This window comes from Malaclemys terrapin, chromosome 7 (genome assembly GCF_027887155.1).
Source record: "Malaclemys terrapin pileata isolate rMalTer1 chromosome 7, rMalTer1.hap1, whole genome shotgun sequence".
Lineage (NCBI taxonomy): Eukaryota > Metazoa > Chordata > Testudines > Emydidae > Malaclemys > Malaclemys terrapin.
Genome location: NC_071511.1, coordinates 124643678 through 124715766, shown reverse-complemented (window position 1 = coordinate 124715766; position 72089 = coordinate 124643678). Strand labels below are relative to the sequence as shown.

The window sequence follows — 72089 nt, the reverse complement described above, 5'->3', positions numbered from 1 at the left end:
GCATGAGGTCCTCATTCCTTGCACCCCCAAAACTCCCATTGACTCAAGTAGATTTTTGGGTGTGCAAAGCAATACAGGATCGGACCAGAGAGAAACGAATAACACTCGCTCCTCAACCAAGCCGTGGTCCGGTGACTACAGGGGCGAAGGTCTGGGAACGAAAAGTGGGGAAAGGTTTCTGCAAAGCTCACATGCAAATGGCACGTGCCCACGCCCACCCCATCGCAGTCCGGCCCTTCGGGAGCGTCCCCACAGCTCAGACATCAGCGGGCATTTGGAAGTGCATTGTGGACAATGACATGTGCAAATGAACGACGTCAAACAAGCCTTTCCACCTCTGCGCTTGCCCCGGTAACGACAAACCAGGCACTTTTAGCCCCGGAGAAGTGGGACGACAGCCCGGTACACGAGCACAAAAGGCAGGTTCTCTGGTATCAAGGCAGCGTGAGTAACTCCATTGTTTGGCTGCACGGTGTAGGAGGAAGAGCCAGGCTCATGCTGCGTCATTAGTCCGCCTGCGTTTACAAGGGCCCAGATGAGAGGAGCCTTCGCTCTCAGTTACCCACGCTGCCTCCGCCCTGCCCCGACGCCTCGTGTGCCAGCCCCGGGCTCCCCTGCTCCAGGGCCGAGCTCTCCCTCAGCGAACGTCTCTCCACAGGGCGTTGCCATGTCAGCAGAGCGGGACTGTGCAGACGGCCTGGCTTTGTCTAGGCAGACAGCAGCATCTCTCTGCACTTCCCGAGGAGGGAAACATTGCAAGTCAGAGCCTCAGTTGGTATAAACAAGCCTACGTCCCTACACCCGCTCTGGGCTTGGCCCCAAATCCACAAACAGCCCCTGGCATAGGCTCCTGGGAGCACCCACAGGAAAAGAAAATACGGGGGGCCTCAGCACCCACCAGCCACTGGTGTTTGGTGGTGCCCCCGATTAGATGATTGGGCGGCTGGGGGAGGGCAGAGAGCAGCGAGCAGGTGGGGGCCTGGGGTGGGGGAGGGAAAAGGCAGAGCGAGGGCGGGGCCTTGGCGGAAGAGGGCCATGCTGGATTCTCCATGGCTGACTGTTTTTCAATTGAGATGGGCTGTTTTTCGAAGAGATCTGCTCTAGGAATTGCTTTGGGACCCTTCTCTGGCCTGTGCCACACGAGATGATCACAATGGTCCCTTCTGGTCTTGGTCTCTATGACTCGAATTTTCCTTCCGGCTCCCCATCATCATCCTCCAGCCAAGAGCAGACCCAGGGCAGTTTCCCCTCCTTCCGGCAACGCGAGCCGCTTGGAGTACATGCCCTCACTTGCGTTTAATTCCTGCCCACTGCACCGAGGCAAGAGACCTCCACCACATTGATCTACTCCTGCCCAGGAAGCACCTCCGGCCAGCAGAACTCAGGTCCCCTCCCTGGCAGACCCCTAGCCCCACGAACCTCTGCTGATGCCCCTCAATCCCACCCACAGCCGCCCCTGGGACCCCATGCACACCTCTATGCCAATGCATCTCCTCTTCATCTGCAGCCCCGCCTCTTATTCCAGCCCTAGAAACATCTCATTGTCTGCCCTGCCAAGGCCCCTCAACCTTGGGCGGACACACGGCTGCTAGACTAACTGGCTGGGCACCCCCACCGCCCAGACTGTCAAGCTGAAGAATGCCAGATTTCAATGGTAGCTTTGGGACGTGCATCAGCCCCCGAAGGAAACCAGCTGCCACCCCCAGACTCGTTGTAACCTGTGGCAGCCCTGCCAGATGAGAGCCCACATCTCCTGAAAGGCATTAAACCAGGTCCTTAAACGTCTCACCATACTACAAAGGTCATGCTGGGTAACGGCACTGTGAACGGGCGAGATGCACCCCACGTGTTGTTATCCTAGATGGCACGAGGTTTCTCACCCCAAGGACATAAGAACGGCCATATTAGGTCAGACCAAAGGTCCATCTAACCCAGTATCCTGTCCTCCGACAGTGCCCAGTGCCTCCTGTGCCAACCACGAGGCACGACCGCCCACATCCTGGTCTCCGACGCTGACTTTTAAATAGCTGAATGATCCTGTTGAGAAACATACTGGGGCAGCCCATGGGTGGAAATCGATTCCAATCCCTTCCCCTCCCCCGCTGGAATCGCTCGTCAGGGTGAACGAGCAGCGAGTACGTTCATGTCTCCAAAACCAAACGGTGGGAATACTCAGCATGGCCCACCCGCACTTCCCAGAATGCCGGGCACTCGGCAGGGTTTGCACGTGGGCTTCTTTGTCAGCTGCTCCATGAAACAACCCAGAGCAGAGTCCACATGTCAGCGCCGTGCTCACAGCCAGTCACCATCCTGCCGAGCGTGGAGGCGTTCGCTCGCTGCCGGCACTCCGGTGTGGCCAGGGGTAGCAGGCCTCCTCTCCTCTGCCCTGCCCTGCCAATGGCCTCTGCAGTCCTGCCATGGTCTGGGTCTTCTCATGCCTCCACCCTCCCCACACCTCATGGTTTGTGTCCGCCCCTTTTGGGAGGATAACGCCTATTCAGACTTTTCCCTGAGCCTCTAGACAGACTCTCTCTAGCGCTTGGCTCCTTTCAGAGCTAGAACATCTTTAAAATCATCCATCGACTCCGTTCCACCGCAGGCCGCCAGGCCGCCCTTTGGGGACTGGCACGCGCTGTTCCCAGCCCGTTTCCCTCCGCAGACTCTTTTTCTCGAGCCTGGCCCTTCTCTCAGGGCTCAGCTCCCTTTTCAAAGCCCTGGCCCAGTCCTGCCTGCTGCCCAGGGATGGTCCCAGTCCCGGTCGCTTCCCCTTCAGCCCAGCTTTCCTGACCTTTTCCCAGAGATTCCTCTCAGCAAACACTCCCAGGGCTGCCTCCCCTCTTCTGCCTTGAAACCTCCTCCTCTTCTACCCTTGGAGTAGCCACGCAGTCCTCGCCAGGTGGGTCTCATCACAAATTGCGCCTGACCCCTCATCCAGGTGCAACTAGATGCACTTATTGGGCTTTCTAGCGCCTCTTAACCTCTTCAGTGCTGGCGTGGGGGTTTCCCCCCATCACACCAAGATTTTCAAAAGTGGCTAGTGATGTTGGAGACCCAGTTTCAAAGGGACCTGGTTTTCAGCACTTCCTGACCATCAGACCTCCTTTCGGAGTCAGATTGGCTACCACAAAAATCAAGGCACCTAAAACCCCTAGATGTTTTTGCAAATCTTTTTCCAGGGCTTTATGGCAACATACTTTACAGGGATTTCAGCATTATCTGCTGTAACGAACCACAGCTCACTCCAAGTGAGTTAGACTTTTTATTCCTGCGCAGTGGCCAGTTGATCCAGGCTTGTCAGCAATGGAACATTTCATAAAATGCTAACAAGCAGATCGATAACAAAGCACACGTGCAAAAGGCCCCCATAGAAATGCTCATTACTTTCAAGCTGCTGAACCAGTTTTCATCAACCATGGCTTATTTCTTTAGATCTCAGTGAGATCTACAAAGCAAACCAAGCACCGTTTCTGGCTGAAAGAGTTTGGTTTTGGTTGATTGGAAAGGCTGAAGCTAACTTTCAAAATAACTAGCTCTTGGCCGAGAGCCGGCAGGGAAAATTTGGGTTCCAGCGGAACGTGTGTAGGAGAAAGTTATAACCAGCTGACAAGGGGAGGTCAGATTAGAACCTGGGGCTCACCCCTAAAGCACACCCTATTTGTAGCTGCTGTAATGGACTCGGTTTTCATTTCCTCTTGCGAAGTGCTGAATCGCTACCGCCTAATGCTCAATAACAGCAGTAGTCACTTCCCTGAATTACATAACGCAGCCGTACTTTCACCCAGCTTCTTGATCACACGCTGTGTTTCTCCGCTGGCCCCATTTGGTGGTGAAACTTGGGATTTTCTGCCTCAGGCTGATCATTCGCCCAGGCTCCTGCCGTGTGACTCTCAGCCGTGCAGTGCGATGCCAGGCCAGCCTGGATTTTCTCAGGAGGGTGATTCATGGCAGCGTATGATTTGTTCCCACGTGTAAATTAAGCTCACGGAGGACAGGAGTTTGGACAGGGAGCCTGGTTGGTTCGTTACCTTTTTCAGAACCTAGATCTGCCTTACAATGTGACTAACTTCCCTGGCTCAGGATGTGTCAGTGCTGCAGGAAATGGGAGTTGCGATTGCTTTGATAAACAGATATACAGGGCTGGGTCCTCTCCTGCACTTACCCTGTGCAGCTGCCAGGCTGAAATCCTAAGTGGCCCTAAATCTCAATTCTCCCCTCTCCTTCAGATGCACCGGGACGAAAAGCAGCAATCTCTGCCACGTGATAGGCATAGGACACCATCATTCACCTTGCAAAGAACACCTTATCGTCCTTCAAGTCAGAGACTGCCAGTGGCCACGTCTGTCCAGCACCTAACACAAAGGAGCCCGGACCTGGCTGGCCTGTGGGTGATACTGCAATCACAAAGCTGTGGTAAATCAGGACAGTAGCCTTTCCCCCCGGACTTTAAAACTGCCGGCTGGATGAGAAACAGCCTTGTGAGCAGTGTGCAGGCTGCCTTTCCGTCCCAAGTGTGTGTGTGCGGTGGGGGGGTTGTGGTATGGTGGTCAGAACACAACACTGGAATCTATTCCCAGCTTCACCACTGATTTGTGGTGTGACCCTGAGCCTGTCCTTAAACCTCTCTCCGTGGCCTTAGAAACAGGGATCGTGAGACTTATTTACTTCCCATGGGGATTAATGGTGTGTGTACAAAGCACATTGAGAACCACAGGTGAATGGGATTAGCAGGTGTTAGGAATTGCTCGAGTTTACCTTCAGCCTTACTCAAGGAAGCAGTGGGTTGTCTCTGTCAGGTGGCCAAAGCAGCAACAAACTCTGGCACTGAATTATCATACGGGAAGCCCTCTGCGTTCTCCCCTCCATAACACTCCCCTCCTGCTGCTTGCTCCAGGTGAAGCGAGGGAAATGTCGACTGGCTTCAAACTGGCCACGTCAGAGGGACAGAAATTGTTTTTAAAAGCAGCAGAACTTCTGTTCTCGCTTTCTACCTGTATTCCTTCTATGGGCCACGTGAGCAGCATATCCGAGCACCTCCCACTCTCTGATGTGTTCCTCTTCACAACACAGGCCAGGGCTTTTATCCCCGTTTCCCAGGCAAGAAGCTGAGGCATGGAGAGACTAAGTGATATGCTCAAGGTCACACAGGCCATTTGTGGCGGAGCAGGCAACTGACCTCAGGTCTCCCAGGACCAAGCTAGTGTCTTCGAACCGTCCTTCCTCTGCTTTAGATTCCCATCCCCTGCCTTCCCCAGCAAAACTTTACATACAGACATAAGAGTGGCCACACTGGGTCAGAGCAATGGTCCATCTAGCCCAGTGTCCTGTCTCTGACCGTGGCCAATACCACGTGTCCCAGAGGGACTGAACAGAACAGTGCAATTCCAAGTGAGCCATCCCCTGTTGTCCAGTCCCAGCTTCTGACACTCAGAGGTTTAGGGACCCCCAGAGCATGGGGCTACGTCTCTGCCCACCTTGGCTAATAGCCATCGATGGGCCTAGCCTCCAGGAACTTAGCGAATTCTTTTTGAACTCTGTTATACTTTCAGCCTTGATGGCAAGGAGTGCCACAGATTGATTGTGTGCTGCGTGAAGAAATACTTCCTTGTGTTTGTTTTAAACCTGCTGCTTATCAATTTCATTGGGTGACTCCTGGTTCTTGTGTTATGTGGTGAGGTAAATAACACTTCCTGATTTACTTTCTCCACACCCAGAGAGCAAATGTAAAAAATCAGGACGGGGGTGGGGGGTAATAGGAGCCTCTATAAGAAAAAGCCCCCAAAATCAAGACTGTCCCTATAAAATCAGGACATCTGGTCACCCTACCTCCTATGGAAGCTGTTCCATCCCTCTGATCGGTTTTGTTGCCCTTCTCTGTCATTTTTCCAATTCTCAGATGTCTTTCTGAGATGGAGTGACCAGAACTGCAGGCGGTGTTCAAGGTGTGGGTGCACCCTGGATTGATATAGTGACAATATGATATTTACTGTCTTACTATCTATTCCTTTCCTAATCAGTCACACACACAGAATCAAGGAACCATTGGGTTAGAAGGGACCGCAAGGGTCACCTAGCAGAGGTGCCGACTTTCTAATATGCCGGGGGTGGGAGGAAGTGGGGCTCCCTCCAGGCTCTGCCCCAGGCCCTGCCCCCACCCCACCCCTTCCCCCCAAATCCTCACCCCTCCCCTGCTCCGCCCCACCTCTTCCCACCCCATTCTGCCCCCTCCCCTGCTGAGCCTACCCTGCCCTCACTCCTCCCTCCCCCCCGTGCCTCCTCTACGATACAGAACAGCTTATCCGGGGGGGGCGGGAGGTGCTGGAGGAGGCACTGATGGGGTTGTGGTGGGTGCCCGCCATTTTTTCTCCTGGGTGCTCCATGGCTGGAGCATCCAGCAAGTCAGCGCCTAGGTCATCTAGTCTAACCGCCTGCCAAGATGCAGGATTTGCTGTGTCCAAGCCCAGGGCCGTCCTTAGGCCTACGCAGCATACGCGGCTGTGTAGGGCACCCGGAAATGTGGGGCACCACCCTCGCTGGCTGCAGCGTGGACTCCTCTCCGGCCCCTCCCCTGCGCTGGGCCAGCAGGCTTCTCCCCGACCGGACCCTGTGGCCCCTCAGCCGGCCGGTAGGGCAGGGCACGCTCGTAGCGCAGGGCTGGAGTTGGGGCCACAGGTGGGAGGGAAGTGCAGAGGTTAGGAATGAAGGCAGCACAATTAACCTGTTTTTAATAAAGTGCATGTGGCAAGTTTTCCAATCCTGTCAGCTTATGTTTGTGTTGCTAAGAGGAATTCGGGTATAGGGCCACCAGTTTAACAATACGGTGTAGGGCCCCGTAAATCCTAAGGACGGCCCTGTCTAAACCATCCACGACAGATGGCTCCAGCCTCCTTTTGAAAACCTCCGGCGAAAGAGTTTCCACAACCTCCCTAGGCATCTGTTCCATTGTCCTACTGGTCTTACAGTTGGGAAGTTTTTCCTCTGATTTAATCTAAATCTGCTCTGCTGGAGTTTGAACCCGTTGCCTTTTGTCCTGATCGCTGAAACAAGAGAACAACTTTTCTCCATCTGTTTTTCTGGCAGCCTTTCAAGTATCTGAAGACCGCTCTCATATCCCCCTTTAATCTCCTCTTTTCCAAGCTAAACATCCCCAGTTCCTTCAGCCGTTGCTCACACGGCTGCATTCCATCCCTGTGATCATCTCTGGATCCTTCCCAGTTTCTCTACATCGGTGACCAAACCTGGACACAGTTGTCCAGCTGCTGCCTAACCGGCGCCGCGTAGAGCAGTACTATCACCTCCCGTGACTTGCATGCTCTGCCTCTGTTCATGCAACCGAACATCGCATTGCTGACTCATGTCGAGGTTGTGTTCCAGCAGTGCTGCTGCCCAGCCAGTTATCCCCCGTTCTGCATTTGTGTATTTGTTTTTTCTTCCCTAAGTGTAACACCTTCTTACATTCGTCTTTGTTGAATTTCATTTTGTCGTCTATAACCCAGTTCTCCATATCAAGATCCCTCGGAATTTTAGTTCTATCCTCCAAAGTCTTGGCAATCCCACCAAACCAGTTACCCTGTCAAAGAAGGATATCAAGCTGGTTTGGCATGATTTGTTCTTGGTAAATCCATACTGGCTGCTTGCGATCACCCCTTCATCCTCCAGGTATTGCAAATCGAATGTTTTATCCATTGCTCTAATAGCTTCCCGGGTATCGGAGTCAGGCTGACTGGTCTATAGCTCCCCAGCTCCTCCTTTCCCCCCTTTTCAAAGACAGGCACTACGTTAGCCCTTCTCCAGTCTTCCGGGACCTCTCCCGTGACCATGAGTTTGTAAATATCATCACCAGTGCCTCTGAGATTTCTTCTGCTAATTCCTTCAGCACCTCAGGTGAATAGCATCTGGCCCTGCTGATTTGAATTCATTCAAATTGGTCCGAAGATCTTGGCCGTGTGTATAGATTATTTTATCTACCACCAGTGCAGCCACTTCTAGGGAGGAAAACAATTAGGTCAGTAGGATGTGAATAAACCAAACTGCAGTCTCCCACCACTGGCCAAAAGCTCAATTTTTACATCTCATCCAAAAGACTCATTTCGTTGTTCCCTCACCAGCCCTTGGGTCACTAGTGACTTGGAGGGACACCTACAGCAGTGGTTTTCAACCTTTTTTTATTTGTGGACCTCTGAAAAATTATGAATGGAGGCACGGATCCCTTTGGAAATCTTAGACAGTCTGCAGAGCCTCGGGGGTCTGTGGACTTCAGGTTGAAAACCACTGTTGTACGGTAATGACAACCTTTCATGGACCCCTTACACATTGTGTGCGGACCCCTAGGGGTCTGCGGACCACAGGTTGGAAACCACTGACCTACTGCATTTCCAACTTCTCTTTCTGAAGCATGGGGTGATTTCGGAAAGACTTCTCATGCAAGTCCTTGCCCAGCGAGCTGATCCCAGTTTAGGATGAACTGCCATGGGATCAAACGAGTCAGCATAACCCAGGCAGATTTGAGGGCAGTCTTGATATCTCTAGTTGTATTCTAAGTGTGACATTATCTATGTTATCATCTAAGATTTCTAAAAACAAGCAGAGGAAAAACATTTTTAAATATAAAAACCAAACCCCTCTTCCTTTCCCCTTCTCTTTCCCTCCTGAAGATACAAAAATAAGGACACATGACTGGTTTCTTTGGTTTTTTTAAAATCCTTTGTAGGTCACATTTTAAGAGCTGAGTTCACTGGTTTCCAGCTAAAGTTGCTGTATAGGATTTGCTTGTTGAGGGCAACCTTCCCCAGCCGCAGCTGAGAGTATAGCTTTTGTCATTGCAAAGGACAAGGGAGTTGAATATGCACTTACCCAATGAGTCAGCTGATAATGGAACAAAACAGACAAGATCATTTTTGGCAATAGATGTTATTTGCTGAAAGGCTTAAAAGGGGACACAGCCAAGGTTGACTGGGCTGAAATGCTACCTAAAGCTTTTAAAAATTACAAGACAAGGTCTCAAAATGTCTCCTCCCAGTTCCTACATCCTTATTCCATTGCACCTGGTGCCTGTCCCCCACTCTGAAGAGAGAAAAGGCTGTTACAGCTGAACCCTAATAGATTGCGCACAGCTCAGAGAGAGATGTAGGGTTATTTCCCACGCCAATTCTGCCTCACTGCCTTGTTGAGTCACTCCACTTATCCGTTCTTCAGCTTCCCTCGCTGTAAAGGGGACAGTACCCACCTTTTAAAAGGGCATTGTAATCTATGGATGGCTAAAGCCCTGAATTAATACCGTGTGGTGTCATTAATGGAACTTTCCTCTCTAGGTAACCCTACACTGATCACTGGCCTTCCAGGTCTAGGGGGTGCTAGGAGAGGCTTGCTTTGGGGGGCAGAAAGGACACTCCGAGGTACATGTACAGTATCATGACCAACGTAATTCTCCCTCACCTTGCAAGTGTCCTATGACCCAGCAGTTTAACATTACTAGAGTCGTACGAAAGAAACCATCAACTCTTCTGGTTACAAGACAGGAGAAGAGGATGACTGTGGAAAGAGCCACACGTAAGCTGTGGCGGGCAGGTCAGTTTATCAGTATTAACATTTCACACTTCACCCTGAAGCAGCCCCGTGCAGCCCCACTGAAAGGCATCCGCCTGTCCGCGCTATGGCCTGGGAGGAATCAACAAGCGCAGACTGGGCTGCACAACAGTAGGGACAGGGTAAATCCTGGTACACGGGAACAAATCGTTTATGGAAAGTGCCACGACAGAGCAGAGAAGACCTTGAATTTTAGGTCCCATCCTAAAGCGAGACAGGAATCTGCAAAGAGCTCCATTTTTTCTAACCCAGAATGACAAAGACCTGAGTCAGCCCTCCTAGGAACGGGACCGATGGCTCCACCCAGCAGTTGGTGTGCTGGCTTGGACCCTGTCCTTTTCTAATGGTGTTTTTAGGTAGCTGCATGGGTGTGTGAGAACATGACATCAAAGTAGTTCTGCTGGCTCTTTGTAAATTTGCATGTACAAACTCCAGTGATAGTAGAAGTGCTATAAAACCAGGATCCAAGTGCAGTCCAGTATGGAAATCTAAGGACAGAGTCTGATTGCAAATTGTCTGCTTACACCTTTCAAAAACCGGCTTCATTTTTAAAGTACATGGTTGTATATATTAACTAATTTAGAATCTGACCAGGCTAACAGGTAGTAGGGTGATGTGATACCTTTGCTAAAACCACCAGAGAAACTTCACTGACTACAGTATCTATTTGCATAGAACAGCATTTAATGTAGCATTTGTACCCCAAAATATTTTATGTTGGGTACCTGAAGCTGCTATATGTAAGCTGGAAACCCGCCCCCCACCAAAAAATAGCAACATCAGGACAGATACACTAATGCCAATGTGTTAATTGAGAAAGATAAACAAAGCCCATGTCAGTGGAGAGCAAGAGTTACCAGCTACTGGGTGGTTGTGGTCAGGGGTGAAAGTAACTTAAAGGACTTACCGGTACTCCAGAGTCCTTAGGAGGGGGAGGGGCCTCAACCAGAAGAGGCGTGTCCTCTATCAGAAGAGGCGGGGCCTTTAAATCCCCAAGCACTTTAATCAGGATTTAAAGGGCCCGGGGCTGGGGTTGTGGTAGCAGCAGTGGGAGCCCCGAGCCCTTTAAATCGCCCCCTGAGCCGCACCGCTGGAGCCCCTGGGTAGCAGCGGCAGCTGGGGGGCTTGGGCGGTGATTTAAAGGGCCGGAGCCCCAGACCCTTTAAATCGTCCCCAGAGCCCTGGGGAGGCAGCGGTGGGTCTCCAGCGGCTATTTTAAGGGCCAGGGCGGTAGTGGCTGCCGCAGCCCTAGATCCTTTAAATAGCTGCTGGAACCCCACCACCGCTACCCCAAGGCTCTGGGGACGATTTAAAGGGCTGCTACCCCAGGGCTCCAGCAGCGGGGCTCGGATGGCGATTTAAAGGGCCCCGGAGGGTAGCGGCCGTGGGAGCCCCGAGCCCTTTAAATCGCCACCCAAGCCGTGCCCCTGGAGCCCCAGAGTAGCAGCAGCCGGGGGCTCGGGCAGTAGCTGTGGCAGGCACCCCGGGCCCTTTAAATCGCCGTCTGAGCCCTGCCGCCGCTTCCCTAGGGCTCTAGCAGCAGCGGTCTGGCAGCAATTTAAAGGGCCCAGGCCTCCAGACGCTGCTGGGAGCCCCAGGCCCTTTAAATTGCCACCAGGGGAAGCCGATCTGCCCTGCTACGGCGCACCGGCTCTTGCCCATACACCGTCGCGGGGCATATCGGCTTACTTTCACCTCTGGTTGCGGTACAAGTCGATACATTTTAGTCCAGTTCCTAGTGGACCGGTGTTTCCATCACAAAAACCAACAACCTAAATGGCAGCATGACTCAGAAGGGAGAGCAAAGACTGAGTCGGGCCACGGCAACGATAGTCAGACTGCGGCGCCTTCCTGTGCCTCCTGGGGTTCTTTGCAACACGTGATATTAAACCAGAGTGTGATTTAATTAGTGACCAGTCTAAGTTCTTAACCAATCAGGAGGCTTTCACCATGTTATTAACCAATTGCACTTGATAAAATAATAATACTTGGTCAGTCATTTTGCTGTGAGAATCATATCTAGTAAATGAATCCATGAATTCACACTACGGTGGCTCTTTAAGGGAATGGCTCCTGAACCACTGAGAAGTGGGCTGTAGCCCACGAAAGCTTATGCTGAAATACATTTGTTAGTCTTGAAGGTGGCACAAGAACTCCTGTTCTTTTTGAGGTCTAGGTATCACTGAGTATCTCTGCTATCCAGGCAGTGTGTGGAATCTGGTACATATCACTCATACTGTACCACTTCTGTAGAGCGCGCACTTCCATTTCTAGGGCTACCAATTTAGCATCCTTCATCAGCAATACGTTTGCGCACATACCTTCAAAAGAAAAAAATTTTAAGCCTGAAATTAAAATTGCTCACTAATTTCATCTGTTCAAATAAATACTTGCTTTGAGATTATTGGCAGTAAAGCTCAATCAATCAATATTAACATAGAATATTTTCCATCTATTTATTCCCAAGGTTCCCCTAGAGTGAGACTACATCTGTAAAGCTCCAGGTGTGTAATATTGTGTTGGGTCTCCCTGACCTTCATGTGACTTTAGTAGTTATACAATCTCTTTGCCTTAAAGATGATGTAGCAAAATTACATGTAGTCGGATTTTTACAAGGGAGCTTCTGTTCCCATGTGTGACTACGCCAATCTTGATATGCATGGATTGCTAGGAGATTAAGGGAGTATAGGCAAATAAATACAATAAGATTAACAGTGATAGGACACATTCTGCCTGCGATAAGGGTTATGTTATCACACGACTAGAGGGATTAAACCATAGTTAATTGGATCACCAACATTTTTCTTTTAAAGGAAACTTGTAATGCACAGCCTGAGTGGTTTGCAAACGGGTCATGCTGGCAGTGCAATTTACAATAAAAAAATGCAGATTGTCCAAATCTCATGTATCTGGAGGGAGAATCCCTCATTTTGGATTTATTTCAGGGCATTTTTTAAATGATCTTCTTCATGTAGTGAAGGAGTTTGCAGCATTTCAAAGAGATCAATTTTAAAATCTCAATTTTGGAAATTTCCCCCAAATAAATTGGAGCAGCTTAAAGCATACCAGGAAAAGCTGAAGTAAGATGGCCTAAAATATATATGCCTGGCTACGGAAGATGGGCCAGTCTAGAGGAAAGAAAGCAGGGTTTGGACATTGGGAAGTCCAGCATTGTACGCTCTGCCACTGAGGTGCTGTGTGACTCTGGGCAAGTCCCTTCACTGCTAGTCATGGTGGGTGAGCGCATCGCAGAGATCACTTCTATGGAGACAGACTTGTGGGAGAAGGCCTATTGGGTATTTGGTGATGGGATGAACAGCCTCTCTCTTCTGTGTTCCTAGTGGGCGTGTGTCCACACCCTCACTGCTGACTCCGTTAGGCCCCGCCCTGACACTTTCAGCAAAGAGGCCAAGGCCTGAATGAACCACAGAGAGTTAGATCTGGTCTACGCTACAGAGCATCATCAGAACAACTACGTGGCTCAGGGGTGTGAAAAATCCACACGCCCCTGAATAACGGAGTTGTACTTACCTAGCTCCGGATGTAGACAGCCCTCAGCTGGTGGGGGAGTTTCTCCCATCAACATAGCTACTGCCTCACGGAGAGATGGATTAACTATGCCAGTGGGTATTAACTCCCATTGGCTTAGAGCATCGTCATTAAAAGGCTACAGCTGCACTGGGGCAGCGTCTTAAGTGGAGCCCCAGTTCTACAGTGAGTTGCCTTAGTAGGCCTGTGTGTGAGAGTTTGCCCCATAACCACCTATGCCCCATATACATGATCTGGCACTAGACAGAGTTCAGACTTGCTATAAATCCAACATCCCTCCCATGTGTTATATTTATGAAAGGGGGGGGGAGAGACACTTTGAAATTCCATTGCCAATACGCTGCAGAGTGTTGTTTTTCTCTCTCTGAATGAAGCAGGCAGTTAGTCACTGCAGCTCTGAGAGAACAACCAGCAATCTGCTTGTGATTAAATACTCACTTACTGTGCCACTTTTTTAACATGACAATTGATGGCAGCATAGTGGATTGGTGCCGTTGAATTACAGAGCCGATTTGGAAACAGGTGCACATGCAGTTTTCAATCAAAGGGAGAAAAAAGTGAAATACATCAGAAGTAGGAAACCTGCCAACTAATCAGCTGGATGATTGAGGGGCTAAAGGAGCGTTCAAGGAAGACAAGGCTGTGCAGAAAGCTAAATTAATTCTTTGCATCAGTCTTCAATGAAGAGGATACGGGGGAGATGATTTAGGTGACAAATCTGAAAAACGGTCCCAAATTGAGGTGTTAGTAGAGGTGGTTTGGGGACAAATTGATAAATTAAATGGTAATAAGTTATCAGGACCAGATGGTATTCACCCAAGAGTTCTGAACGAACTCAATTGTGAAATTGTAGCTATCAACTGGGGCATGGCAACCTATCGCTTAAATCAGCCTCTGGACCAAGTTTCTGGAGCATAGCTAATATAATGCTGATTTTTAAAATCGGCTCCAAAGGTGATCCTGGCAATTACAGGCTGGTAAGTCTAACTTCAGCAAAAGGCAAACTGCTTAAAACTATTACAAACAGCATTATCAGACACAAATGAATATGATAGGTTGGGGAGGAGCCAACATGGCTTTTGTAAAGAGAAATCATGCCTCACCAATCTGTTAGAATTCTTTGAGGGTATCAACAAGCATGTGGACAAGGCTGATCCCATGGATATAGTACGTGGACTTTCAGAAAGCCTTTGATAAGATCCCTCACCAAAGGCTCGTAAGTGGTCATAGGATAAGAGGGAAGGGTCCTCTCATGGATCAGTAACTGGTTGAAAGACAGGAAAGAAAGGGTAGGAATAAATTGTCAGTTTTCAGAATGAATGTCCCCCACGGATCTGTATTGGGATCGGTGGTGTTCAACATATTCATATATGATCTGGAAAAGGGGGTGAATGTTGAGGTGGCAAAATTTGCAGACAACTATCTTGAGTAATTTTGTATTAAGTCCAAATCTGATTGCAAAGAATTAAAGGGATCTCACTGAACAGGTTGACTGGGCAAGAAAACAGCAAATGAAGTCTAATATGGGTTAATGCAAAGTAATGCACAGAGGAAAAAATAAGCCCAACACACACACACACGATGGATTCTAAATTGGCTGTTACCACTCAAAGATCTTGGAGTAATTGTGGATAGTTCTCTGAAAACATCTGTTCAGAGTTCATCTGTTCAAAGAATGAGTTACAGCTGGCCAGAAATGTTCCAAACAGGAAGGGGTTCTTCAAATATGTCAGACAAAAAAAGGAAAGATCAAGGACTGTGTGGGTCCACTGCTCAATGAAGGCAGCGAGCTAGTAATTGAAGATGATTGAAGACAGAGCGGCTCAGTGCCTACTTTGCTTCAGTCTTCTCACAAAAATATAACATGACCAGACAACTAGAGACGTTATCAGACAACAAAGGGGATGGGATGCAGATCGGGATAAGTCAGTCCACCCCTTTTGAAAAGGAAAGCATCAACGGCCAGTGATGGGACACTAGATGGGGAGGGCTCTGAGTTACTACAGAGAATTCTTGCCCAGGTGGGTCTAACTAATCACCATATTTGAGGTCAGGAAGGAATTTTCCCACCGGTCAGATTAGCAGAGACCCTGGAGGGTTTTTTGCCTCTCTCTGCAGCGTGGGGCATGGATAATTTGCCTGTTTAAACGAGTGTAAATGGTGGATTCTCTGTCACTTGAAGTCTTTACATCATTTTAGGACTTCAGTAACTCAGCCGGAGGTTAGGGGTCTATGACAGGAGTGGGGGGGGGGGGGGGGGAGGAGATGAGGTTCTGTGACCTGCAACGTGCAGGTCAAACTAGATGATTATGATGGTCCCCCCTTCTGACCTTAGTCTACGAGTCGATGAGGACTGCTCTTTGCCGTGTCGGTACAGCACCTAGAACAATGGGGTCTGATCCATGACTGGCACTCCTAGGCACTACAGTACAAATCAATAACTGGAATTTAAGCACGGCACCAGGGTTAACATCCACCTCCATGGGCTCTAATGAACCACCTGTTTTATGTCTCATTCATACCACAGCCCCTTCAGGAGCACAACAGCTCCATAGCACTGTGCTGATTCAACAGGAAGACTACCACCTATTGACCCACCAATGCCAATCTATGCTGCAACAAACTACATTTTAATGAATCTTTGTAGTTTTGACTCAACAAATGAAGACTCTAGAGAGTGTGCCTGCCTTCACTGCTCCTTCCAAAGAGTTTCGATAGGAATTAGATTCAAGCAGTTCTCAGCAAGCAGGGGAGGCTAACGTACTGTAGGGAAAAGCAGAGCCCAAGAGCGTGTGAGATATAAAAGTCAATTGGAATGAAACACATCACACTAAAGTTTATAAAAAACGGAACACCAAAGCCCACAATACTGAAACAAGTTTATTATACAGAACTAGACATTCAAACGAAAGATACAACGTCACAAAATAAATCCTTGACATTTTCTTCCCTACAGCTTGCATAAGACAAAGCATATGAATGACATTGTTCTTTCAGTGCATAGACCAGAATCGTGGCAGAAAGACCATTGTGAACAGTGCCCTCTGTGAAAAGCTCACAGCTGTAACACAAATGACACTGCTTTTACAAAATCTGCAGTTTGACCAACAGGAAAAATCAATGCTTGCTGACCCTTTCCCTCTACCTGCCCCCAAAAGCCTGACTACTCAAACACCTGCTACCTAGTTCTTTTTTTGCCATCCTAAACATGGTGTTTATATATTGAGGTGAGAAGCTGGAAAACCTGCCATTAATCCAAGAGCACAAAAGTCAGTTTTTCATTTCTAAGCAAGCTAAATAGAGAAACTAGTAAACCAAAAAACCCTCCCCTGGGATCCCTCAGTAAAGCTTCAGACCAGGACCTGGGATGAAACACTTGTAGATCTGGTGACTGACCTCCTCCCATTCCTAGACAAAAAGTACAGCCATAATCATCCTGATGGATCTCTCTGCAGCATGGATATGCAATTAGGTTACCCACCTCTTAGATGTGACAGGAGTGAATGTAACCACCTTGAGACGCCTCAACTCTATTCTCCCACACTGAACCCAGGGGAGTTCCATTGGTCCCTATTCAACACCTGTCATGAAAGAATCAGTGAGACAAATGGGGGCAAAGTGCCAAACAACTTGCAGACACCCAGCTCTGCATCACCCCTCAACTTTCTCACCATGAGGACGAAGAGGAGATGCCCAAAGCTGAACTCAGGCAAGATTAAAGCAATGCTGGTAGGAAGAGGGAAGCACTTTGGAGAACTTTAATAGGCCCCATTTTCAAGGGCACCTGCCTTCAAATTATTTCACCGCCACAGAGCTCCTGGGATGTTCCTGGGTGCTCCAAGAGTCATGGGGGCAGAACATGCCTACTTCCATTTGTGACCAACCAGATTTATATCCCATTATGTTGGGCATACATCTGGCCACAATAACCTCCAGGCTTGACTGAAAAACTTTTAGCTAGACATGCAGACACAGAGCCTAAAAAAGCTCCCACTGATACAAAACACAGGAGCCCATCTGTTCACGTCACTGACCACATCACCCCTACGCTCTGCTCTCTGCACTCCTTCACCATAGAAAGGGATTTCAGTTCAAGCAGTTCTTGAAATCCTCCATGGGATCGGCCTTGGCTTCCTGAGAGGTTGCTACTCCCTCTGCAACCAGAATCCCCCCCAATTATTACATTTCACTGAAAAATAAAGTGGTAAACAATAGGCTCATGAATGCTGGAGGCAGAAGATCCTCAGGAGCTAGGCCTAGACCATGGAAGCGACAACAGAAATCAGATACATTAAGTCAGAAGAAGTTTTTGCATTTAGATCCTGCAAACCCTGCCCCTCACCCAAATTCTTCTCACAATGAGAAACAATCACCAATTTATAAACTAACCAAGCTCTCTTACAGGCTGGGCAAGATGGGAGACTTCTTTTTATTTCTATTTTTAACTACTTGGCAGATGGGAGGAACCATATAAATTGTCTAGGAGACGCTCTCATCCCGCCTGACAGTGGCAGGGCCCTTGGTTAAATGCTCTATTTTCACCGCCTATCCACACTGCAGCAATGCAATACATCAGAGCACGAAACCCTTAGCTCTTAGGAAACTCCAGCTAGTACAGAGCTCTGCAGCATGTCACCTTGGCATCATGAGCTACTGCAATCACATCAAGCCTGATCTCCATCCTCTACATGGACTTCCCATAGAATACCAAGTTCAAGGTCTCAGTCCTTCTCTTCAAGGTACTCAGTGGCCTGCGCCCAGCGCTCCTAGAAGATTGTTAATGCTCTTCAATAAAGACAGTGGTAAAGAGCTCTATTCCTCTGGTACAACAGAATTTTCTACCACAAGGATAAAGCTCTATCTGTGCAGTAGGGCTGGTCTAAGACTGTGGAATAAACTCCCACAGAACTAAGGACCATCACGAACCTTAGCACCTTCCGACTTACAGTGCAAGACAACTTAGAGCTGCCTTCTGACAGAGCAGTATGTACATTTAAAAAAAACCCTAACACACACAAACACTGTCCTGCATACATATTTCTCTCCTTGCAAGGAGAGAACAAATCACATGTTGCAGATTTATAGTAACCTTGCTTAATGCAGTAATGAAAGCATTCAGATACTACAGTAACAAGCATGGTATAAGAACCTCTATAAAACATAATATCTAGATACATTAGTTCCATACTCCAAGTGTATAAGAGCTTGAATAGCTAAAATTGCACTACCCGTTAATAATTTTATCAAAAAGCATTTTCTGTTAAAAACATGTTTACTTCCACAACCCACCTATTGTACTGATCTTGATAGATATGCAACCAAGTTATACATGCGCTATATGTCCCTGATGTTCTAGTCACCTGAGATCCACTAAACTCAACAACCCAGCTGAATTCCCTTCATAGGCTTCAAAAAGTTCTCACAACTGTCACCTTGAATGAGGCTTTCAAGCGCACCTGTGGAGTGTAAGTTCCCATTGACTTTTCAATGGGACTTGAACTCAAATAATTTTGGCACTGCTGAAAAGCCCAACTCACATACCTAAGACCAAAGCACAATAGTAGGGATAAGACAGTAGAGTACAAATGTTTGTTGCCACTGTGCCATCAGATTTCCTTAATTTAAAAACATTTCATTGATCTAGTTTTGTAAACCAAACAATGCTGGTCAGTAAAATAAATTTGTTGTGTAGAAGCCTGAATGTACATCGGGTAGCCATCCTTTCATTTCCTGTCTGTGATATTGTAGCAACGTGTACCTAACTACCCACGGAATGAGATAAAGTGGCTCTTGGTGCAGCTAGCATCGTTTTGAAAGATAAGCCTCAGTGCAAAGTGCTTATTTGAAGACAGCAGACGCTGTGTGACATTAATTGTGCAATTGGCCTTTCTCCACAGGAGCATAAGCATTATAGGGGGGGGCTAGCAGGAGCACAATGGGCTAGCAAAGCACAACAGCCCCGGGTTTGGTCAAAGTAGGCAACAGGCAGCAGTACTGGAGGCAGTACTGAGCTCAGAACAGATGATGGGAATGGAAGGAATTCCTGGCATGACACTCAAGCAAAGTTTTGGGACCATCTCTGTAATGACTGATGGGTTCCCACAGAACCACTGTCCGGTGAGCAGTTCCTTCAAACACGGGAGAGTTGAAAGTGATTGTGTACAAATGAAAAGAGAAAGGAAAAATCCCAGGGTTTACAAAAAAGGCAAAAGGAATTAAGTGAAAAAAGTGCAGGAGTACACGTGCTGTTACTGCAATGCCTTACGAGAAGTTTTGAAGTAAGACAGAAATATGATGTGCAGCAATTTTTCACAAAGTTGATATTTGCCTGACTGCCTGTTTTATGTGCAGAGACATTTAATTAAAAAACAATTCTAGCTTTATTTTCCATTGGCGCTATTAAATAAAAAAAGCAAATTATCAAAGAGGCTATTTAATCTGAAAAAATCAGCAGTTTCAATGGGCTTTGAACTGCAATACAAACGAGACTGGCTGTCCAAACCCTCACCTACCATTCCTCAGAAATGTACAAGACAGTAGCCTCCTCTTCACATAGTAAGAAAATATATACACATTAATTACAGTAAATAAAAACCAATATATTCGGCACTTTTTTTAAACTTTACCCAATGTGAGAAAAATATAAACACTAATAAAATTATGTACAGTAATATATTCACAGAATAACAATTGACACTAAAGGAAGCATTTATATAGGACAAACTGTAGAGAGAGAGAGAGCAGTCCCCTACCCTACATTACCACTGTAATGTTTAGGCTTAAAATAGTTCTGTACCCAAACAAAAAAATACCCTTGAGGTAGATTTCTCCAACTCCTGGTGACCGGTTAAGATTTTTTGTCTTTGTTTTTAATAGTGCCATCAGCATGAATCTTGTTCTAACATATGCAGACTTGTGAAAGGCACAAAGATGCTGTGGCTTTCAACTTTATTAATAAATTCACACAACGCCGCTTGAAATGGAGGACAAGAAACAGTCACTTAAAAGCAATTTAGCAGCGAGCGTCAAAAGCAAATAAAATCAGGTAAGGATTCTTTTTTCCTCCTTATAAGTCACTCCACAATTTTATATTAGTTTCTTCTACATATTTACATGTGGGAGCTTTTCTTAAAATTGAGTCTTTTCTGCCTATTTTTTCTGGGAAAGAGTTTGGCATATGAATATTATACAACCATAAGTACAATTCATACTTGCAAACCAAAGAAAAAAAGAGGACGCGTGTATTCTATGTTGATATCACTAGAATCTCTGGGCTTGCCTACACAACCATGCAGCCCACACGAGTAGCCTATGCTATAACTTCCCCATATAGATCCTGGGAGCGTGAACGAAAAGGTACTTCGTTCACATTAATGCAATCCTGTTTAAAAGAGGACTACGTTCACACCAACTAGGTACATCTTTTAGTTTGCACCAGCAGCATCCACGTGGGGCAGTGCATACTGCAGTTCATACTCTGGTAGTCTGAACTGGAAGCCCATATAGACATAGCTTAAGTCTTTATTAGCTAAAGATTCTTTGTTGATGTTTCTACCAAATACTTGAACATATCTATTTAAGCACATGTATTTTGTAGATGAAGTGGTATGCTAAGCACACTATAAGTAGTGAGTGCCAACATTTGCTCACAAAACAAAGGTATTTTGTCCTTAGAATATTACATACAGTGCAAAGATTTCAACAAGAATTCTGAGCACACCTCTAAGGGCAAAATTTAGCACAAATGATTTTGGACACGTCTAATATGACTTTTACAGCTACTTCCATGCTGGCAAAGTCAAATAAGTTCTCATTTTCCCAAATCGCAGCTGACATTTTAAAATTGATATTTTGGCCATTTACAGAAAGGTGCTGAAGTCAGACTACGTACATCAACAGGTGAAATGTGTGTTTTGGATACTGTGACAGCAGATACTAACGTTGCAGCAAGATTTCTCTTTGCAATATTGGTCTTACATACAAGTTAATTTTCTGCACACTGTCACTATATATAAATTAAACAGACTTGGTAAAGCATCGAAGAGGAAAATTAAGTTTAAATTGAAGCTAATACATCACTGTAATGACCTCTTAAATTCTCCTTTGTTTATTGGTACAGCACAGCCATGGAGCAAAGAGAAGTTCAACCATCAATCTGCCATGACAACTATTTACATTGCAGCCCGCATCCCTTTCATTGAGGGGCCACCATTCCCTACTTCGCCAATCAATTCATGGCTATTCGTTTTCTAACTGTGCAACAGCAATACTTATGGATGCCTTTGGGCAACAGACCAAAAGAAGAAGTATATTACCATAGTTTTACATTGTAGTGATTAGCAAGGGAAGGGAAATGAGAAAACTCTCTCAGCTTTCAATAGGATATAACACTAGTGGCCAATTCAGATAGACATACTGGAGAAGTTTTTTTTAAATCTTGCACATACATACAATAACATTCCTGAAAAATTGTGTATATCTATCAAAAAGTCAGAAATCAATTGCAGAGGTTATGTTTTTTCTAGTTGCCTGCACCAAGCTGACGTTTTGATTCAGTCTGTTCTTTGACCAGGCTAGAGTTTCAATCCTCTTGGAAAGTCTTTCGCAGTTGCAAAAGAAGTTCTTGTTCAATTTCTTTCGTTGTTGTTTTCTCTGACCTGGCTTATGTTTCACAAATCCGGCTCCCAGAAATCATGCAGCTTCCCCTTAAAAAAAAAAAAAAAAAAAAAAAAAAAAAAAACACACCACAGGAAAAAATTGAGAGAAACACATTATTTTTGAGAGAGTAATAAAGTGAGTAGATAAATGAGTTAGCTTGAGCTACCTGTATTGCAACTAGACCTGTAAATCCATATAATCTTCTTATTTTAAGCAATAAGCCTACCAAGGAAAAGCAAGTTTCCTAGGCAACAGGCAAACACATATCTAATTAAAAAAACAATTTGAGAATTGCATCATCAGATATTTCCACAAACTGATTTATAGAAAGCTTTTTCAGTGCATCATCCTCTAGTTCCTTTCCTTCCATGGCATTTTCTCTCACACATAGGGATTCCATTCATTTTACCAATGTTACAATTATGTCGACTTTTCAGCAAGATTGCAAGAGTTATCAATATGCTAACTATGCCAATGTTTAATTATTCAATAATTATTTCAAATAGATTTAAGTGTTTATACATGCTTAAAACTCAATCCAAGAAGCCTCTTTCAGATTACTGGTTTAAGTTAAACAAACTTCCCTTTAAGATTATTTTAATACTAACCAGGGATATAAAAATTGTAAGAACAGGTACTCCGATACCATGGCATCCTACTGAGATACTAACCTAGAAATTGAGAGAAATAGCCCCAAATCTTGGATATCCAACTTGGATATTTGTACATTCCACACAAGCTCACCTACATATCTTGAAGGCATATCACTTACAAAGTGCAATCCAAGTATACTATAGTTTACTTGGTCACTCAAGCCATGTGTTAAAAACAAGGTTGAAATCCTACTGAAGTCATAGGCAGGATTTCACCCAAGGATTATAGAAGCACAGCTAGTAGATAGTGTACTTTACTACTGACTCATTTACTAATTAGAAATTGCTTTTTAAAATTGCTACATTATACTTTCAAGTAACAGAAATTAGTAAAATTCACTTAGCAATAAGAAAAATTGGTTTAACAGTACCTGAGTAGGCCGAGAATTTTGTATCATTTCCTGCCACTTGCCATATATCCTAGCAACTAAGTCTTTGACCTATAAACAAAAATTAATTCATTTAACAATTTAATAGAAATAAAAACAAACGTGAGACTTATAAAGACAGCATATGAAGATCCCCTTTAAAGCTGTGATACAGCAGGGCTTTGGGGTGACGGCATTTGAGCTCAATCTAATGCTTATACTCCATGTGCAGATACTGTAGTGATAGACAATTTTACAAGCAAGATGAACTTAATTATCTCAATTTAACACATGGATAATATCAGTGCTAGAGATGAGCGTGAAAGCATTTGCCTGATAATACCAGTGTCTCACTCTTTTTGGGTTAGCAGGGTGTAAAATGCAAGTCTTGCAGTTTGCCGCTGGATTGACTGTCTTGTTACAGTAATTACTCAGACCAATAAGCAGCAGCACAGACCGCTTCTAAAAGGTGTTCCTCATACATAAGGCCATACTTCATGGCTACCAATCTTGAGTATGCACTTAAATTTCTGCTCTGAAGAGCTTACATTATTTCTTACTCCGCTTGTACAGTACCCAACACACTGGTACCCCCCAAGAGCTACTTCACGACACTACAGAAGTGGTGGGGAGAAGCAGTCAAACAGGAACACAATAACCCCTTCCCACCTCAAGAGTAAGTGAAAGCAGCACACAAAAAGATATGTAGGGTGGTGGGGATGCAGTTTAAACTTGAAATATAGTTAAAGTGGGTCTGCAATATTAACTGCACCAAATAACACCTCTATATAGAATCAATTGTCAATAAAGAGGCTTTTTGAAGGGTAGGAATTTAGTGAAGTCTCTAAGCTGGCGTAAAACAGCATAAAAATATAGAGATTTGACTTAACTGAACAAAAGGCTTTTGAAAGGTAAGGACTGCCATGCCGTCCATCTGCTCTGATGTGGCTTGCTACTAAAGCACATGCAAGTACTCAAGTAACAAACTTGAGACCCTCATAAGTAAAGCACCGCAACATATTCTAAAATAGGTGAGCTAGGCGTAATTCTGCATCACCTTGGGTTTTTTGGTGTCTTAATTAATTATGTATGTATGTAAGTTACTTGTTAATTCAAATAAAAGCTATGGATCACTGTGCAAAAGAATCAGATTACTTTCCCAGTCCTCTGTTTCTCTGCAAGTGCTGCTTGGATAGTTCCCTTAGTCCAAAAGAGTGCTTCCCCCATCAACAATCAGTGACGTCTCTAGGCAGGAAAAAGCACCAGTATCCAGAGATCCTTGGCCAGAAAAAGAGATAACTGCAATGTGGCCCTGATCTTGCAGTGACTTACTCACATGCTTGACTCCGTGTACTAAAGAGTCCTTCTGACAGCAAATGCGACTATTTGCAGGGCATAGAGTTAAGCCACATGTGCAAGTCTTGGCAGGATTAGGGCCTACGTATATAAAGCCAGCAAGGAAATGTAAGGGAATCATCAGTACTTCTAGAACCTCCTAAGCTGGAGCAGGGAAATGGAACACATTTCAAAGACACCCATCCGCTTACCTTAGTTCTATAAAATAGTCTTGCATCTTCCCGAATATCACACTTCACATGTTTTTCTAAGGCGCCACAGAGCCTCAGTAAGCACTTCTAAATCAACACAAATTCAAAACTGTTTAAGTTCATCACTTCAAAATTAAACTATCTAAATCCTAAACAGAAAAATTGCAAACATAGGAAAAGCACCTACAGTTTTTGCAGGGCTTTTTCATTTTTTTTTTTTTTTTTTTAATTTGAAGCATTTTCTCCAAGACACACATTTGGATGACCCAGGAGTACTACTAATAGAACCATAAGGCCACTGCTGTTAGGCACCATTAACACCACTTAACTCATGACTAAACATTTTTTAAAACCGTAGTTCCAAAGTTATATTCATTTAGCAGAATTATGCAATGGAAAATTAATTCTAACTGGCTAGTTTTTTGAGTCTTCAATGCCCTAGAAGTAATAAGACCAAAGGTGCCACTCAGAACAAATGTTCACGGAAAGCATTGAAACTACAATAGTCAAAATATAATTTTTCAGCAGACAAGTCAGGTAATCATGGGGCATTTCCTGGAGGAATTAATGGTCTTTTCATTTTTGTGGCAGCTCTCCTAGAAGATGATTAATCTTCTGGCAACATCCTTTTGCTAAATATGAACTAGGATCCTATTTTACAGGAGTTTTGGACAATGAGAGCTGGTTCCCATATCCAACAGATGCTTCACTGGAGAATTCTGTTTCCTTCCTAAACAAGTCTTCAAAAAAAAAAAAAAAAACACAGAACTTCACTTTCCTCTGTGGAGGCTGAAATTGTGTGCTTGGAGGAGGGAAGCTTGCACCTTGAAGCATGGACCTTTTATTTTTGATTAATAAAAATGGAAAAACCAAGAAAGGTCTGAATCTCAAGGTAGATCATTTAAATGCAAAACATACTAGTGGGTTATGCACAGGCCTTTCACTTCTAGAAACTGCATATTCCAATCTCTGACTCAAGGTCATCAGAAGTGAAGCAGGCTGACAACATCCTATTCTCCACAGCAGTAGTACCCCAACCTTTTTTCCATTTTGTGGACCACTTCATAAGAGACTTCTGTCCTCAATCTCCCAGTGCATCGCTATCAAAAGGTTTCATTCTGTGGACCACTGCTGATTCACAGTAAAGAACCACTGCTCAGGGACATTCACTAGTATCACAAAGATATCACACAATCCTATGTAGTTGGTACAATCATACAACTATTAGCAACAGATTGGAGCAGACACAAGAATGACATTCTCCATCTTAAGGGAGTCACGTGATAGTCAGATTTCTTTAGCGACCATGTGGAAGATCCACGGAGTGGCAACGGCATCAGCAGTAAGACTGTTCAGACACATTACAGTCAGCAATTCAGTGGGAAGGAATAAAGAAAGACCAAGTTACTGTATAGGATAACTGATGTCTCCTGGTCAATATCCCCTCAATAAGTGGATTCTAACCTCCTAGGCCAAAAGAGCTATTGGTACTGAGCCTATAAGGGCTGCTCTATTAGCCTGCAGTTGCTGCACTCCCGTACTTAACTCTGCTCTGTTAAATACTCTGCAATATCTAGAGTGGGTCAAAACATTTTTGACTAAATATTTGTCAAAATGTGCTGTTTCAGAGCTGAAACTTTTGCTGAGATGTATCGATTTCAAAAAGGGTTTGGTGTGAAGGTTTCCGAGGTCCAGGTGGACTGTCAGGTCACTTACAGAGACCTGAAACAAAAATCTAACCTTTTTCATCCAAAAACAGACATACACAATTCTGTTTCGTGAAAGTGTTTGAAAGAGAGGGTTATTCCTCCCTTGGTATCCTGCTGTTAATTGATTTATCTTGTTAGACTGACCTAACACTTGGTAAAGCACCTCCATCCTTTCATGTATTTATACCTGCTCCTGTATTTTTTACTTCATGCATCTGATGAAGTGGGTTCTAGCCCACGAAAGCTTATGCCCAAATAAATTTGTTAGTCTGTAAGGTGCCACAAGGACTCCTTGGTTTTTTTTGTGATACAGACTAACACGGCTACCACTGAAACCTGTCACCCTGTGCGGTAACTGAGGTTTTTCGAGAAGGTTGTCCCTATGCATGCTCCACTTTAGGTGTCTTGATGCCCTGCGCTTGGAATTGGAGATTTGTGGTAGCACTGCCTGGATGGGCCGCAGACGTGCTGTAGCCATCTCACGCTGTTCCGAGTGGTTACATAGTGGTGCGTAGCCAACCATCCCTCTGTTTCTTTTCTACCCCTGAGAATTCGCATGAAACTCCGAAGTAGAGGGGAGGAGGGAGGATAGTGGAGCATCCACAGGGACAACCATCTCGAAGAACCTCCATTACTGCACAAGGTGAGTAACAACCTCCTCCTCCTCCGAGGAGTGTCCCTGTGGGTGCTCCACTTTAGGTGACTGTTGAGCAGTGCCCCTCAGTGGAGGGGAGAGGCTTCAGAGTTGGTCTATTGATGCTGGATAACATCTTAAATCCAAAGTGAGCATCTGATGCTGATTGTTGTTCTAAAACATAGTTTTGGTGAGAGTATGGACTGACGCCCATGTAGCTGCTCTACAAATGTCAGTGATAGGGACATTATTGAGAAAGGTCACAGATGCTGCCAGTGCTCTGGTGGAGTGTGTACGAACTCCCACTGGAGATGGTACATTTTTGTTTTGGTAGCACATCTGGATAGATCTATGGTGGAGAATCCCCATAGTTTGAATATGGACTTGAGAATTCCAGGATCCATCTCCCATTCGTGGGTTTGTGAGAAATCCCTGCTTAGTACATCCGCTATTGTATTCTGACGTCCAGGAAGATAGGATGCAGATATCTCTACGTTGTTGGTGATGCACCAATTCCAAAGTCGTATTGCCTCTGTTCTACTTTGGAATGAAAAAACACAATTGTTCTCCAGCCAGCTCCACTGATCTCTTACACAAGAAAGAAATGTTTTCCTCTAATATTTAACAGAATTTAAACTGTGTCCCTATACAAAAAAACACCATCATAAGCAGCCAATCACTTGAGCCAGTTACTTACCCTTTGATTAGAATTCACAACGTCAAAACAACTAACTTCACTGACCAAGTGAAGAAGACTGTAGGTCAGGTAGTATGCCTAGAAAGAAGCCAACATAATTAATACTTTTAATATTACAAGTATGAACTTGAATCTTTGTTAAATTCAGAGTGCAGCCACCCTCCTCTGAAACTACACCACTGATAACTGATTTTAGGATCATTTTATTTTAGCGCTATAATATCTAGTTTTAAGCCCTCAAGAAAGCCAGATCATCAAACATGTATATCTGAAAGTTTGCCTAAATAAATAATTTGAAAGAGTATGGGCAGGAGCACTGGAAAATACAATTTAGGAACAATTTTACATGGGTCCCTACATGACCTGAAAGGTCTTCTGTATTTCCAATTATAATTAAAACAAACTGGATGCATAAAATGGGTAGCTATGTTTTTCTCTCCTTTTACCCACCCAACAAACACGTATACCAAGATCCTGAAGGAATGGCTTTCAGACAAAGCCATCCTACGCAATCTCCAGTCTTCCAATATAGGCAAAGAATAATATTAATGCAGAGTAGTCAACTTTTATATAGACTGTAAGCTCTTTAGGGTGCAAAGTGCCTTATTATGTGCAAAGCATTTTTCATGCAAATACAAACCCAACCTCATCTGGCCTCTAAGCACTACCATAACTTGAATAATAAATAAATAAATAAATATCTCAGCTCAAATGAATGGATAAAAATACTACGGGCAAGATGCTGCAAGGCATTCCATACACAGAACCCCTCAAGCACTTAACTCTAAAATTATGACAGTCAGCATGTTCCAAATTACAAAATAAATGTGTAGGAGGAATGCAAATCACTAGTCCTACACATATACCTGCTGCTCTAGTTCTGTATGATCGCACTCTCCATTGAGGTCATCCTGCTGCTCCTTTCTTGCTTCTATCTTTTTCTTTAACAAGTTAGAAGGCTTCATCTGCACCAGATACTGATATAGAAGAGACATCTGTATAAGAGCAAACAAACATTCTAGGAATTAGTATAGTTTACTGACATTGCACAGCTCAATACAGTATAAACAGACCGCCACCAGTCAGAGATTATTTTGTCCACTGAAATGAAAACAACAACATCTAAAATAGTAGGTAATTTTACTCTATTCACAAAACAACAAGTTAATTCTTGTGTGTTTCCACCATTAAGCCAACACTATGTTAGTAACCAAGGGCTGATTTTTGCATGAGAAGCAATAAGCGGGAGAAATTTGCAAAGGGCAGGGTACCATTTTTGTCAGAAAAATGGATCTTAAGGAGTTAACATTTAAAAAAAAAAAATCACATATTACAGAATAAAGCAATGATACCGTGGAATAAGTCAGGGAATTGAAAAGCTATATTTAACAGCATAAATCACTAGTGATTTACAGAATTTTAGAAATCTAATCTGTCATCTTGCAGAGCTCCTAAAACATAGCAAATATCAGCCTCAGAGAGTCAAGACCAAGATGTAAATTAAACACAGTTAATCACTAAATGGAAAAATGAAACAAAACCCACAAACATACACACACAATTTTAACAAAAGGTATGTATACCGTACCTGCAGGTCACTGGTAACAGGTAAACTTGTATACTTTTTGTTAAGAAGCTTTGAAATTATCGTTAGGCTAAGGTGTCGTCTTATTTGTCTGAAAGAGAAGTTTGTTTTTAAAAAAAGGAACATCTCAAATAAGTGCTTTTTACATTGCATATTGGACAAAATATGATTTCCCTAAAGTATTTAGCATATGCTTTTTTGCATAGCTAGTGCAGATCTTCTAGCTTCACTAAATAAGGGTAAAAGGCCCCAAAATAAACAAGTGGGTAAACATCTGTCCGGAGTTTCCCTCCTGCTGCTGCAATCCTGCTCATGCACATGTCGATGTCATCTCAGAGGCTTGCCTCTAAGCCCCCAGTGCAGGACACAGGCCCTCTCTCTCCAGGAATGTTATACCAGCTTCTATTTATGGATCCTTGGCTAGTTGAGACATTAAAATACTGACATCTCACTCAATTCAATAAGAGACAACCGAATTTGCTCCCATCCCTCAGACAGAGACACACCTACAAGATTTTTATCAAGCATTCTTAAAACTACAATACTCACCTGGGGAAGTGAGGAAACAGATTGACAGAGCGAGATGGGTACCCAGAAATCACCTACTACAGGACAGGCCCAACAAGGAAAACAGAACACCACTGGCCATCACGTACAGCTCCCAGCCAAAACCTCTCCAGCGCATTAATCAACGATCTACAACCTATCTTGGAAAATGATCCCTCACTCTCACAGATCTCGGGAGGCAGGCCAGTTCTCGCTTACAGACAGCCCCCCAACCTGAAACAAACACTCACCAACAACTACACACCACACCACAGAAACACTAACCCAGGAACCAATCCCTGTAGCAAACCTCGTTGCCTACTCTGTCCCCATATCTACTCTAACACCACCACCAGAGGACCCAACCACATCAGCCAAACCATCAGAGGCTCATTCACCTGCACATCTACTAATGTGATATATGCCATCATGTGCCAGCAATGCCCCTTTGCCATGTACATTGGCCAAACTGGACAATCCCTACATAAAAGAATAAATGGACACAAATCAGACATCAGGAATGGTAACATACAAAAGCCAGTAGGAGAACACTTCAATCCTCCTGGACATTCCATAACAGATTTAAAAGTAGCTATACTTGAACAAAAAAATTTCAGAAACAGACTTCAAAGAGAAACAGCAGAACTAAAATTCATTTGCAAATTTAACACCATTAATCTGGGCTTGAATAGGGACTGGGAGTGGCTGGCTCATTACAGAAGCAGCTTTGCCTCTCCTGGAATTGACACCTCCTCATCCATTATTGGGAGTGGACCACATCCACCCTGATCGAATTGGCCCTGTCAACACTGGTTCTACACTTGTGAGGTAACTCCCTGCTCTCTGTGTGTCAGTATATAATGCCTGCATCTGTAACTTTCACTCCATGCATCTGAAGAAGTGGGTTTTTTTACCCACGAAAGCTTATGCCCAAATAAATCTGTTAGTCTTTAAGGTGCCACCGGACTCGTTGTTGTTGTGGATACAGACTAACACGGCTACCCCGATACTTGACTCAATGTAATGAAATCACTAAAAATGAGGTGTTATGAGTGAGGCTGTGAGTTTGTCACAGAGGTCCCGGATTCCGTGACTTTCCGTGACCTCTGAGGCTTCTGCAGCAGCCACCCCCCCCAACCCCCAAGCAGCAGGAGTTGGGTGGAGGGCTCTCGGCTGGGGCACGGGAGGGGGTGAGGGCTCTGGGTGGCGCCTACCTCCGGGGGGGGGGGGGGGGGGGGGTCCTCCCCAGAAGTGGCAACATCGCTCGGCTCCTAGGGGGAGGCGCGGCCAGGGTCTCTGCGCACTGCCTGTGCCTGCAGGCATTGCCCCTTCAGCTCCCACTGGCCACAGTTCCTGGCCAATAAGAGCTGCGCAGCTGGCGCTCGGGGAGGAGGCAGCACACAGGGCGGTGCACTCACGCCTCTGCCTAGGAGCTGAGGGATGTTGTCACTTCCGGGGAGGGAGCCTGCCAGCACCGCCAACACCTCCACACACCCAGCACCAGTGGGGGGGTCACAGGCCACCGCCTCCCTGCCACTGTGGCACCCCCCAGGTCGCCCTCCTCCCCAAGATTTAATCAGGGGTATATTGTACAAGTCATGGACAATTCACGGCCCATGAATTTTTGTTTACTGGCTGTGACCTGTCCATGACTTAGAGAATTTTTCACTTGACCAGAGCTCAAAGAGCCATGACTAAAAAATAGCCTTAGGCATGAGCGTTGTAATGATGCTCACTCTACAATATGGTAACACTGTGTTACTGTATAAACAGCTCTCTAAACAAAAACACTGTTGTAATAGTTGTTTTGTTTCCAATATTTATATGGCAAGGATTTGTAAACCTATTAATACTTCCTAAAAAAATAAATAGGGAAAAAACTGACATTACTGCTTTCAGAGAGCATTCAGACATCAGAGTGATTGAAAAAATGATGTCAAAAAGAATCTCAAGTAGTTAAGCCCTTGCAATAGAGCTAAAGTGTGTTTCAAGCCCAAGTACTTAAGCCTATGTACTAAAACTAAGCTTGTGGTCTAAGTTAATCACAAATTACATATATAATTATTGAATCATAGAAATGTAGGGCTGGAAGGGACCTCGAGAAGTCATCAAGTCTAGCCCCATGTGCTGAACCAGGACCAAGTAAACCTAGACCATCCTTGAGACCGGAGTTTGTCCAACCTGTTTTTAAAAACCTGGGAAGCTTATTCCAGAGCTTAACTACATTTATAGTTAGCTAGTTTTTCCTAACATCTAACCTAAATCTCCCTTGCTGCAGATTAAGCCCATTACGCTTCTTGTTCTACCTCCAGTGGACACAGAACAATTAATCAGTCTTCAACATATTTGAAGATTTATTAGGTGCCCCCTCAGTCTTCTTTTCTCAAGATAAAAAAGCTGGGCATGTTTTATAAATCTTTCCTCATAGGTCATGTTTTCTAAATCTTTTCTCATTTTTGTTGCTCTCCTCTGGACTCTCTAATTTGTCCACATCTTTCCTAAAGCTGGACACAGTACTCCAGCTGGGGCCTCACCAGTGCCAAGTACTGTGGGACCCAATTACCTCCCAGGTCTTACACACAAGAATCCTGTTAATACACCCCAGAATATTAGCCCTTTTTGGGACTGCATCACATTGTTAACTCATTCAATTTGTGATCCATTATAACCCCCAAATTCTTTTCAGCAGCATCACCTAGCCAGTTATTCCCCATTTTGCAGTTGTGCATTGGATTTTTCTTTCCTTAATGAAGTACTTTGCACTTGTCTTTAGTGAATTCTATCTTGTTGATTTCAGACCAATTCTCCAATTTGTCAAGATCATTTTGAATTCTAATCCTGCCCTCCAAAGTGCTTGCAATGCCTCTCAGCTGGACATCATTTGCCAATTTTATACATACACTCTCCATTCCATCATCCACGTCATTAATGAAAATAGTGTGTGTGTGTGTGTGTACGTACACATACACGTACACACACACACACACACACACGACCCAGAATTGATGCCTGCCAGCCCCCCTATGAAACATCCTCACCGTTTGACAGAGAGCCACTGGTAGTTACTGCGAGTACAGTCTTTCAACCAGTTGTGCACCCACCTTACAGGAATTTCATCTAAACCACACTTCCCTAGTTTGCTTATGAAAAAAAGTCATGTGGTACTGTGTCAAAAGTTGTAGTGCTTCCCCCACATCCACTAGGCCAATAACCCTGTCAAATAAGGAAATCAGGTTGGTTTGGCATGATTTGTTCTTGACAAATCCATGCTGGCTATTCCTTATAATCCTATTATCTTCTAGGTGCTTACAAACTGTTTAATACATTTAATTTTGATTATTTAATAATTTGTTCCTGAATCTTTCCAGGTATCGAAATTGGGAAATTCTAGACCTGTCAGCCTAAGGTCCTCTTTGTTCCACATGTTTGCCCTTCTCCAATCTTTTGCCTCAACCATCCTTCATGAATTCTCAAAGATCATTGCTAACCGTTCAGAGATTGCTTCAGCTAGTTCCTTAAGTAACTGATGATGAATTTGATCAGGCCCTGTTGACCTGAAGATATCAAACTTCCCCAAATATTCTTTAACTTGTTATTTTCCCTATTTCGGTTTGTTTTCCTTCCCCCTTGTTCTTGATATTATGTGGAGTACCTTTTTAGTGAAGACTGAAGCAAAACTACCTCAGTCTTCTTGATGTCATCAGTTATCTTTTCCTGCCCACTAAGCAAAGGACCTACACTTTTCCTTTGTCTTTCTCTTGTTCTTAATGTAATTAAAGAATCTTTGTATTGCCTTTTATGTCCCTTACTAGAAGGGACTCATTTTGTGCCTTAGCCTTTTTGATTTAGTACCTACATGATTATGCTATTCTTTTATACTTCTCTTAGCAATTTCTTCCAATGTCTCCACTCTTTGTAGGATTCTTTCCTTAAACCTGTGTGTATTTCAAGATATGTCTAATGTGCTTAGTACAATTTTGATATTACATAAACTGTTAACTTATTATCAAATAAATGCAACACTGTTATTACCTTCCACGCTTTACCCAGCTAGGGACCAGTTGAACTAACCAAAGGAGATCATGGTGATGACTGGAAAGTTCACTTATTGTCAGACAGAGCTGAGGCATCTTAAAAAGGAAAGAAAAGATTTACTAAGAATAGATTATATTACAATGGTCAGCTGTCACATGTATGAAAAGTTGTCAGAAAATCCACATATCTACAGTCAGAAGATTATTCCCTCCCTGGAGCTGTGCAGAAAGAAGGGAGAGTATGTCAATGCTATTTTCTGCATTGCATTTGTAGCTAGTCAGCCATGGATATTCCAGGTTTATTAATTTACAGCAGGACAGTCGAGGTTGTATGCCAAAAATCTCGCTTGCCAGCTACATTTAGGATAATGCTTTGCTTCATTCTTTCAAGCAGACATTCTAAATTTACAAGAATTCTGTTGAGTCAGATTCTTGTACATGTCAATATACTACTCACTTACAAACAAGACAGACAAGCACAATGGCAAAGAAATATTTACACTTATCCCGCTCCCCCACATACTCAGTCACTGCCCCCTGGAATCATGGAGAGATCCAAAACTCATCTTGCTTATACTGAATTTTCCAACAGCAATTTTGTTATTTACGTTAAGAAATTTTTTGCTAAGTCAAACACACAAATCAGGATGACCATGTGAATGTACTTAAATATGGGCCAAGGTTTAAACAAGAGAGGATTTCCTTGGACTCAAGCTGTAACTCTGCATACCTAGCACTATACAATTAGTTATGAAGTTACCTTGGCATCCCAGGCTCTGATATTTTTCAGGAGTTTTAACAGCAGGCACTGAAAATCTATCAATGGAATTTGCTTCAATAGTTTTTCCAGGCTAATTTTAAATAGCAGTAACAGCAGCAGCAATATTTCTTGGTCCGCATAACCATCCGGATACATAGTTGTACAAAAACCAAGAAACTTTTGGGGGAAAAAAAACCAAACATTAAATTATGAGATTTTAGTTAAATTACTCTAGTAGAACCCCATTTATCCGACCCCCTCCTTAACCGGCTCTCGGCATTTACGGAACAACCAGGACTCCAGAAGCAGGTGATCTCGCCTGTGGCCACTAGATGGCGACGCAGCATTGCATTTTCCCATTCTTTATCGGATCTAGCAAGGGGTCCCAATGAGACCAGAAAAACAGGACTCTGCTGTATTTTAAAATATATTGTAGGAGCTTAAATTTGTCAGCAGGCATATTAAATGTGTATTAACTGACGGATTTCCTTTGCAACATCTATCATACAAGGGGACTGAAAGGGAGAATTCTTTCATTTACAGTCGCACATTTTTCTTAAGCTGTTCACTCCCTCCTTTCTGTCATTCAGACAGGGTGTCTTTTCAGCTGATTCCAATATAATATTCCCTTGAGAGGCTGGGAAAAGGTGCTGTAGCAGTGGTGGTGATCCCCCATGGAACACTCATCCTGTTTATATATGGTGATGAGTTGCTGACAACCGTCCCAGCTAAACAAACAATACTTGAGAGCACCTAGTCAAAATTATAGACTTTTCAGGTACTACTGTATGGGTTAATCTCACTTTACTTTCTTCTGAAAATATATGTATTCCTTAACCGACATCCTGAGACACACACATTATTCTGGATTTCTCAGGAATGTTGCTCTAAATATTTCCTATAAACAGTAATGTTATCAATAAAGTTGTCGCTTTCCCTACACAAATGATATGTTACGACGATTAAAGTATTTCCACAAGATATTTTTGAAGCCAGTTAAAAATTTTGTATTTAAATTTTTACTCAGAAGAGCTCTCCAGGATAGTATTCCCTTCACAAGACATACCCAGTACTACACAGACATAGATCTCCCTTAAAAAAACAGCACTGGGAAATCTCACCTTGACCACATTCATTAGGTTGGTTTCTGGCAGACAAGAAAAAGCAGGACCTGCAGAGGTGTCTCCACTTGTTTGTTTTCCCACTGTTATTTGCATTTCAGATCTAACAGAAAAAAGAAAGATATTCCAAAACCATTTTGATTCAATTTAAGAAAACTTTGCATCGTTTCTTAGAAAGCGTCATAGGGAACAAGGTCTGGGTCTCTCTAAACAGGGGTTCTCAACCTTTTTCTTTTGGAGGCCCCCCAACATGCTATAAAAACTCCACGGCCCACCTGTGCCCCAGTAACTGGTTTTCTGCAAATAAATGCCAGGGCTGGAGTTACGGGGTAGCAAGCAGGACAATTGCCTGGGGCCCCACGCCACAGGGGCCCTCGCGAAGCTACGCTGCTCAGGCTTCAGCACCAGGCGGCAGGGCTCAGGGCCCCAGGCTTCAGCCCCATGCAATGGGGCTTCGGTTTTCTGCCCTGGGCTCCAGCGAGTCTAATGCTGGCCCTGCTCGAGTCCCCCTAGGGGACCCCTGGTCCCTGGTTGAGAACCACTGTTCTAAAGCACTCTTAATGGTTTGGCCCAATTTCCTAGGTTGTGCTTTTTGCAAAACTCAAGTTAAAGCAGGAAGAGCCAAGGACCGATAAACCCTCTGGTTCATTGAACATTTAATTGGCAGAAATTGTTATAATGGTATGTGTTCTATGTACTATATGGTTAACAGGCTGTTGTACACTGTTAAGAGTGGGCATGACAGAAGAAAACCAAGGAAGCAGCTTCTAGTCTACATTCCAGCACGAGAGAGGATATTTATTGTTTAGAGCAAAGAAAGCAAGAGCAAAATACTTACAAAATATCATCTTCACTAAAGGTGGGCTGTAGATGCTGCAGAGGAAATAAAGATCTAAAAGGCACTCCCATATTGATAAATACAGCCGATATATCAGACAGTGAGGGAATCCACACTTTAGACTGTGCATCACTGATGGAAGCTACAAGTACAAAACAAGAAATTAATGTTTAAAAAGCTAATTTTAGTTTGTCGCTTTTAAAGAATCTGAATGTGTGTAATGGCCCTATGCGATGCCAGTGCTAAGCGCTACTAACATGAGGATCTTCTGTACATCGAAGTGGAGGCCTGTTATCCTCAAAGCCACCAGGATAATTCTGTAGCACCAAGGTGTGGAGCTTGACACTGAAAGGTGGTATTGGTTGTCCAGTTGAGAGCAGTTTATGATTTAGGTGAGTTTTTGAAGTTGCTGCCCAATCCAGGGCATGATATGTGGAGTGAGAGTTACTTTCAGAGGATCAGATAAACTGCCAGTGGGCCTACTATAACAACACTGGAAGGGTTATGCCTGGCTCTAAGAACGGACACAATTTCTAAACCAGGAAGTATTGTACAGGTATAACTGCCATCAAGCATGAGTAAGTTAACAAAGAGATGATGCTCAAAGCCTAGGGGATATTGGTTTATAGCATGCATTACCATCTGACACACACACAGTAATTGTAGAAGATGCTTTAGAGTCTAGGGGTAACTAAGTTAAGAAGGGACGATAGAAACTGGATGCAAAATTTTTCAGACAACAAAAAAACCCCAGGATTATAGCTCTGAATTGGGTTAAGTTTTTGTAAACTGGGAGTTGATGCTACTGTGAGGAATACTGAAAACGGTGGGAACTGAGTGCCCCAGGCAAGATCAAACCCTACTCCTATTGAACAACATTTGAGACAAAGATACACACAGTGATGTACAAGACAAAGGAGGACATGTTCCCTGTCCCGGAAGCTTACAATCTAAACAGACAACAGAAATCAAGTACAAAATAAATAGGATGGTTCAGAGAAACTCTAAACCCATACCAGCTTTGTAAAAGTTTATATGAAATGGGTGAGTGACTGCATTTTTAATTAAAAGAATTAGCTGGTAGGCTTCAATTAGTAGTGAGTTTTGAGGGATTTGAATGAACAAAAAAGCTGGAGAATATATGGAGTGGTCAGACAGAAGTCCTTGAGACTGCAAATGAGAGAGGGGAGGATAAGCAGGAAATGAGAGCAGAGGCAGATGCTCGAAGGCAATTTCCATATATGGGGCCGCTCTGTTACCACTTCTGCTATTCATCCTGAAGGAAAACCATGCAGCGTTTTCTGTTTAGGGTCCTGGTTATAACCGTTTGAAAACAACACTTCCTTCTAGTTTTTAGTCTAGGGACCGTTTGCCTATACCTCACAAAATAAATGCAGAGGAAAAGGTAAAGACTTCTGATCTATTTGATATACTGGACAGATGTCCTAGTTTTAATGCTATTTGGGCAAGGATGGAAGGTAATTGACCAGAGTAATCTTTGTATTGTGTGTATTGCCTCTGCGGCTGTACACTGAGATCATGACCAGCTACATGGCTTGCACACAATCACTGCAAGACTAGTGGCTATGAAATGTGCGCCATATCCCCCAGTGAAGGGACCTAAACTCACAATGCGGATCTACAGTGGCAATGTAATCAAAGAGAACCAGAGTATTCTCTGTTTTTCCTCTTTCTAGATTTGGGCCTAATGACCATTATCCACAGTCAATGACAACTGTCTCTTGTTTAAAGACTCACCATTTTTAATTGTTATTTCCATCAGAGTATCCAAAATCTGCATTGAAACATAGTAGTCTGAATGAACTGACATCATCTGTTGAAAGAAGCATTACAAACTAAGTTACATATTAGTTACACTGAGGTTTTATTAATAAAATAATCTGAATCCTTGTTAAGAGAACAAACAGGTAACAGAAAATAAATAAATGCCAAAGCCTCCTAAGCAAGGAACAGTGTGAGGCATGATACCACAAGATATTCAGGCTATTTGCGTCATTCAAACAGAGTTCTTATCTTGTGAATGTTTAATAAAAAGTTACATTCTTGCAAAGGATAAGGTCAGAATCCTACATCCCAATGTCTCAACAGTCCATGAGAAGATTCATTCTAGTAGCGGCAACCTCAATGTGAGATATGTCACATGAGGATTTTCCTTCTGGAATGGACTTCTCCCCCAGCCAAGCCACCTGGACAGAGTCTCTCTTCTAACCAGTAGTGAAGGCAGTTGTGACTTGACTTCAACTCTTGGCCAGATAAGCATCCATAAGACCGTACTGAAACACTGAATTCTCAGTAGATAAACTCTTAAGACCTTATTCAAATGTATTAACTATATACATGACCCTTGAAGAGGCGATTGTAGAGGAAGAACTTATTTTGAGTCAGGTAGATTGGGGGAAAGAAAGGAAATGCAGTAATAAGATCTGCTCTCTGAATCTTGACCTCTTCCCTCAGAAACATTTGAGATGTAGCAAACAGTAAAGAAAAATTGGTAAAGTGGGAGAGCAGCATTTCCTAAAACCAGGAGTACTGTATTAATCCAATATTGTTGCTGAGAACTGGGGAGTAAGTTTTTATTTTTTAAAAGGAATAAAGACAACCCTGAAGAAGATTTCCTAAATGGTGGTTCATGTCTTTCCCTAAGGCCACTGTGGAATGTGGTAAGTGGGCTCCTGCCTTCTGGAATCTTGAACTTTGCCTTCGTCTACCTGTTCGTTCTCCTGAGGTCTAAGACAGCTCAAACTCTTCATAATCTGTTCTTTACTGTGGAGAATATACACTACAGCCTTGAGCATCTTTTATCACAAAAGACAGGCTTTAAGGCCCTTAACTATAGAAGTGAAAGGTCTCCTTCAGTCGGTTTAATATTTCTCTGGGTCTAAAGAGGGAATGAAGGGCGTGGAGGAGCTCCAGAGAACATCTATGCTGTACAGACTCCTGTACCCACATGTCTGAAGTCAACAGTAGCCACATGATAGACTAGATATTCCACCCTTAGGCCTCTTTCAGGAGGGAACCACCCCTGTTGAGGGTCTCTACAGAAGCCTGCTGGTAATGGTGGAAAGGTCACAAGGGAATGGAAACCCTGATTTGCTGTCCAGAGTCAGAACCCTTTCCCCAGCATAAGGTTCTATGGACTGGGAGCAGGTGTGGCAAAACTCCCTAACCCTTCTATGACTCCTGACAGAAGGAGCACCTACTGGTCTTTCACTTGCTCTGTTTGGCCTGCTCTGCCTTGATTGGGGAGGGAAGAGGAGAAAAAATAAGTTTGGCAGGTGGTCCTACTAGACAGACTGGGTACAAGAAATTTGATCTCCTAAAAGAGATAGCAGGGATGGGAAAACGGAAGAGAGCTTTCTGTTGCCCCTAAAATAAGATTTAAGACACTAGGATTCTAAAGAATAAGGCAGGATTGCCGAAATCCTATTCTGTTTGTAATGCCAGGAAGACGAAAAGACAGAAGTGGCATGGCCAAGCCCCGGAACCCCACAATGTCTGAAATGTCTCTGGTGTTTGCAGGAAGAGAGATGCAGCTGAAATATTTCAGATTGGAGGACAGATCAGGATCCAGAAAGAGAGGGTTATTTAGGTTTAAAATTAGAAACTCATCTAGTAGATTCAGAATCTTGGGTATTCTAACTGTATGATATTCGCATCACATTTGGTCCCCAAATAAACTAATCATGAATATAATTATATAGGAGAAGTGGAAAATAGTAATGATTTTACCTGAAACAGCCACTTTAAAACTGGTATGGGGCACGGTGTACAACTGTAAGCACAACTGAGGAAACCCTGAGTTGTTAAAGAAAGCTGCTGTGTTACTTCTGATCTGAGAAAATGATAAGAACAAGAATCAATTTGGTGATAAAATTGATATCTCCAAAACCATAAAAACAATATTTTTCCAAGATCTCACTTAACAAGAATTTGAGTTTATGAAACATCCATTACAGATATTCTTTTCACTACATTCCTGATGAATGCAAGTTGTAGGCCATGTCTATGCTACAGAGTTAAGTCACCTTAAGTTTTGTCAACGATCATAAGTTGCTTTAATAACATTGGTGGAGCATGTCCATGCAACGTTACTTGTGTCAGCTGAGCATGTCCACAGTCAATGCATTGTGGATAGCTATTCCACTGTGCAACTCACCACCCTTTGTCACCCTCTGCTGCTTGGAGCTCTGGAAATGGATTGTAGTGCATCATGGGGATGTGCTCGCCATCCTGTGATGCAATTCTCTCTGTCCCATCATTCCATGGATTTCCTACTTCGTTTCCCACGAAGTTTCAATAGCCCTTGTAACCGTGTGCCCACCACCTGTTCCTGACAGCATGGATCCTCAGCTGTTGACCATTGTGGTGATGAGCATTACGAACACAATGCAGTTGGTCCTGCAGTATTTCATGAGCTGCAGAACAGAGTGAATCGGTGATGCCTGCCCTGCAGTCTGCCATGGAAACAAATTATTCAAGATTGCTGCTGGCATTCACGGAACAGCTTGCCAGGATGGACTGTCGGTACTGGGTTCAGGAAACAAGCACTGAGTAGTGGGATCGCCTCGTGATGCATGTATGGGATGACAAGCAGTGGCTGCAGAACTTTCAGATTGCGTAAAGCCACCTTCTTGGAACCTTGGGTGGAGCTCGCCCCAGACAGACACAAGGACACTAGAATGAGAGCTGCCCTCACTGTGGAAAAAATGAGTGGCAACTGCTGTGTGGAAGCTGGCAAACCCAGACTGCAACCGGTCAGTCGCACATCAGTTTGGAGTTGGAAAGTCCACCATAGGTGCTGCAGTGATGCAAGTGTGCAGGGCCATTAATTGCCTCCAGCTATGAAGGACTGTAACTATCGGTAATGTCCAGGAAATAATTGATGGCTTTGAGGCAATGAGATTCCCTAGCTGCAATGGGGCAATGGATGGAACGCATATCCCAATTTTGATCCCTGACCAGCTTGCAACAGAGTGCATCAACCAAAAGGGCGACTTCTCCATGGTCTTGCAGGCACTGGTGCATCATACGGGCTGTTTCACTGACATCAAGTGGAGTGGTCAGAGAAGGTGCATGATGCATGGATCTTTCGGAACACTGGACTGAACAGACAGCTGCATGCTGGGACTTTCTTTCCAGAAGATTCCAATGAGGGATGTGCAAATGCCCATCGTGATCCTTGGAGACTCCGCATACCCCTTGGCTCATGAAGCCTTACACCAGGAACCTTGACAGCATGTCTTCCGTGCTGCACCAGAGCTACGGGTAGCCTCCCTTGCCTTCTGGTATGCCTGCTTCAGGCACTTTATTTTAGCACGACACTGCTGCATGTCCTTTTCGTGCCCCTTCTCCTGCATGTCATTAGCAATCAGCCCATAGGTACTGAAATTCCTACGGCTGGTGCGAAGCTGCGACTGTACAACCTCCTCTCCCCATATATTCAGCAGATTTAACAGCTCCTGCGTGCTCCACGCAGGAACGCATCTGCTGCATAAAGCCAGCATGGTCAGCTGGGATGATGCACACCAAGTAAATGGGGGATATCAAAAATTCCTGGGCCTTTGAACGGGGGAGGGGTGCATACCTGTGTACCTTCAAACTGGTGACCCGAGCAGTCACAAGGGGCATTGTGAAACACCTCCTGGAGGCAAATTAGGGAGACATAATCAAGTGACGCTGCATCCTCTAACTACATCGCAATAAATTCTATGTCGCTCCTCAAGGTGGTTTTATTATGTCAGCATACCAGGGGAATTACATCAGCAGGAGAAACATTTCAGTGTGTATACCACTACTGTTTTGCTGACTTTTGTTGACAAAACTGTGCAGTTTAGACAAGGCCTTATTCATAATAAAAAACTTTTCAAATGCAGTTGACAAATGTTAAAGCAATTAGTCTCTCAATTGTCATAATGTACATTGAAAATTTTAAGATAATTTGCTTTCAAATATTCACTTGTCTTCATTAAAAGGCAAAATTGTTAAGATATGGCTGTTTTAAAGCACTACTTTTTAAACAGTGTACTAGCTCTATTAATAAAGAAACAAAAATTCTAAAACTAATTTGGATTCTATTTTTATAACCAAATATATGCACTGCTAATCTGGATCAAACCAGTGGCCCCTCTAGTCCAGTACCCTGCCTCTGAAAGTAGGTGCTATCAGTTCCTTTACTGGAAAAACAGAAGAAACTTTATAGTGAACACTTGTGAAATAAGCCCATAGATGAAGTGTCTTCCTAATTATATACTGGCTTATACCTTGAAGCATGTGTGTTTTTACCCCTTCTAAGCAACCATCTAATATAATCATGTATTTTTTATCATCAGTGTCTAATTTGCTGAATCATTGGCCTCAATTATAACAACTTGTGGTAAGAGTTTCACAGGTTAATTATGCATAGTAGTATTTCCTTTCATCAGTTTTATACTTGTGGAATTACAATCCTATTGAATTTTTTGTTCCTATATTATGAGAAAGAAGGAAAACTAGATGCTCTTATTTATCCTATGTCCAAATCATCATTTTGTATACCTCTGTCATTTTATATATATTATATATATATATATCCCTTCTCTAAACTGAAAGTGCCAATCACCTCAGTCTCTATTCTGGAAATGGTTTCATAAAATTAAAAAAAACAAACAAACAAACAAAAAAAAAACACAGAAAAGATCGACAACTACTTGCATTCCAATATTTTCCTACAGTGGTTAAAAGCCAAATATCATAGCATCATAAAACAAGAGATTCTGGAGGTGAAAATGACTAACTTTAAAAAAAGAATAAAAAAAGACAGCAGCATAGTCTAATTTCCTGCCCAAGCTAAGAGAAATGCAAAAGGAAAATTAAAAACTGAATAGTGAAACGTTAGAATTTTAAAATTCTGAGTTTTGACCTTTATTGAACTATCAAAGGGGCATAGTGTCAGCTGTGGCTTTTGTGATGTGTATGAAACCATTTAAAGTATGAGGAAATTTTGCTCTTGTGGGTTACACAGGCATACAAAGGATCTTAGTTCTATGATTAAGCCTTGATAACTGGGATAGGGATGCCACAGATTGTAACTTTTTTAGGTCCCTATTAATTTTATCCTCTGATGGTAGGTGAAGAGAAACCACTTCTGTTTATTTCCCCAAAAGGGAATGAAGAGAAGCTGCTGGAGCCTTGGTTTCCCTCCCCTTCCTCTGGAAGGCAGTATGGTCCAGTGGATAGGGAACTGGATTAGAAGTCAGAAGAATTGGGTTCTTTCTGCAGCTGATGTGTTGTGTGACCTAAGACAGGCCACTTCACCTCTTTGTGCCTCTACTTCCCTTACAACATGGTTTGTTTTGTCTATCGAGATGTCAAGCTCTTCTTGGCATGGACTGTCCCCATTAGATCTTTGTGCAGTGCTTGACACAACTAGGTTTCAGATCCAGTTGGGGCCTCTAAACGGTAATGTAAAACAAATAAAGAATAAAGTGCCACCTCCCTGTAAGGGAAAGAGAATGAAAGAAGTTTGCCATGACTGACTTACCATTTTTTCCAAATTTTCTCATGACAAGACAGCCATAGGCTTAAATCAGTCCTAGAGTTTTTGTCAATGAGACTCAACTAGTTCTGATGGGCTGCGTGATTAGATACACGAAGGATTCTAGGTTTCATGTCATCCCAGAACATAATGATTAAGTTGTAAAAATTTTGTTTAAATCCTCCTTAGCATGGAAATCTTTCTACAAACGTGTGCAACAAGTACTACAGCTCAGAGTCCATTTTATGAGACCCTATCTTCTTGGTCTTCCCATACCCAAGCAGCTAACTTTCTTCATTCATTGTATTGTATTTTTCAGTTCTGCCTTAGCAAACTGTCAAGCTTGTGAAGGATTCCATGGGCCAAGGATCCCAAGAGCCAACAAAAACAGGGGGAAGCCCTCCATCTTGAATCCTTCTTCATCCATGCTAATGAAAAATGGAGGTAGGTTGTTCAATGGGCCTTGAGGAGGTGTGACTGGGTTTATAAACCCCTCACTAGACAGGCGGGGTTAAGGAGCAACTCTGGGCTCAGGAGGCCCTGCACCTCTGCCTGTGCCCAGCATTCTTGGGTCGGAGATGGGATTGAAAAGGCAGCCAGACAGCATAGTTGGGGCTGACAGGCCACGGAGAAGGATATACTCTAGGAGCTCCAGGGAAGGAGGTGACCCAATACAGCACCAAGTCAAGGAACAGAGGAGCCACGGCACCCTAGCACCCAGAGACTCGGACTAGAGCAGGAAGCCCAGAAGGCAGCACTCCCCAGGGACAGCCAACGAGGATGCAGAGGGAGGTAGGAAGTGACCCAGGGAAGCTGGCTTGAGGTTGATGCAAGGCACTACCAGGTGAGTGAAGCCAAACCAACTGCCTGGGCCCTGGATCAGAACCCAGTGAAGTGGGGGGGCCCGGGGTTCCCTACCCCATTTGAGAACTGCACCAAGGTAGGGCTGCCACTCGGGAACTGTGCCCACGAGGTGGAGCTGCCACCTGGAGCCCTAACCACTAGGCAGGAGACCCAGGTTCCCACCTACAGGAGGAAACAGCAAAGCTTCCTTTCAAGCAGTGGTACAATTGTTTTGTAAAGCCCTCTGGGAAAACCTCAGTTCCAAATAAAGGGATTAGCACTGTTTTCCAAGTTAAAGCAGAACTCACTTACATCCAAAGGTATTTTTTTTTTACTCTTCAGAAAGAGTTAGCCATTATGACAGCCTTCCAAATAAAGGGCAACAACATAGAAAAAAAAGATATCCTTACCTAAGAAGAAGTTTTTCTATAGGATTTTGAGGGATGAAACCAGAATTCCTCAAATCAAGGTTATGCTGATTGAAGATTTCCCCAGAATTTGATAAGTGAAATATTTCTTCTCCAGGATGATAATCAGGAATGGCATCAGATACTACCGAAAACCTCTTTATAAATGCCCTGTAATACACACAATTATTCTTGTGAACTTAGATAACTGGTACTTCCTGTCTAAGAAAGTTTAATCCTTGGCTGATGAACATTTCAGCCTTAAACTGAAAGCCTCTTTAGCCTAGATTCAATACAGTTATTGCCAAGTAATTATGGAGGACCCTGAAGACAAAGGGGGAGCTTGCATTTTAAAAAACAAAGAGGTAACAGGGATAAGGTGACAGCAGCCACATAAATCAGGGGTTCTCAACCTTTTTCTTTCCGAGTCACCCCCCAACATGCTATAAAAACTCAACGGCCCCCCTGTGCCACACAACTGTTTTTTTTTGCATATAAAAAGCAGGGTCAGCGTCAGGGGATAGCAAGCAGGGCAACTGCCCAGGGCCCCACGCCACAGGGAGCCCCACAAAGCTAAGTTGCTGAGGCTTCGGCGTTAGCCCTGGATGTCAGGGCTCAGAGCCCAGGGCTTTGGCTTTCTGTCCTGGGCCCCAGTGAGTCTAATGTTGGCCCTGCTTGGTGGACCCCCCCCCAAAACCTGCTTGCGGCCCCACAGAAGGCCCAGACCCCAGGCTGAGAACCACTGACATAAATAACATTACACTGAGTATGCGTGCCCATGTGGGAGACTAAAGAAACTAAAGAACAGATTTAGGTGATATTAAAGAGGAAAAACCTGTGTTCTTCTGACAGATCTCTATCTTCATCAGAGTTTTCTTGCTCTTCCTCTCCAGAGGACGGATTTAGTCCAATTTCCTGTATGTCTTCCTGTAGTTGCTTCTCTAGTTCATCTACCCTGCAGTGGAGGCAAGAGCAGAACACTATATTATTGCTAGTCCATTTTTACAACAAACAAGTATGTTCCATTGTAGATTAGAGTTCAGATCTTGGATTAAAGCATCATGTGAAGCACATTATGTGATAAAACTTGCTGAATATACTCTTCTGAGTATATCAGTTTAAAACAAAAATTTGATGAAGACTACTATAGCTGTATGATCCTATTTGTAAATAATATCGAGAAATTATTACTGACAGGTAATAGATCAATGGGAAGAATACTCTGTTACTTTAATCAGCTTTTGACTTTACTTCTAGGATCAAGTTCATTACTAGCTAGACTGTCAATAGTACCCCCTCCCATCATTACAAACTAGCATCACTACACATTCCAGCCTTTGCCTTAAGGACATCTTGGAAGGATGCTAATTGACTGCACCCACCAAATTGGCTGCTGTGATCTTAGTAGGCAGCAAGAAAGATTTGAGAGTCTGATAGGCCGGCCTCTATAACAGCAACCAGCTAAGAAGCAGCTACAGTAAAAAGTCTATGCAAGTAATTTTATTTCATGCCTGCCTAGCAGCTGTTTGATGGCCTACAATAAGGGAGTTGATAGGAACTTGAATGAGACTAAGGACAAGTAAACATCACAAAAGCCACAACTAACACTATGTCCCTTTACTGACAGTCTCATTAACACACATTCAGGTGGTCCCTCTAGGTATAGGCAGCAGTAGCCAAATCTTAACTTGTCACTGCTCACGCTGTGCCAGTTCTGGGAGGAATAAAGAACCTATGATTCCACAAGCAAGTTTAGCATTTTTCACAAGTATTATTAGATTTACCTTAAAATAATAAACATGCTAACCTTTTGGATTCTTCCTTCTCCTTCAAGAGATGTTCTAGGCTGTTCACATAAGACACTTGACTCACAACAGGAATCTTAGAAAGCTGTAATGAAGTAGTATGAAGTTTTTTTTATAAAAGGGGAAAAACAGTCTTCTTAAGAGGATTCACGGCTAGACATAATTTAATCCATCTGCTCAAGAAGACATATTATATGAATTTGCACTTAGAAACATACAGGAGATCCTGAAAAATAAAATCTAAGCGAAAGAGCCCCATTTGACAGATTACACAACTAATTGCAAAGAGCAGAAACGTTTTCTCGCCGACAGACAGCACCGACCAGCAGATGAAACATTGGTCTTACCATCTCAGATCTTAGTTCTGTTTTCAGCTCTACTACAAGCTTCCTATGGTGACACTGGGCAAAAAAAAATCACAACCTCTCTAAGCCTCATTTAACCGATATGTAAAATGCATGTCAGATACTGCAGTGAACAACACCATATAAAAGTTAAGCAAATACACTTGCTCACTTCTTAAGGAAGCGATGCCAGGTTTTACCAAATAAGGGCTGAAGAGAATTAAGGCTAGTCAATAAAATAGAGGAGTCTAAAACACTGGGCACAGGGTTCAGAGCCAGGTGGGTCCAATCACAGAAGCTCAAAGGAACATTTTGGTGGGGAATGAAGAAGCATTTTTACCAGATCCTGCATTTGATTAGCATTTAGCAATTTGGCCTGAGATAGCTTTAGCACAATTCAGGAGCCTTTTTTTTCCCCCCTCTTCTGATTTTTGTTCTGTATTGTGTGCGCACCCTTTAAAAAACAAAAAACAAAACAAAACAGGAGACTATCCCACAAAAGATATGGTCATGGCAATTCTTGAGTAACATACAATTTATCTGTAGTGTCCATTTAATTCTACAGACACATAAGAGGAAAAATGTTTGCAGTAAATCTATGCAACCAAACATCTGATCTAGTATGTGCCTCTAATTAATGGTCATTACATGTATTATATCTGTGTTTTTTCAGGAAACAAGGCAAACAGCACACTCCTTCCCTCCCCCCCATTATTTCAAGAGTTAGAAAAAGAATAAAATTTTTATGTAGTCATGATAGTCAAAGTTGCCTTATAAATAAGGTTTTAAAAAAAATCAGCTGTTTTCAAGGTAATTAGCCTTCTGTTAGGAGCACTACATTAGGAAAGTCTTACGCTAGAAGTGCTTAAAGTTAACCCTCCTTTATATTTTATTATAAAATTTTAAATTTAAAAAAAAAAGCAGCTTTTTTGCCAGGCTGTGCTACTGAACAAATAATTTGTAAAGTGATAACCTTAAGTTATCCCCATTATACCGATGTAAATTGTAAGATGGGATTCATCCTAACGGACAGACTGAGGAAAAAAGGAGAAGTGACTGCAGGACGAGTCCTGGCCCCTCTTGAAAGTTGCCAAGTATTCTCAGCTTCCTTGAAATTTAGGCTCCCTCAATAGGATGGTCTGATACACTTCAAAGAACAGTTCATGCTCACAGGTCAACCTCCTGAGCCTTCAGAGCTCACTAACCAAGTTCCCTCTAAGCTGCGTGGCCGCTCAGCAGCCTATTAAGCACTGCGCAGGTGCTCAGGGCTGCGGTGGGGAGAGATGCCTCTCCCCCAGTCCCAGACCTGCCATGGCCAGGGGATAGGTGTCCCTCCTCAGGCCCCAACCCCCTTCCCCAACCCAGCCCCAGACCTGCCACAGCCAGGAAGGGGAGAGGTGCCTCTCCCACCCAACCCAGGCGCTGCTGCGGGGAGTCCTCTCCCCACTGTAGCCCAGGGCAGACTGCACCCCAAGCCCCTCATCCCAAGCCCCACCCCCAGCCAGAGCCTTCACCCCCTGCACCCCAACCCTCTGCTCCAGCCCTGAGCCCCCTCCCACACTCCAAACCCCTCGGCCCCACTCCCGCCACATGAATTTTGTTACGTGCACCAATAGGGCACCCACATCACCTCCATATTGGTGCACACAAAATTAATTCCGCACATGCGTGGGAAAAATTAGAGGGAACACCGCAACTCCTTTTAAATTCATCAAGGTGGATGAACTTCTTGAGACTGGGGGACAGCTTACTCAGCAGCCAGCCCAACAAATATTGAACTCCCAAAAGAATTGAAGTTGACCAAGGAAGGATCTTGCCACATTCAAGACAATAGGAAAATGTAAAGCCTATTTCTGTTTTAACAGGAAGGGTAAGTGGAAAACAAAGTTCCTGAAACCTCTAATATGCTCTAGTGGAAGAGAGCCAAAGGAGCTTATTTACTTTATGTAATCTCCGCAAATGCTCAGATAGCATAGGTATGAGTGTGGTATAATACACACTAGAAGGAAGGTATAGGATCAGAACTGACTACCCAGTTTTACACCCAAAGACACAAGACTTTAGAAGAGATTCTTCTTTTATAGGAAATACTGAAGTGTCAGAAGAAACCGAAACACTGACAAATTTGACTCAGATGAAAAAAATTTTAGCCACTTACAGGACGTTTGGGTGATGGAGTCAAGGTGTCCTGTGAAAGATCCTTAAGACAAGCTCCCTCTGGATTTCCAACATGTGATTTTGAACTTGAGGACAGGATATCTTGCAGTGGCAAGAGCATTTCTTCTTCATCGCTGTCCAGATTACAGTCAAAACTCTCATCTTCACTATCAGAACTGTTGCTTAATTTTCTATTCATCACGGAAGTTATCTTGGAGCTTTCAATGTTCAACTCATCTGAAATCTGTGAAGAACTAGTGCTATTAGCTGAACATCCATCTTCAAAATACAGTGAACGTGCAACAACTTTGCCAATCTTTACTGAAAATACAGGCTTCTCAAAAATTTCCACTGAAGGCAAGTTAGAATTAGCTTCTGAAGTCTTTCCAGTGTTCTCTTTTGATTTAGTAAAATTCTTGTGAGAATTTGAGGGAAGCTGTACATTATCTTTACAAAAGATAGGTTCAGTCTGTCTCACTCTGTTTTGCTCTCTCTTAGTTTCTAATACCTGAGATAAACTAGCACTTTGAATGTGGGAAGAAGAATGTAAGCATTTCATTTCTTCTGTGCACACTGTGTTTGACTGAGTTTTAGTCTTTACAGTAGCTTTTTCCTGAGAAAGAGATGTTGGCTTTTCTAAGACGAAACGTGAGCAGGTTGCTTGCAACGGATTTTCTTTGGTATCTGCAACATAGATTTGGTCATTTTTATTAGCACAGTGTCCAGAATATAAAGGTGATAAACCCACATATGTGGGTTTATCTTTTTCCTTTTTGTGGCTTATGTCAAAATATTCCTGTGAAAGAGACAAGTCTTCTCTACGTGACATAGCAGCATCCTCTAGTTGCAGAACACCATCACGTGGAGAGACTACTACAACATGTTTAATGAACTCAGACTTTCTATTTTTGCATTTTTCAGATGACCTGCTGAAACGAGGTTCATTCAAAGTTTGTACCACAGGTTTTCCTGAACTTTTCAAGTCCATATTCATAGATATCCTTTTTCTTTTTCCAGTAAAGTCTTTTTGTTTGGACAGTGCTGAAGAAATTTTTGAGTTAAAGCGGAATGACTGATCTTTCCATATATTAACAGCCTTTTCAGATGACCATCTTGATAGAACTGGAGAAGAAACTTCAGGTTTTGAAACCTGCTTTGATTGAGATGAATCATCTGTGGAAAAAGTTTGAAAAAAGTTTCATATTTTGTAAAAATTTCAGTGTATCATGTGAAACTGTCTCAACATTCTTTTAAAAAGTACTAAGACAACTGTTAGTTCCTCATTAATGACATAACTGACAAAATGTTTGGGCACACAGTGCAACTCTCTCACTTAGTGCACAGTATTCAGGCTAAGACCAGTTGAGATTATACAGGTGCATTACTACTTGTAACTAATTTGGCAATGAAATAAGAACAGTTTCTTTTAAGAAAGGAGCTCAGTATCATATTGGGGCATCTGCTCCATATGCTAGAATTAAAATATGTTGGACTGATAGTAGCCCAGACTAAGGGAAGAGGGATCATGTCTGAGAACAGAGGAAAGTTTCCATAAGTCTGAAGTAGTTTATTTTAAATACATTTATTTATATCGGGGTTTCTGAAAACTGATTTTGAAAATAACAGAAGTATGACAGTAACACACACACTTAACAGATCCCATTTCTTTTTGGATAAAGATTCTCTTAAAATATAGGTACTGATCTTCTGGCTCCTGGTCCAATTCCAACTTTCTAATTAAGCATTATCACCTCTGGCAGCCGGGGGGGGGCGAGGGAGGGAGGGGAAGAAGAGAAGAGACTAGAAAATGCTACCATATATAAAGCTATTTGCGGTAAGTCCATCCAACTTCAAAAGAGACCCAAGGATGTCTTCTTCTAAAGCTAAGTTTGACACCTGAGACAGAGAGCTGGGCAAAAGCACTGTTATTTTGTAAACTGGTGCTCTAACATGAACTGTGTATTTTGCTATATTTTGATATTAGTAAACAGACAATATCTCACATGGTCAACTATGAATTATTTTTGTGATGTTCACTTTTTAGGTAAGTACGAATCTCTGCATTTTAAAAAACAGATCAAGTGATGTGTCCTATGCACAAAGTGAACGAAATTATGCTCTTATTTATTCTAATTAAGGCTACATTTTAGTCATGGGTATTTTTAGTAAAAGTCACGGACAGGTCACAGGCAGTAAACAAAAATTCATGGGGGGAGGAGGAGGGGTGTACTGGGGGTTTTTGCAGGGCTGGCGGGGGCTCCCTACCCAGCTCCGTGAGTCCCTGCAGCTCCTAGGCGGCAGAGGGCTCCGTGTGCTGATCCCAGTCCCGCCACAAGTGCTGGCTGCGTAGCTCCCGTTGCCCAGAAACCACAGCCAATGGGAGCTGCGGAGGCAGGGCCTGCGGGCACGGGCAGCAAGCAGAGCCGCCTGGTGCCTGGCGGCTCCTCTGCCTAGGAGCTGCAGGGCCACGCCAGTGGGAGCCGGGGAGCACCCTACCCCCAGGTAAGTGGCCCCCACACCACCCAACCCCCTGCCCTTTGCCCCCTCCCACACACCCAAACTGTAGCACAGGTTGCAGAAGTCACGTAGGTCATGGAAAGTCATGGAATCTGTGACTTCGTGACCTGTGACAGACTCGCAGCCTTAATTCTAACGTAAACTCAAAATAATTCCACTGATTTCAATGGAATCACTTTAGGATTTACTGATTTGGTTTAATCATCTTTTTTTAATTCAGTTTATGCAATTTCTGTATACTGAATAGTACAAAATTATGGTTTAAAAGGAAAGCAATATATTAAAAAAAATTATTGTAATTAATCGCACTGTTAAACAATAATAAAATACCATTTAAATATTTTGGATGTTTTCTACATTTTCAAATATATGGATTTCAGTTACAACCCAGAATACAAAGTGTACAGTGCTCACTTTATATTTATTTTTTATGACAAATGTTTGCACTGTAAAAAACAAAAGAAATAGTATTTCATTTCACCTAAGTACTGTAGTGCAATCTCTTTATAATGAAAGTTGAACTTACAAATGTAGAATTATGTACAAAAAATAACTGCATTCAAAAATAAAACAACGTAAAACTTTAGAACCTGCAAGTCCACTCAGTCCTACTTCTTGATCAGCCAATCCCTCAGACAAACAAGTTTGGTTGCAATTTGCAGAAGATAATGGTGCCCACTTCTTGGTTATGTCACCTGAAAGTGAGAACAGGTGTTCCCATGGCACTGTTGTAGCTGGCATCACAAGATATTTACATGCCAGATACGCTAAAGATTCATATGTCCCTTCATGCTTCAACCACCATTCCAGAAGACATGCTAATGACGGATTCTGCTCAATAATGATCCAAAGCAGTGCAGACCGACGCATGTTCACTTTCATCATCTGAGTCAGATGCCACCAGCAGAAGGTTGATTTTCTTCTTTGGTGATTCGGGTTCTGTAGTTTCCTCATCGGCACGTTGCTCATTTAAGACATCTGAAAGCATTCTCCACACCTTGTCCCTCTCAGAGTTTGGAAGGCACTTCAGATTCTTCTACCTTGGGTCGAGTGCTGTATCTATCCTTAGAAATCTCACATTGGTATCTTCTTTGCGTTTTGTCAAATCTGCTGTGAAAGTGTTCTTAAAACGAACATGTGCTGGGTCATCATCCAAGACTGCTATAACATGAAATATATGGCAGAATGCAGGTAAAACAGAACAGGAGACATGCAATTCTCCACCAAGGAGTTCAGTCACAAATGTAATTAATGCACTATTTTTTTTAACGAGCATTATCAGCATGGAAGCATGTCCTCTGGACTGGTGGACGACGCATGAAGGGGCATATGAATGTTTAACATATCAGGCATATAAATACCTTGCAATGCCACTACAAAAGTGCCATGTGAAGGCCCGTTCTCACTTTCAGGTGACATTGTAAATAAGAAGCAGTCAGAAGTATCTCCCGTAAACGTAAACAAACTTGTTTGTCTTAGCAATTGGCTGAACAAGAAGTAGGACTGACTGGACTTGTAGGTCCTAAAGTTTTACATTGTTTTTTTGTTACTAAAAACAAAACAAACAAATCTACAAGTTACACTTTTACGACAAAGAGACTGCACTACAGTACTTGTATGAGGTTAACTGAAACATACTATTTTTTGTTTATCATTTTTACAGTGCAAATATTTGTAATAAAAAATATAAAGTGAGCACTGTGTACTTTGTATTTTGTGTTGTAATAGAATCAACATATTAGAAAATGTAGAAAAACATCCAAAACTACTTAATAAATTTCAATTGGTATTCTTCTATCGTTTAATAGTACAATGAATCGCGATTAGTTTTTTTAATCCCAGTTAATTTTTTTGAGTTAAATGCGTGAGTTAACTGCGATTAATCGACAGCCCTAATTAAAAAGTAAAACCACTTTTTTCCCCTAAATATTGAAAAGACAAAAATTGTAAAACAACAACAGTAAAGGTGGCATTTCCAAATTAGTCTTGAATCAGTATTGTGGTTTCTATGTTTAAAAGTTTTAGGAATTCACGCTTAATCCTTTTATAGCAAACTGATAACACGGGTCATTTCTGCAACATCATAGCCTGATTTAATTATCTACTAGAGAAAGACCAGGTGGGTTAGGTAATATCTTTTATTGGACCAAGTTCTGTTGGAGAGAGAGAGACAAGCTTTCAAGTTTACAAAAGCCCTCATCTCGCTAATATCCTGGGACCAACATGGCTACAGCACCATTTAATTATATACTGTATTTTAATATTTTCATCAGCTCCAAGTCATTTTTAAACTTTGCCACAACAGACCAAATCATTGCAATACTGAAACAGTTAGGTTTGTTTAATTGATATTACTTAAAAAAAAATATTTGTGGTAAAGTTTCAGGTTTAGTTTCTTAAGTTACTGATGAGCCTCTATGAAATTATAAGTCTCAATTCATCTCCATGCACATACAAGCAGTATTCAAACTTCAAAAGGAATCTAGCCATTGTCATTTATTAATCATTAAAATGAGGTAACCTGTTTGCTCCAACTAATTCTACAACATTAGCACTGTTGTTTCTACCTGAGGCAGTCTCCCATGAAGCAGAGCTTGATCTTTTTCTTAAGAGACATCCATTGCCCTGTTAATAAGATGAAAAAGAAGTTACTTGTTTGAGCCTGACAGTGGTTTTAAACAGGTCTCGTTGGTTGGTGAAATAAATGCCGTATTAAATTTTAGAAAACACACACCAATGCCGTTTCCATTTATTTAAAACTACTTTTTGTTTCTGTTGACTGTAAGGTTCACATCTAACTTGGGGGTTCTCAAACCTCATTGCATCGCGACCCCCTTCTGACAACAAAAATTACTACATGACCCCAGGAGGGGGAACCAAAGCCTGGGTGCGCACAAGCCCTGCCACCCCAGGTGGGGGGACAAAGCCCAATCCCAAGGGCTTCAGCCCCGGGCGGGAGGCCTGTAACCTGAGCCCCGCCGCCCAGGGCTAAAGCCGAAGCCAGAGCCCCACCGCCCAGGGATGAAGCCCCAGGCCCCAGCAAGTCTAACGCCAGCACTGGTGACCCTATTAAAATGGGGTCATGATCACTTTGGTCCCCACCCAGTCTGAGAACCGCTGCCTTAATTCTAAAGTTGTAAATACCTAAAAAGCGGCATACAGGGAGAGAGGATCACTGCTTCACCTAAAATTACCTTGTCAAAACAAGCTTTTTTTTTTTTAAATAAAATGCCATCAGTTAAATCAATATCTTCACTTTATATTATTTTTGCATACTTGTACTGGTTTCCAGCATCAGTACATCTGCCTTTGCATTTAAGTTTACCACTGGGAGGCGGACTGCAATTTCCATCAAAGCACTGTTTACACTGAAAATTGAGAATGAAAGCAGACCACTGCTTCCAGGAAGAGAGCTAACGTCCCTTCCTATTGCTCAATGGTTATGACTTAAGGTTATGAATTATCAGATGGGTCCTCAAGGTTTGGTGTGTTAAAGTAAACTTATACCTAGCTTGGGTAGTCTTGTGTTTTGAGCAGATAACTTTTAAGCTAGTTATTTCTGACTAACCTAAAAATAGCTATTAATCAGTTTATCAATGCTTTGCTTAAAAAGACAATACTATGTAATATATGCCCTACGTAATCACATTCACCTAAAATATTGGTCAGAGGTTTGGCCCTTATTGACACTTGCAGACATACCTGGTTTGATATACCTGTTCCTAAGAATACCTTTACTGGACTGAAGGGCTGCAGTTTAGATTGTTCCATTCTGTGTCTCTTCTGCTCTCCTTCTTTGCAGTAAGTTTCCAGTGGTAACCAATATTGAGACTCACCAGGGCTGTACTGGAGCTTTGTGGAATGCCCGGCTTTTTGGCACAAAGGCTTATTGTTCACATTACCATTACTTCTGGCATAGTTTTTTAAGACATCAGCTTCTGATGTTGAAACCCATTTGCTGGCATCTGAACTGGCCTCCTCTAGATCCATACAGTCAATCCGCTGTTCCCTACCATTTTCATAAAACAACTGTGTTCTTGTTTTAATTGGACACTTTTCATTCCTCCCCGGTTCTCTCTTACTGGTCGTATCCTTTTTTGTCAAGGAATAGTTGGGAGGGCCTGCAGACATAAGGAGTTTTCGAACCACAACCTTCGGATACTTTGTGCTTAGCACCGTGCATGCTCTATTGTTCTCTAAAACTTTTGGACTGTCTTTTTTCTCTCTGTTAGCTCCTCTCAATAAGTCATCCATTACAGGACTCTTGTTTGGTGATTGGACTGGAATCTTTTCCCTCCTAGTTTTCTTCTGAGATGATATTTTCTTTTCAAATCGTTCTGTACGTATGACCGACAGTTCAACATCCCCATTTTTTACATTTCTTTTGTCCGGAGAACACAATACAATTCTGTCTTTATTGCCAAATTTAAAAAGATACAAAATATAAAAATTAATTATGCATAATTTAGTCACCACACTATTACAAAGAGAAATAAAGAAGCCTTTAGACACAAAATATGAAGTAACAATGCAGAACCTACTGTCAAATAAAGAAAAGTTATGTCCTTAATTCAGGTTAACTAACCAGAGTTAGCCAACTCTGGGTAATATGGCAGTGAAGACACAGCAACTCAGCTTTTAACTCTGTTTAGCAGCTTGAATTAAAGCCTCTATGGGAATGTGGGGTTGAACTCAAGCTGTTAACTCAAGTTAAAAACTAATTTGGATTAGCAGCTTGAGTTCAACATCATGCCCCTAGAGACTAACTCAACCTGCTAACCAGAGTTAAAAACTGAGTTGCTGTCTCTTTACTGCTAGCTTAGTTAACTAACCCGAATTAAGACCACACCTTTTGTTACTCCATCTTTCTCTCTCACCAGCCGAACAGACTATTAAGCAATTCAATGTTCACTTGCACTATGTAAATTATTTCAAACAGTATTTTCATGCCCAAAACATAAAAATGAAACTGATCAGCAACATTTCTTAAACATCTGGTTATACAGCTAAGGTCTTCTATAGGTTAGAAGTTTCACAACTGGAAATAAGTTTAGTTAGATTTCTGCACTTGTATAATTTAGGAAAACTCATGTATGAAAGATCTTTCATAACAATGATTAACTTACCTTGTTTTGGAGCTGGTTTGAAGAAATCTGTAATAGACTGATTTCTGAAAAGGAAACAGAAGTATTATAGCCTAAATATACAGTTTTCACGATATCAATGCTGCTGTAGGAAATACAGATAAAACTGAAATCCTGTAATATTTTACCCATTTGTTACAGAAAATTTTGTAAGTTAAAACTAAGTTCCAATAGCATTCTGTCCAGTATAAAGCCTTGAAAAAACAAGCAGATGACAGAATTCCTTTTCCTACTCAGAATGGTATGAGAAACTATAAAAAGTACTAAGCTAAGTTCTCTGTAAGCTGTGCGGCCGCGCAGCACCCTATTTAGCGCTGCGCAGGCACTCGGGGAACCTACTCACTGACCTGCCACGACCGGGGGAGGGGGCGCCCCAACCTACCACAGCCGGGGCAGCCCCCCGCCCCAACTATGCCACAGGCCCAGACCTGCCGTGGCCGGCGTGGCCCCCCAGCCCCAACTATGCCGGGGCCTGGGCGGGGCAGCACGGCCCTGCCCCAGCCCAGACCCAGCTGCGGCCAGGGAAGCACAGCACGGCCTGGCCCCAGTCTGGACTTGTCGTGGGGAACCCCTCCCCAAACCCAGCCGGACCTGTGGGGGCCAGGGAGTGGCACCTATCCTGTGGCCCCAGCCCCGGAGCTGCTGCAGCAGGGAGAGGTGCTCCCGCCCAGCCCAGGTGCTGCTGTGGGGAGAAAGAGCTGGGGGGGAGGGAGTCCTCTCTCTCCCCACCGTAGCCCCCTCCTGCACCCCAACCCCTCATACCCGGCTCCACCTCAGAGTCTGCACCACCAGAGCCCTCACATCCCTGGAACCCAACCCTCTGCCCCAGCCCTGAGCCCCTCATCCCTGGCCCCACCCCAGAGCCTGCACCCCCAGCCGGAGCCCTCACTCCCCTGCACCCCATCCCTCTGCCCCAGCCGAGCCCCCTCGCACACTCCGAACCTCTTGGCCCCACCCCACAATATGGATTTTGTTATGTGCACCGATATGAAGGTGATGTGCCACACATCACGTCTATAATGGTGCACATAACAAAATTCATTCCGCACATGGGTGGGAAAAATTAGAGGGAACACTAGTACTAAGTGGTCATTTTTTAAGGGTGAGATTTTCAAAGCTGATGAGGGGATTTAGCCACACTGCTTCTATTAATTTTGACTGAACCTGTGTGACCAAAACCCCTGCATTCGACTCTGAAAATCTCAATTAACCAGTCTTGCTGATCAAGCTCTGGAGATACTTAGGTATAGTTTTTAAAACATCCCTGATTTACAATTGCAACCTCCTCCTCTCTGAACACACTGCCTTTGCTCTTTGTTATCCAATAATCTATTTCTACTGTAAAATGATCAACACCCGCACAACACACCTTTCAAGATCCATTGTTCCTACACATGCCTAGCACAATATGTGGTGTTCCTCATCCAATGCACTGAATGCCCCAATAGCAACTATGTGGGTGAAACCAGACAATCACTACGCTGTCAAATGTACTCACACAGGAAAGTGATAAGAGAGAAAAAAAATTACATCACATGTGGGTGAACGCTTTTCACAAAGCGATCACTATCTCTGACCTATCAGTCTTAATCGTCAAAGGAAACCAGCACAACACTTTCAAAAGAGAGCCTGGGAGCATAAATTAAAATTTTTGCTATACACTAAAAATCATGGACTCAATAGACACACTGGATTTATGGCTCATTACAACAATCTATAATCCACTAACAACCCCCCCTCCCCCAAGTTGCTTCCCCCCCCCCCCCCCCCCCGGGCTTCTTTTCCTCCCTATAACTAGAGCGGTGGTAATGCCACTTCAAGCCACTTCACCTTGAATATACACACACAAAACAATGTACAGGAGAGCGTCTCCCATCGACGTAGCTACTGCCTCTCAGGGAGGTGGATTAACTACACCGACCAGAGAGGTGTCTCCCATCGGCACAGGAGCATCTTCACTTAAGCGCTACAGCGACACTTCTCAGACTCAGACTTTAAGGCCAGAAGGGACCATCGTGATCATCTAATCCGACCTCCTGCACATTGCAGGCCATAAAGCCTCACACACCTATTTCTGTCATAGACCACTAACCTCTGGCTGAGCTACTGAAGTCCTCAAGCCATGATTTAAAGACTTCAAGTGACAAAGAATCCACCATGTATACTAGTTTAAACCTGCAATTGATCCATGCCCCACGCTACACAGGAAGGAGAAAAACCCCTAGGGTCTCTCCCAATCTGACCCAAGGGAAAATTCCTTTCCAATCCCAAATATGGCAATCAGATAGACCCTGAACATGTGGACAAGACCCACCAGCCAGACACATGGGAAAGAATTCTCGGTCACAACTCAGAGCCCTCCCCATCTTGTGTCCCATCACCAACCATTGGAGATATCTGCTGCTAGCAGTCGCAGATGGGTCACATGCCACTGTAGGCAGTCTCAACAGAACATCCCCTTCATAAACTTATCAAGGTCAGTCTGGAAGCCAGTTAGGTTTTTTGCCCCCACTGCTCCCCTTGGAAGGCTGTTCCAGAACTTCACTCCTCTGATGGTTGGAAACCTTTGCCTAATGTCAAGCCTGAACTTACTGATGGCCAGTTTATATTCATTTGTTCTTGTGTCCACATTGGCAACGTAACTTACATAACTCCTCTCCCCCCCCCGGTATTTATCCCTCTGATGTATTTATAGACAACAATCATACCTCCCCTCAGCCTTCTTTTGGTTAAGCTAATCAAGCAAAGCTCTTTGAGTCTCCTCTTATAAGGTAGGTTTTCTATTCCTCAGTTCATCCTAGTAGCCCTTCTCTGCACCTGTTCCAGTTTGAATTAATCTTTCTTCAACATGGGAGACCAGAATTGCACAGAATATTCCAGATGAGGTCTCAACAGTGCCTTGTATAATGGTACTAATACTTCTCTGTCTCTACTGGAATACCTCGCCTGATGCATCCTAGGACTGCATTAGCCTTTTTCATGGCTGTATCACATTGGCATAGTCATCCTATGATCAACCAATACATCCAGAAAAAAGAAGAACAGGAGTACTTGTGGCACCTTTTGCGGATACAGATTAACACGGCTGCTACTCTGAAACCAATACATCCAGGTCTTTCTCCTCCTCCTGTCTCTTCCAAATGATCGGTCCCCAGCTTACAGCAAAAATTCTTGTTGTTAGACTTTTCAAAGTCCTCCAGATCTTCTTGTATGATATTCTGGTCCTCTTCCGTACGGACAATACCTCCCAACTTTGTCTCATTCGCAAATTTTATTAGCACACTCCCACTTTTTGTGCCACGGTCATTAATAAAAATGTTAATGAAGATTTGTCCCAAGACCAATCCCTGAGGAACTCCATTAGTAACTTCCCTCCAGCTTGACAGTTTACCTTTCAGTATGACCCATTGTAGTCTTACCTTCAGCCAGTTCCTTATTCACCTTTCAATTTTCATATTAATTCTCATCAATAGTTTCCCATGTAGAACTGTATCAGATGCAGCATTTTAAGTGTAGACCCGCCTTGAGGGCTTGCCTTCATGTACAGCACTACAGCTTAGCTGCACCACTTTACTGAAGACACTACTACACTGATGGGAGAGCTTCTCCATTCAGTGTAGTTAATCCACCTCTCCAACAGGCGGTAGCTATGTTGATAGGAGAAGCTCTCCCACTGACATAGCACTATCTACACAGGGGGTTAGGTTGGTATAATTACATCGCTCAGGGGTGTGGATTTTTCAGACCTCTGAGCAACGTAGTTATACCAATATAGGTCTATAGTCCTGGCCTGAGTAAGTTTCCCAGACCTGAAGAAGAGCTCTGAATAACCTCATAAACTGATCACTTTCACCAACAGAAGCTGGTCCTATAAAAGATATTCCCTCACCCACCTTGTCTCTATCTGACCAGGTATACATTCAAGGGGAATCTCTTTGCCAAATGTACGCACCCTTTCCCTCAAAAGCAAATGTTTGGGCACTGCTGCTATTTGACATTCATGTGCAGCAACTGCAATCCAACATGAACTATATGTTGTATATCTTACTATAAGCAGCTGGCAAAACCAAAACCAAACCACCTTCAAGAGGATAGATAAAAGCTCTACCATTTTCTCTAGAGGTCACTCCAAATCAACCAGTATCACCTCCATCTTCTGTGGATTGTGCTTTAGCCAGGTAGCCCTTTTTCAGACCCCAAACTCAGTTAGACAGTACAGAAAGTGCAGTGATGAGACAGTGTTGCTTTGGCTGCATTAATCACCCAACTACCTATCTATCAAAAGGGGTGACAATTAAATCTTGTGAAAACCCACACAAGAAAGACTCAAGATAGGCAAGTTGGCCAGCTCTAACTTCTGCGTCCTTTCAGAAAGGAGCCAGTCAAGCAACGCTTTCTACCCTGATCAAGGATTAAATCCTTTAATTGAAACAGAAATCTTAGCCACTAACCAGGGGAAAAAAATATGATAGTAAAACGAGAAGCAGTGTGGTCTAATGGATAAAACAATGGCTTAGACTCAGGAGAACTGAGTTCCTATCCCTGCCCTGATAGTGACCTGCTCTGTGATCTTAGACAAGTCACATACTGTCTGTTTCGCATTCTACCCCTTCCTTCATCTACCTAAAATTGTAATCTTTTGGAGTAGGGACTTTCTCTTAACATGTCATTGTACAGAACCTAGCTCAATGGGGCTCCATTTGGACTGAGACCTCTGACCCTAATAGCCCCTTTGTGCCAACTGGCTTAGGGCGCACCCAACACACTTGTCAGAACATTTAGCCAAAGAGTGTCTTGTAAAGCAGGATATAAAAATTGGTGACATATTACTGTTAGGCAAGGTCTACACTACACTTATATCAGTATAACTAGGTCACGCAGGGGTGGGAAAAACCCACACCCCTGAGCAACATAGTTCTACCGACCAAACCCCCAGTGTAAACAGTGCTACGTTGGAAGGAGAGCTTCTTGCATCAACATAGCCACTGCCTCTCAAGGAGGTGGATTAACTACACTGACTGGCATAGAAGCATCTTCACTTAAGCGCTGCAGCTGCGCCGTCGCACTGTTTTAACTGTAGACCTGCCCTTAGTGGAAGTCACCTACTACAGAACAGGCCCAAAGAAAGTAACAGAACGCCACTAGCCATCACCTACAGCCCCCAACTAAAACCTCTCCAGCGCATCATCAAGGATCTACAACCTATCCTGGAGGACGACCCCTCACTCTGACAGACCTTTGGAGACTGGCCAATCCTCGCTTACAGACAGCCCCGCAACCTGAAGCGAATACTCACCAGCAACTACACACCACACAACTGAAACACTAACCCACGAATCAATCCCTGCAACAAACTGCATTGCCAACTCTGTCCGCATATCTATTCAAAGAACACCATCATAGGACCTAACCACATCAGCCACACCATCAGGGGCCCATTCAGCTGCATATCTACCCATGCGATATATGCCATCATGTGCCAGCAGTGCCCCTCTGCCATGTATATTGGCCAAAGCGGACAGTCTCTATGCAAAAGAATAAATGGACACAAATCAGACATCAAGAATTGTAACATTCAAAAACCAGTAGGAGAGCACTTCAATCTCCTTTGACACAACAACAGACTTAAAAGTGGCAATTCTTCAACCAAAAAAAACTTCAAAAGCAGACTTCAACGAGAAACTGCAGAACTAGAATTAATTTGCAAACTTGACACCATCAAATTAGGCCTGAATAGAGACTGGGAGTGGTTGGGTCACTACAAAAAATAATTTTCCCTCTGTTGATACTCGCACCTTCTTGTCAACTGTTGAGAATGGGCCACATCTACCATGATTGAATTGGCCTCGTCAGCACTACAAAAAGTAATTTTCTCTCTGTTGATATTCACCCCTTTTTGTTAACTGTTGGAAATGGGTCACATCCACATCCTAATTGAATTGGCCTCATTAGCATTGACCCCCCCCCCACTCGGTAAGGCAACTCCCATCTTTTCATGTGCTGTGTATTTATACCTGCCTACTGTATTTTCCACTCCATGCATCTGATGACATGGGTTATAGCCCACAAAAGCTTATGCCCAAATAAATTTGTCTCTAAGGTGCCATAAGGACTCCTCGTTGTTTTTGCTGATATCTGTATGTTTGTTAATATCACTTTTCACAGCACACTTAGTAGCTAGCTGGGAGGCTGTGATAAATGATACGTGATACTAACAACATACAAGTACCACTTACCACAGCCTCCCAGCTAGTTAGTAAGTCTGCCGTGAAAAGTGTTTGTTAATATTATTTTTCTCAGCAAGCCCCAGGAAAATTAAGCCCTGGATGGGGAGGTCAGAGGGGAAAGGCAGTGAGGGCCCAGGGCAATGGGGGCAAGGGCAGGGTTGAGCCTGAATGGCCGGAGCTGCGGCTCAGCTCACACTGCTGCATCGTCAGAGCAGGGTCTGCACAGCTAAAGCCGGGGGTTGGAGCCCACTGCTATGCAGCCGGGACCAGGAAGTCAGCAGCAGGAGCCTGGGATCAGAGCCAGGGGCCAGCAGCCCCACAGTCGGTCTCCTGAAGTCCTGCCACCGGAGGCAGAACCCATAACAGTCTAACTCAAAAGTAATGGAACGAGCACCATCTACACTCTCTTCCCAGAAGAGAAGGAACTTATTGCTGACTCGCATGATGGTTCCTATTTTTATTTGTGGAAGTTTCTTTAGGTTCCAAACAGATGATGTTGAAAGGAGGAGTCTGATGTACGGCGAATGGTCTTTATTAAAATAAGCAACAGAGAGTCCTGTGGCACCTTTAAGACTAACAGATGTATTGGAGCATAAGCTTTCGTGGGTGAATGCCCACTTCGTCGGATGCATGTTAATTAAAATAGTTTCCTAAGGGTGATGTAACCAGAGTGTACTTTTTCTAACACTCTAGTCAAGCTGAATTAGTATGCAGATGAAAAGCAGAAGATTACAAAGACCAGCTTTATTTGTTGAGGACTGTCTAAGATCGCCAATTAATCTGTAAAAGCATAACCAAAATATGGGTAAAGTGATTACTTAATTCCAATAAAACAAGCTATGAGAGACATGTTACAAAACTTTTAGCTCTGAGCCTGAAAAGGACAGTTAGCGCTGTATCTAGAAGTCCAGCAAATGCCTCAATTCAGGGACTTAAGCACATGCCTCCAGAAAGTCAGTGTGACTACAGTACTCACATATTTAGAGTTAGGAACATACTTAAGTACCCTGCTGAACTGAGGCTTGAGTTTGTAGCATTTTTCAGTCACTTTTTAAGAGTACTAATATATTAATTTTTATATTTGATTTAAAAAAAGACTGGAGGAGAAACCTTATCTTTAAAAAAAACAACACTAAGTTTTGATTGCCTTGCTTTTAAGGCGCACACACACAGGAAATTTCCTGCACCTAATGTTAATTTAAATGGGTTAAATTAAAATTTGAATTTCAGAGTATACTCACAATTGCAACAAATGTGTGCTGTGACCAGACTATATGACCATATAAAAACTAACTATGTATTCTTGTTAACATCTAGGGTAGATGCAACATCACAGCCACACTTGGGGGAAAATCCATATTTAGGAGAAAATCATTTTACATATTATCAAGATAGACAAGTCATGAATAGTACATAAAAAGCCCTGATCATCATTATTGTGATAATTAAATATCTTCCACCTTTGCCTCACCCAGCAGGAGAAGAAAGGCTCTTGGAGGAAGCTCTATTCTCCAGCCTTCTCCCAGCAGGCCCACAGCAGTAGCATCTTCCCAGCCCTTGCACTCTGAAGCAAGGGTGGTCAGAAACTTCAGTCCAAAAGAAGGGACAGAAAAACCTGAGTATATATGCCTTTCTTTCAGGGTTAAAATAGTAAATGGTATGCAATTTTATTTGATATTTGCTCTTTCCATCAATTTTTGTTTTTTTAATGTCACTGTAAAATTTAGAACAGAAAGGGTAGAAGGACAGACCTTAAAGACACATTGCCTTTTGTAACCATGGGCGATAGTATCTGTCCTATTAATAGGTCAATGATCACTCAAGACTAATATACTCCATTGTCTGAGAGAGGGTATTAGATACTTCAGATAAAGGCAAACAACACAGACAAATAACTCTGTAGGGGTAAAAACCTAAAAGGATGCATAGGTTTGTGTGTATTTTGGGAAGCAGTGCATTTTTGCCTCCCCTTTAAAAACCAAACATTGAAAATCCACAAAAACAACAAGGAATCCGGTGGCACCTTTTTTACCCTCGAAAGCTTATGCCCAAATAAATCTGTTAGTCTTTAAGGTGCCACTGGACTCCTTGTTGTTTTTGTGGATACAGACTAACACGGCTACCCCCTGATAATTGAAAATCCAGGCCATCAGCCCTGGAAGATGGAGAACTAGTGAAGTGACAGTGTCACAACAATTAAAAGAATGAAAGTAAGTAATTGAGAGGGGAAAGATTTTCAGTCAGACTTGAAAACGTAAATTGAGGAAGATGTTGACAAAAACATTTTAAAGGGGGAAAAAAAGCCTTTATTAAATCTTTCAAATAATGTGCGAGTACACAATACATCCGAGACCACCAAAAAGGACTCAGGGGGACCCCACACACAACTGGGATGATCTTACTCGACATTCCTGATAATAAGACAAGCAGCAAACAAAATGCTTCAAAAAAAAAAAAAAAAAAAAGAGCAAACAACCCATCTAACACACTTTTCAAGCTTTCTTTGTATCTCATAAAACAGGAAACAACAGTACAAGCCTATTTTTAATAAAATCTCCTTATAAAGTACTTTTAACCACTGAAACGAATCTGTTTAATACCCTAAGAACATAAGGGCCCACAGTCCTTCCAAAGTATTTATTATCTGTGTCCATCTTCTTCAGATCCATGTTTAATCTTTAAAGAAATCTGCAGCAGCACCAATATTTCTAGTCCATCAAACAAAGCAGTTACACAAAATGGGAGCAGGGTACCAAACATATCTGCCCTTGCCACAATAGCATCTCAAACTAATATATCTACAGGAGTGATGACTTTGTTTTGTCCCTCTGGAAGCTCTTTAATATCTACCATCTCATGACAGTCTTTTCAAAGTCTGCAAAGTACCAGGATGCAAGTTGGCCAACAGACATTTTCAAAATAACCACTTTCATCTGAACGCTTCACAAAGAACAAAAGCCACACAGATCAGTTTCACTTTCCCAAATAGGAAGTCATACAGAGAGGACAATGAAACCATACCGGTTTCCATTCCAGAACAGGTAATATTAAGATGGAGGAAAATCAAAGGAAATAGAAGGGCAAAATAAGGTGTTCCACTATGTAGGAGAAAGCCTCCTGTCACATACAGAAAGTTTGGGATGGAGCTGACCAAGTCATCAGCAGAATTCATCTGATTGCAAGTGTAACACCAATAGAATCTGGTCATCGGTGGTCAGGACTGAACCCGAGACCTCTGAAGCTTAGTGTACGAGATTCTACTGCATGAGCTAAAAGCCATATGGCTCTTACCTAAGACTGTAGCTGACTCATCAATCTCTAGTTGGGCTAGGTGCCACTAGAGGAGGACACAGCACCACACCAAGCAAGCATGGGTTACATGAACAGCTGGACAGATGAACCCAGATGATATAAAAAAATTTCATTTGGTGCCACCCTCACGTTGATTTGATTTCAATATCATGAGCTGGTATTAATCATATCTGGGACAGGCCAACTAGAGTTAAAGATAAACAGAAGTTCTCTCTTTTGATCTGAGCTCTTAAAACCAGTTCTCTCAAATTAGCTACAGTTCTTGCTGGACTCAAAACAGACTAGTACATGTTGAGAGCTGCAACCTCTGCACACATGGGTAGGACTCCAGTATGACTGACTTGCTGAATTAGTACTTTTTGGGTCAGCCACCATTTTCAATTTGCTCCCAAGTCTGCCATTCAGCCATCTACTGTTATCAGAACCACTGGCACCAAATAAAAGTAAAGAAAGAGCTAGCCCATCACCTACAACAGGGGTCAGCAACCTTTCAGAAGTGTTTCAGAGTAGCAGCCGTGTTAGTCTGTATCCGCAAAAAGAACAGGAGTACTTGTGGCACATTAGAGACTAACAAATTTATTAGAGCATAAGCTTTCGTGGACTACAGCCCACTTCTTCGGATGCATATAGAGTGTGTGCCAAGTCTTCATTTATTCACTCTAATTTAGGGTTTTGCATGCCAGTAATACATTTTAATGTTTTTAGAAGGTCTCTTTCTATAAGTCTATAATATATAACTAAACTATTGTTGTATGTAAAGTAAATAAGGTTTTTAAAATGTTTAAGAAGCTTCATTTAAAATTAAATTAAAATGCAGAGCCTCCCGAACCGGTGGCCAGTGTGAGTGCCGCCGAAAATCAGCTTACATGCCGCCTTTGGCGCATGTCCCATAGGTTGCCTACCCCGACCTACAACTCTCCAAAGAGTGGAGAGATCAATTTGCCATCAGCACCTGTTATTAAGCAACACAACACTATCAATTCTTCACCTGCTTGTGAGAAAAACAAACAGCAGCACCAACACGCACATGAACACAGGAACTGCATAAGCAACAACCAGGAGCTCCATAGAGGCAAGTCCAACAACCCTCCTAAACCACAAGAAGTACTTTGCACCCCATGAAGGCCAAACCAAGCCCAGAAGGCACCTGTCTGACAGTCTCAAGTGGGTGGAACTTGGGAGAGTAGCACACTACAGTACTTATTTTCCTCTGAGTTGAGCACTTGCAAATGTATATACGGGCGAATCCTCCTAGAAAAACTGAGATGCAGCAGCACATACTGAGTTCTGGTGTCTCCCTAGGAGGTGGAGGGCGCTGCAGTCTCCTTGTGGGGACGACACCCCCCCCAGGGCACCCTGGGCGCTGCGGTCTCCTTGTGGGGACGACACCCCCCCCAGGGCACCCTGGGCGCTGCGGTCTCCTTGTGGGGACGACACCCCCCCCAGGGCACCCTGGGCGCTGCGGTCTCCTTGTGGGGACGACACCCCCCCCCAGGGCACCCTGGGCGCTGCGGTCTCCTTGTGGGGACGACACCCCCCCCCCAGGGCACCCTGGGCGCTGCGGTCTCCTTGTGGGGACGACACCCCCCCCCCCCCAGGGCACCCTGGGCGCTGCGGTCTCCTTGTGGGGACGACACCCCCCCCCAGGGCACCCTGGGCGCTGCGGTCTCCTTGTGGGACGACACCCCCCCCAGGGCACGCTGGGCGCTGCGGTCTCCTTGTGGGGACGACACCCCCCCCCCCAGGGCACCCTGGGCGCTGCGCTCTCCCGGGGGTGTCACCCCCCGCCGGCAGGGGGCGGGCCGGGACCTTTGCCGACACCTGCCTCCGCGCCCCAGAGCCACGTTCCCGCCCGGCCCGGCGGTACCTGCAGTCTCGGGCGCCCTCCCGCCCCGCGGCCGCCGGCTTCAAATGGCGGCCGGGCGAGCCCTGCGCGGAGGAGCCGGCGCCCAGGTGCCGGGTCATGGCTCCGGCTGCACCGCGGCCTCCGTCCAGGCGCGAGAGGAAACCAGGGCCGCGCCCGCGCCCTTCCCCATAGCACCGCCCAGCCGTGAGCGACGCCGCTGCCGGCCCCGCCCCTCCTGCGTGCGGGGCTCTGATTGGCTTCATGGGCAAGCGCGACCTCTCCCATTGGCTCTCAAGATGCATGGGGGCGGGGCAAGAGACCGATTGGCCGCTAGGCTGTAAGCGCGGGGGAGCGGCGCTGAGCGGGAGCCTCCTCCCCCGGCTCCGCCTCTCGACGGATGGAGGCGGGGGGGAGGGAAGAGGTCTGGCGACCCCGCCCCGTGCTGCCTCCCCCTTTCCCATTGGTCCGGGCACTGCGCGCGGGAAAAGTTCGCCCCGCTCCCTTTGTTGCGCGCGCGAAGCGTCGTCTGTGCCTCACAAAGCGATGGGGATGGGGGCGAGGCTCCGTCCTTGGGTGAGGGGAGTTACCCCCGCGCCGGCTCAGTCGCTGCTCGGGCCCTGCCCTGACCGCCCAGCCTGCTGCCTTTTCCAGTCAGCCCCCTTTTCCCCCCGTTCTGAGGGGCCCAGTGCCCCAGTCCCTCAGACTGCCCCGGCCCACGAGCAGCCTCATTCTGTACACGGATACCCACCCTCCACGTAGGGCGCTAGCAAATGTAAACACAGCCAGCCCTGTGCTGTCAGCTGCAGTAGGGGAACAATGTAGTGGGGGCCCCTTGTGCAAACAAAGCTCCTGGGAACAAGGGTCTTCAAACGTGGGGTGCACAGACCTAGTGTAAATAGAGGCTTTGGGAGCCAGCCACCACTGCAAAGTCCACAGGGGCCTGTTTACGGTGCTTGTGTGGTTCCCGTTACCAGAGTATCGGTGTGTCTTTAATACATTTATCCTCAGAGGGTCACAACACCCCGCTGAGGCAGAGAAGTGCTGTTGGCCCGCTTTCACAGCTGGAAAACCGAATAAAGGACTTGACCAAGGTCATACAGCAAGCCTCTGACAAAGCTGGACTCAAACCCCTCTCTCCAAAATCCTAGAGGAGCATCCAACCCTTTCCTCCCCGTTACCCCTGCCTGGAACAAATGGTGCCTTTGTAGGCCCGGGGTTTATATTAGTCTGATTCACTGAATGGGTAACACTAATGGTTGCACGTGGGACATAGACAAAGACCTCAAGCCTTGGCCAAAGGCTCAGAGAAATCAATAGAGGCACCAGCTACATATGCCAATACCATAATTAGGTTTAGGGAAGCCCAGTGGTGCTGTCTATAACATTCCTCTAGGCAAGTTTGTTTATAATCTCTCCAAAAATTGTCAGTAAAATAGTCTAATGACTAAATGAATTGAGTCTTAGCACAGGTAGTTGTGACACGGAGTATCAGAAGACCATTGCCTTTGAGGGTTGGTACAATCAGGAGCAAGTAGAGACATTGACTATAAAAGACTAGAGTGCACAAGAGGTTGTGATTTCCCTCCTCAGAACAATGCCATAGAAAAGAAACTGGCAAGTTACACTTTATATTGAAATTATTTTGTCTAAAAGTACTATCTTCAAAAAGTTCACCACCACCACCAAGACATACAGCATAAAGACTGGGGTTTGATGTAACAGGAGGTAAGCCAAGCATTAACATAGCAGCAAGGATGTTGCACTGGGGATGAGGGGATAAAATGGAAACAGCCAGGATCCTCCAAGAACCAAAACTGCAGTGGAGACCCACCCTCCATTGTGGAGAAACTAGGACCAGGTGAAAAGCAACAGAGGGTCCTGTGGCACCTTTGAGACTAACAGAAGTACTGGGAGCATAAGCTTTCATGGGTAAGAACCTCACTTCTTCAGATGCAAGTAATGGAAATCTCCAGAGGCAGGTATATATCAGTGTGGAGATAACGAGGTTAGTTCAATCAGGGAGGGTGAGGTGCTCTGCTAGCAGTTGAGGTGTGAACACCAAGGGAGGAGAAACTGTTTCTGTAGTTGGCTAGCCATTCACAGTCTTTGTTTAATCCTGATCTGATGGTGTCAAATTTGCACCATTTTTTTTAAAAAACTTCAGGACCAGACTCCAAAGAGAAACTGCTGAGCTCCAGTTCATTTGCAAATTTGACACCATCAGATCAGGATTAAACAAAGACTGTGAATGGCTATCCAACTACAGAAACAGTTTCTCCTCCCTTGGTGTTCACACCTCAACTGCTAGCAGAGCACCTCACCCTCCCTGATTGAACTAACCTCGTTATCTCCACACTGATATATACCTGCCTCTGGAGATTTCCATTACTTGCATCTGAAGAAGTGAGGTTCTTACCCACGAAAGCTTATGCTCCCAGTACTTCTGTTAGTCTCAAAGGTGCCACAGGACCCTCTGTTGCTTTTTACAGATTCAGACTAACACGGCTACCCCTCTGATACTAGGACCAGGTGGTGAACCCCTGCCATGTGGCCTTGGGGAAAAACTGCAGAAGATCCAACTAGAGACTAGCTGGTACAAGCAGCTACAGGAGCAACCAAAGCCGACATCTAGAAAACTTTCTACAGTTTTGACTGGACTTGAAGAGTTTGCAGGTACAGTGCACTCTCCTTTGGTTGAGGATATATACAGTACCTACAATCAATCAATTTGGGCTGCAGTTTAGGAGCACACTTGGATTCTTCGCCAACACTAAGTTCTCACATAGAAAGCATTACTTGCAGAAGCGGCTATCATCTCTGGTTGGCTAAGAGACTACATCCCATCATGGTGACTTGGCCTGTTCACACCTTTTTCATGCCCAGCTACACTGCATTGCTGTACTCACACCTTTTGGCAAGGTGGGAGTACAGCAATGCAGTGTAGCTGGGCATGAAGCCTTCAGCACTTAATAAACTCCAGCTAGTACAGATGGTGAAGCACATCTCATCAACAAAGGCTACAGCAAGCACATCATACCTATTCTACACTCTCTACTGGCTCCCTATAGAATTTTCAATCAAGTTCAAGGTCTTAATCCTTATCTTTAGGAGCTCTATGGCCTTGGCCCAGGATATCTGAAAGCTCTAAAGATGATGATCAGAGGTGAAGACAGTGTTTGACAACTACACTTTTCTGGCACAATGGAACTCTCTACACTATGGGTAAAGCTTCTCTGTGCAAGAGATCGAACTTTCTCAGGGGCTGCGCCAAGCCTGTGGAATGAACTCCTTCAGCAACCAAGGACCTTCTGCTTCAAGTGCAAGACACATTTCTTCGACCATGTCTTCTCCAACAAAAAACAAACAAACAAACCTAAAACCCTACCAAAACAACACACTTTGTTGTACATGCTTCTCTCTCTGGGGAGAGGATTAGAGACCCACCACAACATGACAGATGTATTGTCTTGTTATTTAAGGCAGAAGTTACTGGAAGGTGCTTAGATACTACGGTGTTGAGAACAGTATAAGAACAGATTTAAAAAAAAAATAGACTGTCTGCCCTGTGCTGATCAGTTGTTTGCTCCAATCCTCTCCCTCCATTAGTCTCTTCACCTCAGCTTCATTCCACTTCTGTCCCATCCCACTTATTCCCCTTTCCTTCCATGTCCC

The 72089-nt window shown here is 43.9% G+C and overlaps 1 protein-coding gene across 1 annotated transcript; it reads right to left on the bottom strand.

Annotated features, from left to right (window-relative positions):
- Positions 1 to 15998: 15998 nt before the first annotated feature.
- On the bottom strand, positions 15999 to 68577 carry SLF2 (SMC5-SMC6 complex localization factor 2). Its single transcript, XM_054034311.1, has 20 exons — positions 68439 to 68577; positions 57015 to 57058; positions 55591 to 56300; positions 54456 to 54513; positions 49373 to 50544; positions 46873 to 46955; positions 45901 to 46020; positions 45069 to 45236; positions 40032 to 40134; positions 38040 to 38115; positions 36282 to 36423; positions 35444 to 35546; positions 34323 to 34499; positions 33561 to 33658; positions 28986 to 29073; positions 28264 to 28392; positions 27398 to 27475; positions 24358 to 24444; positions 22814 to 22882; positions 15999 to 21836 (listed from the first exon to the last, which is right to left on the bottom strand). The coding sequence occupies exons 1-20, from the start codon at positions 68534 to 68536 to the stop codon at positions 21801 to 21803; spliced, it is 3639 nt and encodes a 1212-aa protein (XP_053890286.1). The 5' UTR covers positions 68537 to 68577; the 3' UTR covers positions 15999 to 21800.
- Positions 68578 to 72089: the final 3512 nt, after the last annotated feature.

Bases quoted from the DNA above. Each gene is read 5' to 3' on its own strand.
- SLF2 (XM_054034311.1), bottom strand. From the start codon at position 68,536: ATGACCCGGCACCTGGGCGCCGGCTCCTCCGCGCAGGGCTCGCCCGGC. The intron at 57,059-68,438 runs GTACCGCCGGGC...TTTCCTTTTCAG, and splicing joins GAGGGCGCCCGAGACTGCAG to AAATCAGTCTATTACAGATT. The intron at 34,500-35,443 runs GTGAGATTTCCC...TTCCCCCAAAAG, and splicing joins ACCTAATGAATGTGGTCAAG to TTTCTTGGTTTTTGTACAAC.